Here is a 71877-nt window from a genome sequence, read left to right on the forward strand (position 1 = left end):
GAATGGACTAGTAGTGTAGATGATCCAACTCCACTTCGGTTCTTGTAATCTATGGGGATCACGGTGGTAAGACCTCCAGCAATTAGAAAATTATGTATTGTCCTTGATAGTGTTTTGTAGGTAAGAGAGATTTCTGTCTAACATCAGTTCACCTGTCTGCTCTTTCGCACTGACATTGGAGGAGCACAGCGGTGCATTCCAAATGTCAGTGCTGATGTACACACTATGTGGCTGTGAGCATGTTCTGACACATGGATCCTGTCTATCTGTTGCAGCGCCTCAACACACCTGGAAGTACAGTGAGTGAGTGACTTCAAAGAGGAGGAGAGGGCATTATAATGTGCTGTTTGTTCACTTCAATGCCCCTAATCCTTATTGAATCTGATGCCAAAAACAAGCAGCAAGGAGGCATCAGAACATGCCAGCAGGCACATTATCTGCATGTCTACACTCACAATTGCAGCATGCTGCTGTACTTCTCTAGTGTCAGTGCGCAAGAGCAGAAAGGTGAACTGATGTTAGACAGAGCTCGCTTTTACTTACAAACCACTATCAATTAAGACATGAGACTGACTTTAATATACAAATATCATAGAATAACAGTGCACCAAGGGTAATGTCACTCCAAAGGTGTACAGAAGTGACCTCATTTGCGTGTAAAAAATAAAAGTTGATTTTTTTTTAAAATATTAAGATAGATTGTATATGTGTTGTCTACATACTTTATATAGAGGATAATGCAGTTTAAATTGTATTTCGAGAGGGGTAGACTCCATTTAAATATTGTATTCAGCAGCACATTGTCCTGGGAACATGTATTGCTGAGAACAATTCAGAGCTATGCACACAGAACGATCTTGTTAAGCTTCTTACAGCAGCAGCCAGAGTTAGCTGAAGGCTCTCATTGCTTCCATCTTGGTACTCATGTGAAGCCCAGTCCTTAGCTCTTGTGAATTCCATAATTTTCCTTATATACTGTAATAAATCCAAGCGATAATACAATTGCAGGCTTAAGTCCCCTAAGGAGGCAAAAAGAAATTAAAAAAAGTACATAAAACAAAATCTGAATCATCTTCCGATTTCCAGTTTGAAAATAAATACATAAAATAAATATATTTGATATTGCAACGTCCATAAAAGTCCGATGTATCAGAAGTAGCGATGAGCGAGCACTAAAGTGCTCTGATGCTCATTATTCGAACCAAGCAATTCCTAATGATTGGATGCTCATTTCAAGTAACGCGTTTAAAGGGAGTCAGTGGGAAATCTGAGCAGTTTTTCAGCAGATTCTACAAGGAGGTCTAGGAGACAGTGAAAATGTTGAAATGGATGGAAAATGTGCTGAATGGAAGGAGAACAGCACGGGGAAGATTCCTGACAGCAACATTCCTTGGCTTTGGTAGCACATGTGCCGTGCCAGAGTGGGACTCAGCCCTAGTCTTCGCAATTTTCACCCAGTGTGCAAACAATGAAATGCAGCGTCCCTGGCGACAATTGCTTGTCCAAGTGTTGGTTGTTAAGTGTACAATCCCAATAACTGCATTGGTAAGGGCATGGGTGGTGTTCCTGGACATGTGCTGGGGCAAGACTGGGATACCACATTAGGAGAAAAAGTGGCGCCTGGGGACCGAGTTCTGCGGGACGATGGCTGCCACCATTATTTGGTGGAAATTCTCCATGACTACAAGCGTAAATGGCAACATTTCCACAGCAAACAGCATGGAAATGTGCCCGTTTAGCATTTGGACTTGTGGATATGTGGATGGGAACCTTCTTTTTGTTCCAAAGTTTTGGGTCGGGACAGCTGAATGCTGTGTTGGAACAAGTTTTTGTTAATACCTGATGATGATGAATCAAAATGTGCAAGGACAGGTGCAGGGCAGGAGGCATCTGTGCCAGTGTCATGGACAGGGAATTGTAAAGCACCTAGCAAAGGTAAATATCCAGTGGTGTCACCCACTGGCACCAATCATGGACCCAGGAGTTCGGCACACCGGTCAGGCACTTAGATGACATGTCTGATCATGCTGGTGGTGGTCAGGCCCCTGGTGATCTTGGTATGGCACAGGTTGCAAATTACCATTTTTTCTATCTCAGAGCTACTGTATTTTTAAAAAAGTCTGAGACTGGGAAACACCTAACTCTTTGACGGAAAAATTCACAAGTGTCAGTGCTCTGCGTTACAGTTGCCTACCTTCTCCCACTGTTCACCCACTGCATCTTCCTGCCTGTTTCTGTGCTACTCATCCTCCCTCTCAGCACTGCTGACCTCTCTCTGCATACCAGCTTCCCAGGTTGGGTTGCTGACTTCATCTTCCCCACCTCGTCTTTCACTGCTGCACCCTTGTCCTCCTGACTATGTGATTAAACAACAAACCCTGACTTATCAGCAATTATGTCTCACTATCTTCTTCTTGTGACCATGGCTGCTCTAAGTTTTGTGCATTACTAAACAGCATCTCCTCCTGCCCCTCTTGGAATAAACAAGGTGAGAGGCCACGATCAAGAAATGATGCTGTAAAGAGGTACTTGGAGTATCCTAGTGTAGGATCACTGGTCTCCTGGGACTCAAAATGTTGGAAGTAACAAGGATTAGGGTGAGGTTTAAGTGGTCCTGACTGGGTGGGGATGTAAGTATTATCTGCTATCCATCACACCACCTGTTTGCACCAGTGTGGCTTTAGAAGTAGTGTACCTTGCCTCCTTGCAAAGTGGGACAGGAAGCTATGTGTCATGAATGGGTGTGTTTCTTGTGCTCCAGCAAAATGCATAGTCGGACCTGCTACTCATCTTCGCCGTCTGTGTGCACCATCATCAACACTTCCACTTTCCCATCCCTTGCCCCACGCCGCACACATTTTCTAATGTTTAGGACTCTGGAAACCAAATTTATTTTTAATTACAAAAAAGTTGGTCACTTGCTGCAGGCAAATTGGATTTTTGGAGTCGAATACCACTGTCATGTTGTCACGCACAGTGTAGAAAAGACTAAGGGCAACATGAAGGGATAAGGGGAGGGAACCCAACACTAGGGAAGGGGGAGTGGAGACCCCTAGGGAGATCTAACGTCACCTTGTCTGTCCTAAGCATCCCTATAGAGGTTCTGCACCTATCGCCAAGCAGGGTACCTAACCCCTGCCTTACCCTAGTAATAAGCCCTACATAGTGAAGGACAGGATAGCACTATTCAATCCCCACTGCCACTAAAGACATATGGGAAACACATAAAAGGAGAACACTTAGCTTGAACAAACTCAGAGAGAAATACAGAAGTCAAACACTAAAGAGGTAGATAGATAACATCTATAGCTCCAAGCCTCAGGGAAATGGAAATGGACATATCACCTGCAACTCCCAGGGGCAAGCTGGGAGTTACAAGCAGAGACGTTCTGCTGAGACCTTCTGCAGTCAGATGCAGAACGACGGTCTGCAGCCTCTGACACACCCGTGACACATGTAACACAAAGCACATAATACTCTATGGATGACAAATTCAATCCAGAAACATTTTTTAACTCTTTTTGAAGTGTTACATGCTACTAAAATGTAACAAGCATGTTAAACTGTACGGATGACAATATATTCAATGTTTTCATCCCTCCCCCCAAAAAAAAGAAAGTGGTCAAGTCCGCAGCTATTTACAGTGAGGAAAAAAGTATTTAGTCAGCCACCAATTGTGCAAGTTCTCCCACTTAAAAAGATGAGAGAGGACTGTAATTGACATCAAAGGTATGAGAGTCAAAGTGAGAAAACAAATCCTGAAAATCACCTTGTCTGATTTGGCAAGATTTATTTAGCAAATTATGGTGGAAAATAAGTATTTGTTCATTAACAAAAGTTAATTTCAATATTTTGTTATATATCCTTTGATGGGAATGACAGAGGTCAAAGTTTTCTGTAAGTCTTCACAAGGTAGGCACACACTGTTGGTGGTATGTTGGCCCTTTCCTCCATGCAGATCTCCTCTAGAGCAGTGATGTTTTAGGCCTGTAGCTGGGCAACATGGACTTTCAACTAACTCCAAATATTTTCTATGGGGTTAAGATCTGGAGACTGGCTAGGTCACTCCAGGACCTTCACATGCCTCTTATGAAGCCTCTCTTTTGTTGCTTTTGGCAGTGTTCTTGAGATCATTACCATGCTGAAGACCCATCCACGTTTCATCTTCAATGCCCTTGGTGATGGAAGGAGGTCTGCACTCAAAATCTCACGATACATGGCCCCATTCATTCTTTCATGTACACTGATCAGTCGTCCTGGTCTCTTTGCAGAGAAACAGCTCCAAAGAATCATGTTGCTACCCCCATGCTTCACAGTAGGTATATTGTTCTTTGGATGCAACTCAGCATTCTGTCTCCTCCAAACACATTTCTACCAAACAGTTCTACTTTGGTTTCATCAGACCATATGACATTCTCCCAATACTCTTCTGGATAATCCAAATACTCTCTAGCAAACTTCAGACGGGCCCGGAAATATACTGGCTTAAGTAGGGGGATACATCTGGCACTGCAGGATCTGAGTCCCTGGCAGAGTAGTGTGTTACTGATCATAGGCTTTGTTACAGTAGCTCTATGCAGGTTATTCACTAGGTCCCCCCATGTGGCTCTGGGATTTTTGCTCATTGTTCTTGTGATCATTTTGACCCCACGGAGTGAGATCTTGCATATCGCCCCAGAGCGAGGGAAATTATCAGTGGTCTAGTATGTCTTCCATATTCTTATTATTGCTCCCACAGTTGATTTCATCTCGCCAAGCTGCTTGCCTATTGCAGATTCAGTCTTCTCAGCCTGGTGCAGGGCTCTAATTTTGTTTCTGGTGTCCTTCGACAGCTCTTTGGTCTTCACAATAGTGGAGTTTGGAGTGTGACTGTTTGAGGTTGTGAACAGGTGTCTTTTATACTGATAACAAGTTCAAACAGGTGCCATTAATTACTACAAGTAATGAGTAGAGGACAGATAAACCTCTTGAAGTATTTGTTACAGGTTGGTGAGAGACAGAAATCTTGCATGTTTTAGGTGACCAAATACTTATTTTCCACCATAATTTACAAAATAAATCATGCCAAATCAGAAAAGGTGATTTTCTGGATTTGTTTTCTCATTTTGGCTCTGAATAGTTGTGGTTTACCTATGATGTCAATTACAGGCCTCTATCATCATTTTAAGTGGGAGAACTTGCACCATTGGTGGCTTACTAAATACTTTCCCCCCCACTGTATTTAGCAATGGACTGCAAAGTAGAGATGAGCGGTGTTCGAGTCAAACTGTTCGCCAATTTCAAATTCGAGCTGTTTTTGGCGTTGTTCGAGTCGTTCGACAAACTCGAACAGTTTGCTTAAAATTCGGCTGTTCGAGTTTCTGTTCGATAACTGTTAATTCACCAAAAGCCTAACTTGATTTGCACATTAAAACTTTTTTTCATTGTTAATAGACTGTTTCAGTGCATAGTGGGCGGGGGGCAAGGGATAGATCTGTGCTGAAATAATGCCGATCTCCATTTTTTTTTCTTTCCCGCATTTACAGTGGGGTGGTGCAGTCTCTCAGCCTATCAGCAGTGCACACACACAGCAATGTGCATGTGATGCACACAAGCAAGGGCATGTGTCATTGGCTGTGTATGTCACATGTCCTTGCCCTATAAGAACCAGCCATTTGCCCCGTCGCCACCATTTCCTCACTGCTGCAGCTTAGTGTTAGATGGCACCGCTGCTATTGTGGGCGCTAAACAGTCTAAGAGTGTTTTTTTGGAGCGAATTTTCAAAGAGCTAGGTTTAGGGAGTCAGGAGGAGTCGGGACTAGTTGTAATATCAGCCCTTTTCAGGGTAGGTTACAGCAGTTCATAGTACTGTTTGCCAGGCAGGTCTGTGCCAGTGCTGTGCAAGTGTTTGTCAGTTGTCACAGCATTTGGTGTAATCTAGCTCAACCAATCCTTTTGGACTACTAGCATTGTCTGATAGTCATCTGAGTAGCCCGCCTGTGAAGCTAGCTACACTGCCTGTGTATCTAAATTTTTACTGCATCTAACCCAGTTAATAGTTTTGGGCCTAGGAGCAGTGTCTGCACGTCAGCAGAGTAGCCCGCCTGTGAAACTAACTATACCGCCTGTGTATCTAAATTTTTACTGCATCTAATCCAGTTAATAGTTTTGGGCCTAGGAGCAGTGTCTGCACATCAGCAGAGTAGCCCGCCTGTGAAGCTAACTACACCGCCTGTGTATCTCAATTTTTACTGCATCTAACCCAGTTAATATTTTTGGGCCTAGGAGCAGTGTCTGCACGTCAGCAGAGCAGCCCGCCTGTGAAACTAACTATACCGCCTGTGTATCTAAATTTTTACTGCATCTAATCCAGTTAATAGTTTTGGGCCTAGGAGCAGTGTCTGCATGTCAGCAGAGTAGCCCGCCTGTGAAACTAACTATACCGCCTGTGCATCTCAATTTTTACTGCATCTAATCCAGTTAATAGTTTTGGGCCTAGGAGCAGTGTCTGCACATCAGCTAAGTAGCCCGCCTGAGAAACTAACTACACCGCCTGTGTATCTCTATTTTTACTGCATCTAATCCAGTTAATATTTTTGGGCCTAGGAGCAGTGTCTGCACGTCTGCAGAGTAGCCCGCCTGTGAAACTAAGTACACCGCCCGTGTATCTCTATTTTTACTGCATCTAATCCAATTAATAGTTTTGGGCCTAGGAGCAGTGTCTGTACGTCAGCAGAGTTGCCCGCCTGTGAAACTAACTATACCGCCTGTGTATCTAAATTTTTACTGCATGTAACCCAGTTAATAGATTTGGCCTAGTACCACAGTTTGGCCACTCAGTTCTGCTCGGTTTTCATCCATCGGTTGTTGTGCCAACAACTACAGGTACAGAGTTGCCAATTAGTTAAGCACTAAAATGAGTTGGAAAAGGCCTGCTGCTGGTGGAAAGGGGAATAGGTATGTTGGAAAGGGAAAAAAAGGTTGTGTCCATGGGGTAGGTGGTAAAGCAACAATAACATCTGCAGAAGAAAGACCATCTTACAGCCAAAGTAAGATGTCTACTTCTTTTATTGGACAAACTGATATGATCTCTTTCTTACGACCATCGCTACAAGCATCGCCAAAAATTCCAGATGAGGCACAAAAACAGCAGGTGCGTGAACGGATATCAAGTGCTTGTTCAAGTGGGCTCTCCTCCATGTCAACTTCAACATCACAACTAGTCCAGTCCTCAGAGTTGTCACCCCAATCGCACTTTCTTCCTCACAGCTCCCAAGTCTCCAGCTGCCCGTCTGAGCATGGGGTAACACATATGGTTGAGTCTGTAGAGCTGTTTACGCATACTATAGCCTGGGAATCAGAGGTCTGCTCCAGAGCTTCTGTGAATCCAGACGAGGAAATGATCTGCACTGATGCCCAGAATCTTTGTGAGTTGGATCCAGGCCAAGATGAAGAAAGTTCTGAGCATAATGTAGACCCTCGTTCCCAAACTGTAACTCCTGTTGGTGGAGATAATGAGGAAGATGATGATGAGACTGAGATACCTGATTGGAACGAAAACTTAACTTTTCGGTCAGGACAGGAAGAGGTTGGCTCTGAGGACGACGGGTGTGAGAACACACAGGATGATGATGATGAGGTTGTAGACCCCACTTACTGTCAACCCCCAGTCCGCAAGTCCATGAGGTCAGCAGAGGAGGTGGAGGAGGATGCTAGTGATGAGTCTGACAATGAGGTTACGTTGCGCCTTCCTGGACAGAGGCAGCGTACTGGAAGCAAGTCAACAACTGCATCCTCAGACCAGAAGTCGTGGTGGCTCTTCAGGTCGCACGGGCTCTAAGCCTTGCATATCCTGGGCATTTTTTGACATTGCAAAGGATGACCCAACTCATGTTGTCTGTAAGATTTGTCAACAAAATCTCAGTAGCGCACAAAAAATGACTAGCTTGAGTACTTTATGCATGAACCGTCACCTGGATATGAGGCATAAGTTGCAGTGGGAAGCTCACTGTGCTACAATGATAGTGGGCCGGGTCAACCACCGTCTGTCCCATCAAGTGCATCCGCGTCCTCTTCATCCTCTGTGACTGTGGGGACAGCAGTCACACATGGTTTTGGATGCAGACCTTACACCTTTTTACCCGCAACAACCAGTGTGATTGGCAGGTCGTCAGGACATTTGCAAGTGGAAACACCTGCTGTTGTTGAGCGCACTCCGACATTGACACCACATTTTGATCAAGGCAACATAACATCTCCGCCTGTACCTTCCTCACAGACCAGCAGTTTGCCGGGGACACCCTACTCAACTCCGTATAAGCATGGCAGCCAGCCCTAAGTCCCTCAGATGTGGACAAATAGAAGACCATTTCCTCCTAGCCATGACAAAGCTAAGAGGTTGAATTTCTCCATCTGCAATCTGTTGGCTACAGAAATGCTGCCTTTCCGCCTTGTGGACACAGAGAATTTCCGAGACCTTATGTCTGTAGCAGTGCCCCAGTACCAGATGCCCAGTCGCCACTACTTCTCAAAGAAAGCTGTGCCTGCGCTACACCAGCATGTCGCACACAACATCACCGCTTCCTTGAGAAACTCTGTGTGTGACAGGGTGCATTTCACCACAGACACTTGGACGAGTAGACATAGACAGGGACGTTACATGTCAGTGACTGGGCACTGGGTAACTACGGTGACATAAGGAGAAGGGGCTGGTGTCCAAGTCTTGCCGTCCCCACGAGTTGCTCATCGTTCCTCTGTATCTAGAAGTTCCTCCACTGCTTCTGCCTCCTCAACCTCCTCTCGGTCCTCCACCTGCACCCAAAGACTGTCTGGTAATGCCACCCGCGTTGTAACTGCGCAGAAGAAATCCTGCACACCTCCTCACTATGCTGTCACCAGGGCTCAACGGCATCAGACAGTGTTTACATTGAAATGTCTGGGAAATGTGAGTCAAACAGCTGAGGAGTTGTGGTCAGCTCTGGAGACTGAGTTCCATCAATGGTTGTCTCCACTGAACCTGCAGCCAGGGAAGGCTGTGTGCGACAATGCTGCAAAGCTGGGTGCGGCCCTTCGCCGGGGCAATGTCACACACGTGCCTTGTATGGCTCACGTTTTGAACCTGGTTGTCCAGCAATTGTTATCCCACTATCCCAGACTAGACGGGCTTCTGCAGAGGGCACGGTTCCTGTGGGCTCACTTCCGCCATTTGCATCCTGCAGCTCAATGACTTACATCTCTACAGAAGTCATTGGGCCTTTGTTGTGAATTCAGCTTTTGGGCTCCCTCCGGTGGTTGTAGAGGGTAATGCAGTTGTGCCTGGACTGCAGGAGTGGACAGGTGTATCTACTAATTGCAAAACTGACTGGGGTATATAGCTTTGCTGGATCCTTTAGTCAGTGCCAGTTGTCCATTGTTCTTGAAGGATTCACTTCCCTGCTGGTCTCTCCAGTTTGCTGGGTTTTTCTACAAAGATAAGTCCTGGCTTTGTTTTTGCTGTCCACCTGCAGTGGACCTTTTAGTTCTGTGCATTTTCATGTTTTGTCTTGTCCAGCTTGGTCTGTGAAGGATTTTTTGCAGCCTAGCTATTTCTCTGGAGATGCAGATATACCCCCCATGTCTTTAGTCAGATGTGGTGATCCGTATTTTCTGCGGTGGATATTTTCTAGTGGTTTTATACTGACCGCATAGTACTCTGTTCTATTCTTTCTTTTTAGCTAGTATGGTCTCCTATGCTAAAATCTGATTTCTTATCTGCGTATGTTATTTCCCTCTCCTCTCACAGTCAATATTTGTGGGGGGCTATCTATCCTTTGGGGATTTTCTCTGAGGCAAGATGGGTTTCCTGTTTCTGTCTTTAGGGGTAGTTAGATCTTAGGCTGTGCCGAGGGGTCTAGGGAGTGTTAGGTACCCCCACGGCTACTTGTAGTTGTGCTGCTAGTTTCAGTGTTTGCGGTCAGTACAGGGAACACCTTCTCCAGAGTCCGTCTCATGCTGCTCCTAGGCCACCAGATCATAACAGTACAACTGGCCAACAATGAGTTAATTGCATCTCAGAAGAAGGGTGGAAAGATTTTGAGCCATTTTTTTTCCTTAGCCTGTTTGGTCTGTTCCTCCCTCTTTACCTCTGGGTGGCTACGAAGTCTAGTATTAACATGAATGTTCAGGAGTTAGTTTCTCGGGTGGATCAGCTTGCTGCTAGGGTACAGGGTATTTCAGATTTCATTGTTCAGACTCCTGCCTTAGAACCTAAGATTCCCACTCCTGATTTATTCTTTGGTGACAGATCCAAATTTTTGAGTTTCAAAAATAACTGTAAACTGTTTTTTGCATTGAGACCCCGGTCTTCTGGTGATCCTATTCAGCAGGTTAGAATCATCATATCTCTGCTGCGTGGTGACCCACAGGATTGGGCATTTTCCCTGGAATCTGGCAATCCTGCTTTTCTTAATGTTGATTCGTTCTTTCAGGCATTGGGGTTGTTGTATGGTGAGCCTAATTCTGTGGATTAGACTGAGAAAATCTTGTTAGCCCTGTGTCAAGGTCAAGAAGCGGCAGAATTGTATTGCCAGAAATTTAGAAAATGGTCTGTACTGACTAAATGGAATGAGGATGCCTTGGCGGCAATTTTCAGAAAGGGACTTTCAGAATCCGTTAAAGATGTTATGGTGGGGTTCCCCACGCCTGCTAGTCTGAGTGATTCTATATCTCTGGCCATTCAGATTGATCGGCGCTTGCGCGAGCGCAGAATTGTGCACACTGTGGCGTTGTCCTCTGAGCGGAGCCCTGAGCCTATGCAGTGTGATAGGATTTTGTCTAGAGCTGAACGTCAAACATTCAGGCGTCAGAATAGGTTGTGTTTTTACTGCGGCGATTCTGCTCATGTTATTTCTGATTGCCCTAAGCGTACTAAGAGAATCGCTAGTTCTGTTGCCATCAGTACTATACAACCTAAATATCTGTTATCTGTGACCTTGATCTACTCATTATCATCATTTTCTGTCATGGCATTTGTGGATTCAGGCGCCGCTCTGAACTTAATGGGCTTAGAATTTGCCAGACGTTGTGGTTTTCCCTTGCAGCCTTTGCAGAACCCTATTCCTTTGAGGGGCATTGATGCTACACCGTTGGCTAAAAATAAACCTCAGTTTTGGACACAGCTGACCATGCGCATAGCGCCAGCCCATCAGGAAGATTGTCGTTTTCTGGTGTTGCATTATTTGCATGATGATATTGTGCTGGGTTTTCCATGGTTGCAGCTACATAATCCGGTGTTAGATTGGAAATCCATGTCTGTGACTGGTTAGGGTTGTCAGGGGGTTCATGATCAGGTTCCTTTGATGTCAATCTCCTCTTCCCCCTCTTCTGAAGTTCCTGAGTTTTTGTCTGACTTCCAGGATGTATTCGATGAGCCCAAATCCAGTTCCCTTCCACCGCATAGGGACTGTGATTGTGCTATTGATTTGATTCCAGGTTGTAAGTTACCTAAGGGCCGACTTTTCAACCTGTCTGTGCCTGAACATACCGCCATGCGGAGCTATATTAAGGAGTCTTTGGAGAAAGGGCATATTTGGCCATCTTCTTCACCGTTGGGAGCGGGGTTCTTTTTTGTTGCCAAGAAGGATGGCTCCTTGAGACCCTGTATTGATTATCGCCTCTTGAATAAGATCACGGTTAAATTTCAATACCCCTTGCCTTTGCTTACTGATTTGTTTGCTAGGATTAAGGGGTCTAGCTGGTTTACTAAGATTGACCTTCGAGGGGCATATAATCTTATTCGTATCAAGCAGGGTGACGAATGGAAAACTGCATTTAATACGCCCGAAGGCCATTTTGAATACCTTGTGATGCCATTCGGACTCTCTAATGCCCCATCTGTGTTCCAATCCTTCATGCATGATATCTTTCGGAGTTATCTTGATAAATTCATGGTTGTATATTTGGATGATATTTTGATTTTTTCCAATGATTGGGAGTCTCATGTGAAACAGGTCAGGATGGTATTTCAGATCCTCTGTAATAATGCTTTGTTTGTGAAGGGATCAAAGTACCTCTTTGGAGTGCAGAAGGTTTCTTTTTTGGGCTTCATTTTTTCTCCCTCATCTATAGAAATGGATCAGGTTAAGGTTCAGGCCAATTATGATTGGATTCAGCCCACATCTGTGAAGAGCCTTCAGAAATTCTTGGGCTTTGCTAATTTTTATCGTCGTTTCATTGCCAACTTCTCCAGTGTGGTTAAACCTCTAACCGATTTGACCAAGAAAGGCGCTGATGTGACGAATTGGTCCTCCGGGGCTGTTTCTGCCTTTCAGGAGCTTAAATGCCGATTTACTTCTGCCCCTGTGTTGCGTCAGCCAGATGTTTCTCTTCCATTTCAGGTTGAGGTTGACGCATCTGAGATTGGGGCAGGGGCCGGTTTGTCTCAGAGGAATTCTGATGGTTCCTTGATGAAACCGTCTGCCTTCTTTTCTCGGAAGTTTTCGCCTGCGGAACGCAATTATGATGTCGGCAATCGGGAGTTGTTAGCTATGAAGTGGGCATTTGAGGAGTGGCGACATTGGCTTGAGGGGGCCAAGCACCGTATTGTGGTCCTGACCGATCATAAGAATCTGGTTTAACTTGAGTCTGCCAAACGGCTGAATCCTAGACAGGCTCGATGGTCCCTGTTTTTCTCCCGTTTTGATTTTGTGGTCTCTTACATTCCTGGTACTAAGAATGTTAAGGCGGATGCCCTCTCTAGGAGTTTTTTTCCTGATTCCCCTGGGGTTCTTGAGCCGGTCGGCATTTTGAAGGAAGGGGTGATTCTTTCTGCCATCTCCCCTGATTTGCAACGGGTTCTTCAGGAATTTCAGGCTGATAAGCCTGACCACTGTCCTGTGGGGAAACTGTTTGTTCCTGATAGATGGACTAGTAAAGTGATTTCTGAGGTTCATTGTTCTGTGTTGGCTGGCCATCCTGGGATTTTTGGTACCAGAGATTTGGTTGGTAGGTCCTTTTGATGGCCTTCTTTGTCACGGGATGTGCGTTCTTTTGTGCAGTCCTGTGGGATTTGTGCGCGGGCTAAGCCTTGCTGTTCCCGCGCTAGTGGGTTGTTTTTTCCATTGCCGGTCCCTGAGAGACCTTGGACGCATATTTCTATGGATTTTATTTCCGATCTTCCTGTTTCCCACAGAATGTCGGTTATCTGGGTTGTCTGTGACCGATTTTCTAAGATGGTTCATTTGGTGCCTTTGCCTAAATTGCCTTCTTCTTCTGATTTGGTTCCGTTGTTTTTTCAGCATGTGGTACGTTTGCATGGTATTCCGGAGAATATTGTGTCCGACAGAGGTTCCCAGTTTGTTTCTAGGTTTTGGCGGACCTTTTGTGCCAAGCTGGGCATTGATTTGTCTTTTTCCTCTGCATTTCATCCTCAGACAAATGGCCAGACTGAGCGAACTAATCAGACCTTGGAGACCTATTTGAGATGCTTTGTGTCTGCTGATCAGGATGATTAGGTGGCTTTTTTGCCATTGGCCGAGTTTGCCCTTAATAATCGGGCTAGTTCGGCTACTTTGGTTTCGCCTTTTTTTGTAATTTTGGTTTTCATCCTCGTTTTTCTTCTGGGCATGTTGAGCCTTCTGACCTTCCTGGTGTGGATTCTGTGGTCGACAGGTCGCAGCAGATTTGGGCTTATGTGGTGGACAATTTGGTGCTGTCTCAGGAGGATGCTCAGCGTTTTGCTAACCGTCGTTGGTGTGTTGGTTCCCGGCTTCGGTTTGGTGATCTGGTTTGGTTATCTTCCCGTCATGTTCCTATGAAGGTTTCTTCCCCTAAGTTTAAGCCTCGATTTATTGGTCCTTATAGGATTTCTGAGATTATTAATCCGGTGTCCTTTCGCCTGGCGCTTCCGGCCTCTTTTGCTATTCATAATGTCTTCCATAGATCTTTGTTGCGGAAATATGTGGAGCCCGTTGTTCCCTCTGTTGATCCTCCGGCCCCTGTATTGGTCGATGGGGAGTTGGAATATGTTGTTGAGAAGATTTTGGATTCCCGTTTTTCGAGGCGGAAGCTTCAGTACCTTGTCAAGTGGAAGGGTTATGGCCAGGAGGATAATTCTTGGGTTTTTTTCCTCTGATGTCCATGCCGTTGATTTGGTTCGTGCCTTTCATCGGGCTTATCCTGATCGGCCTGGGGCCTCTGGTGAGGGTTCGGTGACCCCTCCTCAAGGGGGGGGTACTGTTGTGAATTCAGATTTTGGGCTCCCTCCAGTGGTTGTAGAGGGTAATGCAGTTGTGCCTGGACTGCAGGAGTGGACAGGTGTATCTACTAATTGCAAAACTGACTGGGGTATATAGCTTTGCTGGATCCTTTAGTCAGTGCCAGTTGTCCATTGTTCTTGAAGGATTCACTTCCCTGCTGGTCTCTCCAGTTTGCTGGGTTTTTCTACAAAGATAAGTACTGGCTTTGTTTTTGCTGTCCACCTGCAGTGGACCTTATAGTTCTGTGCATTTTCATATTTTTGTCTTGTCCAACTTGGTCTGTGAAGGATTTTTTGCAGCCTAGCTATTTCTCTGGAGATGCAGATATACCCCCCATGTCTTTAGTCAGATGTGGTGATCCGTATTTTCTGCGGTGGATATTTTCTAGTGTGTTTATACTGACCGCAGAGTACTCTGTTCTATTCTTTCTTTTTAGCTAGTATGGCCTCCTATGCTAAAATCTGATTTCTTATCTGCGTATGTTATTTCCCTCTCCTCTCACAGTCAATATTTGTGGGGGGCTATCTATCCTTTGGGGATTTTCTCTGAGGCAAGATAGGTTTCCTGTTTCTGTCTTTAGGGGTAGTTAGATCTTAGGCTGTGCCGAGGGGTCTAGGGATTGTTAGGTACCCCCAACGGCTACTTCTAGTTGCGCTGCTAGGTTCAGGGTTTGCGGTCAGTACAGGGACCACCTTCTCCAGAGTCCGTCTCATGCTGCTCCTAGGCCACCAGATCATAACAGGCCTGCCAGTTCACCGGCTGAAATGCGATGTGCCCACACGGTGGAATTCAACTCTGCACATGTTGCAGTGACTGTGGCAGCAACGATCAGCCCTGGTGTAATACGTTATGACGTATAGCCTGGGCCAACGAGATCAAGAGGTGGGGCACATCACGCTGCAGGAGTGGTCTCAGATCAGGGACCTATGCACCCTTCTGCACAGTTTTGAAATAGCAACGAAGATGTTTAGTGCTGACGATGCCATTATCAGCATAAGCATTCCGGTGATTTACATGCTGGAGCACACCTTACACAGTGTTCGGAATAAGGTGGTGGAACAAGAGGAGGAGGAAGAGGAACAGGAGGAGTCGTATGCGGAAAGGATAATATCTCCAAGGTCAAGAAGGTTGGCAGCTCCAAGGAGGTTGGCATTGGAGGCTGGAGGAGTGGGATTACCGAGGGCGAATGGTAGCAGCCAAACTGTTGAGGAAAGTGCAGGAGGCGAGGAAGAAGTGGAGGACGAACTGGTGCTGGGCATGGAAGACTCATCAGATGAGGGAGACCTTGATCAAATTTCTGTTGTGCGAGGTTGGGGGGAGAGGGCAGACGAAGGAAGCATGATTCTCACCTTGCCACCACCAGGACAACAAGGACTTGGTCCTCCTGGATGCGCAAGACGCATGAGTGCCTTTTTGCTGCGCTACCTGCAACATGACCCTCGGATTGTCAGAATCCGAAGTAATGCCAACTACTGGGTTGCCACACTCTTAGATCCCCGGTACAAAAGTAAATTTGGCTAAATAATTCCAGCCATAGAAAGGGATTCACGCATGCAGGAGTATCAGCAGAGACTGTTACAGAATTTAACATCTGCTTTTCCACCAAACACCAGTGGTGCACGTAGTCAATCTCTGAGTTCTAACTTGCCAACCGTGGGACTATCGAGTCATCACTCAAACGGTAACAGTAACATCGTATCTGGTGGTAACAGCAATTTTTTCCAATCGTTTCAAGATTTTTTTTAGACCATCCATTGCAAGGCCACAGGAGACAAGAAGTCTGAGGCACAGCCAACACCTAGAGAGGATGGTACAAGAGTATCTCCAAGTTAACATCGATGCCATGACTGTGAAACTGGACTGTTGCTCATTTTGGGCTTCCAATCTTGAAAAATGGCCTGAGCTCGCCATTCACGCCTTGGAGATCTTGTTGTGCCCCACAGCCAGTGTTCTCTCTGAACGTGTGTTCAGCGCTGCTAATACACAGACTAAAGTTCATCAAGATGAACAAATCCTGGATCCGCAAGGACTTTTCTACCCCTGTGTCATCGTGGGGAGACTAAAAGCTTGATGATTTTTGAAAATCACCTCACCAACCGTTTTAAAAAACTCTGGCGAAATTGATGCCACTTAAGTGGTGTCTGTGGCCGAATTTTTGGAAAAAATGGAGACTTTTTATTTAGTCCCCTTGCTGAGTTTTACATGACATTGCCACCGTCAATTCCAGGTGGGTGGGGTCATCTGCAGAGTTGTTTACTCATACTATGGCCTGGGATTCAGAGGTCTGCTCCAAAGCTTCAGTGTCTGCTAGTCAGCAAAGTAGCCCAGCCACCCACCACCTGTTTACCTAAGTACTATTTTTAACGGTGTCTGACCCAGGAAATCCTTTTAGGGCCTAGTAGAATTTGGTGCTACTCAGCAGCGTACCCCACCCATGAAGCAAGCTACACCGCCTGTTTACCTAACTACTATTTTGTAACGGCATCTAGCCCAGGAAATCCTTTTTGGGCCTAGTAGAATTTAGTGCTACTCAGCAGCGTACACCACGCATGAAGCAAGCTACACCGCGTGTTTACCTAACTACTATTTTGTAACGGCATCTAGCCCAGGAAATCCTTTTGGGCCTAATAGAATTTAGTGCTACTCAGCAGCGTACTTCGCCCATGAAGCAAGCTACACGGCCTGTTAACCTAACTACTATTTTGTAACGGCTTCTAGCCCAGGAAATCCTTTTGGGCCTAGTAGAATTTAGTGCTACTCAGCAGCGTACCCCACCCATGAAGCAAGCTAAACCGCCTGTTTACCTAACTACTATTTTGTAACGGCATCTAGCCCAGGAAATCCTTTTGGGCCTAGTAGAATTTGGTGCTACTCAGCAGCGTACCCCACCCATGAAGCAAGCTAAACCACCTGTTTACCTAACTACTATTTTGTAACGGCATCTAGCCCAGGAAATCCTTTTGGGCCTAGTAGAATTTAGTGCTACTCAGCAGCGTACTTCACCCGTGAATCAAGCTACACCGCCTGTTTACCTAACTACTATTTTGTAACGGCATCTAGCCCAGAAAATCCTTTTGGGCCTAGTAGAATTTAGTGCTACTCAGCAGAGTACCCCATGCATGAAGCAAGCTACACCGCTTGTTTACCTAACTACTATTTTGTAACAGCATCTAGCCCAGGAAATCCTTTTGGACCTAATAGAATTTAGTGCTACTCAGCAGCGTACTCCGCCCATGAAGCAAGCTACACCGCCTGTTTACCTAACTACTATTTTGTAACGGCATCTAGCCCAGGAAATCCTTTTGGGCCTAGTAGAATTTAGTGCTACTCAGCAGCGTACCCTACCGATGAAGCAATCTACACTGCCTGTTTACCTAACTACTAATTTGTAACAGCATCTAGCCCAGGAAATCCTTTTGGACCTAATAGAATTTAGTGCTACTCAGCAGCGTACTCCGCCCATGAAGCAAGCTACACCGCCTGTTAACCTAACTACTATTTTGTAGCGGCATCTAGCCCAGGAAATCCTTTTGGGCCTAGTAGAATTTAGTGCTACTCAGCAGCATACCCCACCCATGAAGCAAACTACACCGCCTGTTTACCTAACTACTATTTTGTAACAGCATCTAGCCCAGGAAATCCTTTTGGGCCTAGTAGAATTTAATGCTACTGAGCAGTGTACCCCACCCATGAAGCAATGTACACTGCCTGTTTACCTAACTACTATTTTGTAACAGCATCTAGCCCAGGAAATCCTTTTGGGCCTAGTAGAATTTAATGCTACTGAGCAGCGTACCCCACCCATGAAGCAAGCTACACCGCCTGTTTACCTAACTACTATTTTGTAACGGCATCTAGCCCAGGAAATCCTTTTGGGCCTAGTAGAATTTGGTGCTAATCAGCAGCGTACTTCACCCGTGAAGCAAGCTACACTGCCTGTTTAATTAACTACTTTTTTGTAATGGCATCTAGCCCAGAAAATCCTTTTGGGCCTAGTAGAATTTAGTGCTACTCAGCAGCGTACCCCACGCATGAAGCAAGCTACACCGCGTGTTTACCTAACTACTATTTTGTAACGGCATCTAACCTAGGAAATCCTTTTGGGCCTAATAGAATTTAGTGCTACTCAGCAGCATACCTCGCCCATGAAGCAAGCTACACCGCCTGTTTACCTAACTACTATTTTGTAACGGCATCTAGCCCAGGAAATCCTTTTGGGCCTAGTAGAATTTAATGCTACTGAGCAGCATACCCCACCCATGAAGCAGGCTACGCCGCCTGTTTACCTAACTACTATTTTGTAACGGCATCTAGCCCAGGAAATCCTTTTGGGCCTAGTAGAATTTGGTGCTACTCAGCAGCATACTTCACCCGTGAATCAAGCTACACCGCCTGTTTACCTAACTACTACTTTGTAACGGCATCTAGCCCAGAAAATCCTTTTGGGCCTAGTAGAATTTAGTGCTACTCAGCAGCGTACACCACGCATGAAGCAAGCTACACCGCGTGTTTACCTAACTACTATTTTGTAACGGAATCTAGCCCAGGAAATCCTTTTGGGCCTAATAGAATTTAGTGCTACTCAGCAGCATACCCCACCCATGAAGCAAGCTACACCGCCTGTTTACCTAACTACTATTTTGTAACGGCATCTAGCCCAGGAAATCCTTTTGGGCCTAGTAGAATTTAGTGCTACTCAGCAGCGTACCCCACCCATGAAGCAATCTACACTGCCTGTTTACCTAACTACTATTTTGTAACAGCATCTAGCCCAGGAAATCCTTTTGGGCCTAGTAGAATTTAATGCTACTGAGCAGCGTACCCCCCCCATGAAGCAAGCTACACCGCCTGTTTACCTAACTACTATTTTGTAATGGCATCTAGCCCAGGAAATCCTTTTGGGCCTAGTAGAATTTAATACTACTCAGCAGCGTACCCCACCCATGAAGCAAGCTACACCGCCTGTTTACCTAACTACTAGGGTTGAGCGACCTTGACCTTTTTAGAGTCGAGCCGTGTTTCGCGAAACCTGACTATCTTAGAAGTCGAGTCGAGTGGAATCGGCCGATTATCGCGAAAAGTCGGGTATCGCCCGAAACACGAAACCCAATGCAAGTCAATGGGGGAGCATAGTCGGCAGTGAGTGGAGGCCGGGAAAACACCAACACTGCCCATTTTAATGGCAAAACATCCATTCTTGTTACAGAAGCTTGTCAATCGTAATTTACCTTATAATAATTGGAAGGCATTTGAAATTGGGGGTCATTTGGCTAAAGTTGTGGGGGGTAGGGCTGGTTCAAGTAATTAGTGGGCCCAGGAAATCTGGAACACGTCACGGCAGTGGAGCAGGGAGAGGTAAGTATTTCAACTTTGCAAGTGCTGAGATCCTGAGCAAGCAGGGGGGGCCCACTCGTTGGCATTGGCACTGGCACAGGGCCCCTCAAAGTACAGCGGTGTGTTTGCACGGCGGGGGCGCCTCCCACCGGCAGCAACACTTTTGCGTACTATGAGAGGCCCTGTGCCAGTGACGTCGCCAACTAGTATTCCTCCCCTCACCTGATGAAGGAACCTGCACTTTCATCTGCACCTTCCTCTTTGTCCCCGTGTAAGGTGGTATGGTATGCGGGAAGAGGAACCTGACTTTCAGCAGGGTCACAATCTTGCTGTGTAGCGTGCACGGGGAATTTTGCGTTATGGGTCAATGTACCAGCAGACTCATCTATCACTGGCTGGGCAATGGGCAGGATGAGGAGGAAACACAGATATAGGCCCAAAGAATAAAGTGGGCTAAATGCAGTTCAAAATTGGTAACACAGGACTAACCAGGGGGCATTGCAGTGGAGGACAACTGGAATGAGAGGCTGACACAGAGAGTAGGCCCAAATCAGTAAGTAGTCGAAATGCAGTTCAAAATTGGCAACCGTAGTAAACAGGCGGCACAGCTTTGTTCAGTGGAGGAGAACAGCAAGGAGTGGCAGACACCGATAGTAGGCCCCCAACCCAACTAGTAGGCCAAATGCAGTCTAACATTAACAACTACTTAACGAGAGCCTGAAAATGGAATTTCATTACAGGAAACCAGGAGAACAGCAAGGAGCGGCAGACACTGTTAGTAGGCCCCAAACCAACTAGTACGCCAAATGCAGTTGTTCCATTTAACCACTATTTAACAAGAGCCTGACGATAGAAGCTCAGGAAAGGCAACCTGGAGAACACCTTGGAGTGGAACACACCGTCTCTACACCCCATACCCAATTTGTAGGCCTAATGCAGTGTAGTTTCCAACAACTACTAAACGAGAGCCAGAAGATCGAAGCAATGGAGAGGAAACCTGGGGAACACCTTGGAGTGTAACACACCATCTCTCTACACCCCATACCCAATTTGTAGGCCTAATGCAGCGTAGTTTCCAACAACTACTAAACGAGAGCATGAAGATTGAAGCAATGGAGAGGAAACCTGGGGAACACCTTGGAGTGGAACACACCATCTCTCTACACCCCATACCCAATTTGTAGGCCTAATGCAGCGTAGTTTCCAACAACTACTAAACGAGAGCATGAAGATCGAAGCAATGGAGAGGAAACCTGGGGAACACCTTGGAGTGGAACACACCATCTCTCTACACCCCATACCCAATTTGTAGGCCTAATGCAGCGTAGTTTCCAACAACTACTAAACGAGAGCATGAAGATCGAAGCAATGGAGAGGAAACCTGGGGAACACCTTGGAGTGGAACACACCATCTCTCTACACCCCATACCCAATTTGTAGGCCTAATGCAGTGTAGTTTTCTACAACTACTAAACGAGAGTCGGAAGACCGAAGCAATGTGGACGAAACCTGGGGAACACCTTTTAGTGTAACACACCATCTCTCTACACCCCATACCCAATTTGTAGGCCTAATGCAGTGTAGTTTTCTACAACTACTAAACGAGAGTCGGAAGACCGAAGCAATGTGGATGAAACCTGGGGCACACCTTGGGGCGGCAGACACCGTTAGTAGGCCCTACCAAAGTTGTACCCCCAAAGCACTTTTAAAATTCCTAGAGGCTGAAAACAAGACTATTGACGCTCTGCTTTTTTCAAAGGAACACAGCTGAATTGAGTGGCGCAGACAGACACAGGTAGTAGGCCTTAAACCAAAAATGTGGCTCACTGCAGCTTAAAAAAGTTACAGGGGTACACAGGCAGCATTGCTCTGGGCAGTGGAGGACAATTTCAATAGTGGACCGCACACAGACTTTGTACGCCTACTATTAAAAAAATGATGCTATATGCAATTAAAAATTGGTTCCAGGGGTCCACGGGCAGCAGTGGTGTGGTCAGTGGACGAGTATTGGAATGAGGGACCGCAGACAGGCGTAGTAGGCCTAACATAACAAAAATAGGCTGTAGGCACTTTAAAAATGGTTCCAGGGGTACACGGGCAGCAGTGGTGTGGTCAGCGGAGGAAAATTTGAATTAGGGACTGCAGACAGACTTTGTAGGCTGTCCCCTGTGGACCATGCATCCAACACATTAACCCAGTGCGCCGTAATGGACACGTAATTTTTTGTGGACATGCCTACTGGTCCATGCGTCTCTTGTCAGGTGCACCTTTCAACTGTTTGATTGCCTGAGTGCTATGACAATGCAGACTTTTTCATGCCGGTGGAGGGCTGGGATGGCTTTTCTCGCAAAAGAATTGTCGACTGGGTAGCTTGAACCGTGGTACAGTGTAGTTCATCTGGGCTTTCTAAATATAAAACAAAGAAAAAAAGGAGGCTCCATGCACTTTCAGCTGGGTTCCAGGGGTACACGGCCAGCATTGGTCTGGTCAGTGGAAAACTATTGGAAGGAAGGACCGCAGACAGGATTCGAAGGCCTAACATAAAAAAATTGGGCTGTAGGCACTTTATAATTGGTTCCAGGGGTACACGGGCAGCAGTAGACAGGTCAGTGGAGGCCTAGTGGAAGGAGGGACCACAGACAGGCTTCGAAGGCCTAACATAAAAAAATTGGGCTGTAGGCACTTTACAATTGGTTCCAGGGGTACACGGGCAGTCAGTGGAGGCCTAGTGGAAGGAGTGCCCGCAGACAGGCATCGAAGGCCTAACATAATAACAGATGGCTGTAGGCAATTTTACATTGGTTGCAGGGGTACACGGGCAGCAGTGGTGTGGTCAGTGGAGGCCTAGTGGAAGGAGTGCCCGCAGACAGGCATCGAAGGCCTAACATAATAACAGATGGCTGTAGGCAATTTTAAATTGGTTCCAGGGGAACACGGGCAGCAGTGGCCTGGTCAGTGGAGGCCTAGTGGAAGGAGTGACCGCAGACAGGCATCGAAGGCCTAACATAATAACAGATGGCTGTAGGCAATTTTACATTGGTTCCAGGGGTACACGGGCAGCAGTGGTGTGGTCAGTGGAGGCCTAGTGGAAGGAGTGACCGCAGACAGGCATCGAAGGCCTAACATAATAACAGATGCCTGTAGGCAATTTTAAATTGGTTCCAGGGGAACACGGGCAGCAGTGGCCTGGTCAGTGTAGTAGTAGTAGAAAGAACGGACCGCAGACAGGCTTCGAAGGCCTAACATAAAAAAATTGGGCTGGCTGTAGGCAATTTAAAATTGGTTCCAGGGGAACACGGGCAGCAGTGGTCTGGTCAGTGGAGGCCTAGTGGAAGGAGTGACCGCAGACAGGGTTCGAAGGCCTAACATAATAACAGATGGCTGTAGGCAATTTTACATTGGTTCCAGGGGTACACGGGCAGCAGTGGTGTGGTCAGTGGAGGCCTAGTGGAAGGAGTGACCACAGACAGGCATCGAAGGCCTAACATAATAACAGATGGCTGTAGGCAATTTTAAGTTGGTTCCAGGGGAACACTGGCAGCAGTGGCCTGGTCAGTGTAGTAGTAGTAGAAAGAACGGACCGCAGACAGGCTTCGAAGGCCTAACATAAAAAAATTGGGCTGGCTGTAGGCAATTTAAAATTGGTTCCAGGGGATCACAGGCAGCAGTGGTCTGGTCAGTGGAGGCCTAGTGTAAGGAGTGACCGCAGACAGGCTTCAAAGGCCTAACATAATAACAGATGGCTGTAGGCAATTTTACATTGGTTCCAGGGGTACACGGGCAGCAGTGGTGTGGTCAGTGGAGGCCTAGTGGAAGGAGTGACCGCAGACAGGCATCGAAGGCCTAACATAATAACAGATGGCTGTAGGCAATTTTACATTGGTTCCAGGGTTACACGGGCAGCAGTGGTGTGGTCAGTGGAGGCCTAGTGGAAGGAGTGCCCGCAGACAGGCATCGAAGGCCTAACATAATAACAGATGGCTGTAGGCAATTTTAAATTGGTTCCAGGGGAACACGGGCAGCAGTGGCCTGGTCAGTGTAGTAGTAGTAGAAAGAACGGACCGCAGACAGGCTTCGAAGGCCTAACATAAAAAAATTGGGCTGGCTGTAGGCAATTTTAAATTGGTTCCAGGGGAACACGGGCAGCAGTGGTCTGGTCAGTGGAGGCCTAGTGGAAGGAGTGACCGCAGACAGGCTTCGAAGGCCTAACATAATAACAGAAGGCTGTAGGCAATTTTACATTGGTTCCAGGGGAACACGGGCAGCAGTGGCCTGGTCAGTGTAGTAGTAGTAGAAAGAATGGACCGCAGACAGGCTTCGAAGGCCTAACATAAAAAAATTGGGCTGTAGGCACTTTATAATTGGTTCCAGGGGTACACGGGCAGCAGTGGTGTGGTCAGTGGAGGCCTAGTGGAAGGAGTGCCCGCAGACAGGCATCGAAGGCCTAACATAATAACAGATGGCTGTAGACAATTTTACATTGGTTCCAGGGGTACACGGGCAGCAGTGGTGTGGTCAGTGGAGGCCTAGTGGAAGGAGTGCCCGCAGACAGGCATCGAAGGCCTAACATAATAACAGATGGCTGTAGGCAATTTTAAATTGGTTCCAGGGGAACACGGGCAGCAGTGGCCTGGTCAGTGGAGGCCTAGTGGAAGGAGTGACCGCAGACAGGCATCGAAGGCCTAACATAATAACAGATGGCTGTAGGCAATTTTACATTGGTTCCAGGGGTACACGGGCAGCAGTGGTGTGGTCAGTGGAGGCCTAGTGGAAGGAGTGACCGCAGACAGGCATCGAAGGCCTAACATAATAACAGATGGCTGTAGGCAATTTTAAATTGGTTCCAGGGGAACACGGGCAGCAGTGGCCTGGTCAGTGTAGTAGTAGTAGAAAGAACGGACCGCAGACAGGTTCCGAAGGCCTAACATAAAAAAATTGGGCTGTCTGTAGGCAATTTAAAATTGGTTCCAGGGGAACACGGGCAGCAGTGATCTGGTCAGTGGAGGCCTAGTGGAAGGAGTGACCGTAGACAGGCTTCGAAGGCCTAACATAATAACAGATGGCTGTAGGCAATTTTACATTGGTTCCAGGGGTACACGGGCAGCAGTGGTGTGGTCAGTGGAGGCCTAGTGGAAGGAGTGACCGCAGACAGGCATCGAAGGCCTAACATAATAACAGATGGCTGTAGGCAATTTTAAATTGGTTCCAGGGGAACACGGGCAGCAGTGGCCTGGTCAGTGTAGTAGTAGTAGAAAGAACGGACCGCAGACAGGCTTCGAAGGCCTAACATAAAAAAATTGGGCTGGCTGTAGGCAATTTAAAATTGGTTCCAGGGGAACACGGGCAGCAGTGGTCTGGTCAGTGGAGGCCTAGTGGAAGGAGTGACCGTAGACAGGCTTCGAAGGCCTAACATAATAACAGATGGCTGTAGGCAATTTTACATTGGTTCCAGGGGAACACGGGCAGCAGTGGCCTGGTCAGTGTAGTAGTAGTAGAAAGAACGGACCGCAGACAGGCTTCGAAGGCCTAACATAAAAAAATTGGGCTGTAGGCACTTTATAATTGGTTCCAGGGGTACACGGGCAGCAGTAGACAGGTCAGTGGAGGCCTACTGGAAGGAGTGACCGCAGACAGGCTAGGAAGGCCTAACATAAAAAAATTGGGCTGTAGGCACTTTATAATTGGTTCCAGGGGTACACGGGCAGCAGTGGTGTGGTCAGTGGAGGCCTAGTGGAAGGAGTGCCCGCAGACAGGCATCAAAGGCCTAACATAATAACATATAGCTGTAGGCAATTTTAAATTGGTTCCAGGGGAACACGGACAGCAGTGACCTGGTCAGTGGAGGCCTAGTGGAACGAGTGACCGCAGACAGGCATCGAAGGCCTAACATAATAACAGATGGCTGTAGGCAATTTAAAATTGGTTCCAGGGGAACACGGGCAGCAGTGGTCTGGTCAGTGGAGGCCTAGTGGAAGGAGTGACCGCAGACAGGCATCAAAGGCCTAACATAATAACAGATGGCTGTAGGCAATTTTAAATTGGTTCCAGGGGAACACGGGCAGCAGTGGCCTGGTCAGTGGAGGCCTAGTGGAATGAGTGACCGCAGATAGGCATCGAAGGCCTAACATAATAACAGATGGCTGTAGGCAATTTAACATTGGTTCCAGTGGTACACGGGCAGCAGTGGCCTGGTCAGTGGAGGCCTAGTGGAATGAGTGACCGCAGACAGGCATCGAAGGCCTAACATAATAACATATGGCTGTAGGCAATTTCAAATTGGTTCCAGGTGAACACGGCCAGCAGTGGCCTTTTCAGCGGAGGATGATTGTAATGAGTGTCTGCCAGTTAGTAGTCCAAAACAATACATAAATGTGAATGTCTCACATTAAAATCCAGCGAAAACACTAAAGGGTGCAATCTTTAGGTACAGGGGTGGGATCCTCTGCATTGTTTCTGACCTTCTAATTTGGCGCAAAGTTTTTACTTGAGTAAATAGAGGACACTGCCCCTGACTATGTTAAATACCATTATACATGTCAACACAATGGTATTGTCAGTGGCAGGAATGGAAGGATGTCAGCGCATAGTCTAAACATTGGTGGAAGTGTGAGAGATAATTGTGGAAGTGGCAGAGCAATGTTTGACCTGGGGGTGGGTGAACTCTCTTGTGGACGGCGGTACAGGCCCAGGGCCCCTCATGTTACAACAGTGTGTCTGACGTTGGGTGTGCACCACCACCGCCAGAGACACTTTATTGTACTATGAGGGACCCAGTGGCAGTGCCGTCGACCAAAAGCGGGCACACCCACCTCTTCAGACAAACAGCACTCTCACGGGTGCTTGTGCCAAGTCGCGATACCATGGCCCCGTGTGGGGAGTTTGGCCATTTAGGGAGGAGTAAACATGTCGTATGCTGGACAATCAGCTGCAGCAAATTAGACATTCGAAAAGAAATTCACAGTAGTCCACAGGCAAGAGCTTTTCGTAGGAAAGCTAGGTGTCTGCCGGGCAAGGTGAGGCAAAAGAATTCGAAATCCAGTTGTGGTTCATTTTAATGAAAGTTAGATCATCAACATTTTGGGTAGCCAGACGAGTCCTTTTTTCGGTTAATATTGAACCTGCAGCACTGAATACTCTTTCTGATAGGACACTAGCTGCCGGGCAAGCAAGCTCCTGCAATGCATATTCTGCCAATTCTGGCCAGGTGTCTAATTTTGATGCCCAGTAATCAAATGGGAATGACGGTTCAGGGAGAACATCGATAAGGGATGAAAAATAGTTAGTAACCATACTGGACAAATGTTGTCTCCTGTCACTTTCAATTGATGCAGCAGTACCTGTCCTGTCTGCGGTCATAGCAAAATCACTCCACAACCTGGTCAGAAAACCCCTCTGTCCAACGCCACTTCTGATGTGTGCATCCCTAACACTCCTGGTCTGCTGCCCCCTGGAGCTCGTGTGAGAACGATCACGGGCGCTGTGTGCTGGGAATGCCTGAAGCAAACGGTCAACAAGAGTTGATTGTTTGGTTGCTAATATTAGTTCCAAGTTCTCATGTGGCATAATATTTTGCAATTTGCCTTTATAGCGAGGATCAAGGAGGCAGGCCAACCAGTAATCATCATCGTTCATCATTTTAGTAATGCGTGTGTCCCTTTTGAGGATACGTAAGGCATAATCCGCCATGTGGGCCAAAGTTCCAGTTGTCAAATCTGCGGTTGTGATTGGTTGAGGGGCAGTTTCAGGCAAATCTACATCACTTGTGTCCCTCCAAAAAACAGAACCCGGCCTTGCCACACCACCAATTTCCAGTGCCCCCGGGAAAGCTTCCTCATTAAAAATATACTCATCCCCATCATCCTCCTCGTCCTCCACCTCCTCTTCGCCCGCTACCTCGTCCTGTACACTGCCCTGACCAGACAATGGCTGACTGTCATCAAGGCTTTCCCTCTTCCTCTGGTGCAGACGCCTGATCCTTTATGTGCATCAAACTTTGCATCAGCAGACACATTAGGGGGATGCTCATGCTTATTATGGCGTTGTCTGCACTAACCAGCCATGTGCATTCCTCAAAACACTGAAGGACTTGACACATGTCTTGTATCTTCGACCACTGCACACTTGACAACTCCATGTCTGCCATCCTACTGCCTGCCCGTGTATGTGTATCCTCCCACAAAAACATAACAGCCCGCCTCTGTTAGCACAGTCTCTGAAGCATGTGCAGTGTTGAGTTCCACCTTGTTGCAACGTCTATGATTAGGCGATGCTGGGGAAGGTTCAAAGACCGCTGATAGGTCTGCATACGGCTGGAGTGTACAGGCGAACGTCGGATATGTGAGCAAAGTCCACGCACTTTGAGGAGCAGGTCGGAGAACCCAGGATAAGATTTCAATAAGCACTGTACCACCAGGTTTAAGGTGTGAGCCAGGCAAGGAATGTGTTTCAGTTGGGAAAGGGAGATGGCAGCCATGAAATTCCTTCCGTTATCACTCACTACCTTGCCTGCCTCAAGATCTACTGTGCCCAGCCACAACTGCGTTTCTTGTTGCAAGAACTCGGACAGAACTTCCGCGGTGTGTCTGTTGTCGCCCAAACACTTCATAGCCAATACAGCCTGCTGACGCTTGCCAGAAGCTGGCCCATAATGGGACAACTGGTGTGCAACAGTGTCAGCTGCCGATGGAGTGGTTGGCCGACTGCGGTCTGTGGAAGAGCTGTCGCTTCTGCAGGAGGACGAGGAGGAGGGGGTGCGAACGCCTACAGCTAACTGTTTCCTAGACCGTGGGCTAGGCACAACTGTCCCGAAATTGATGTCCCCTGTGGACCCTGCATCCACCACATTCACCCAGTGTGCCGTGATGGACACGTAACGTCCCTGGCCATGCCTACTGGTCCATGCATCTGTAGTCAGGTGCACCTTTGTACTCACAGATTGCCTGAGTGCATGGACGATGCGCTGTTTAACATGCTGGTGCAGGGCTGGGATGGCTTTTCTGGAAAAAAAGTGTCGACTGGGTAGCTCGTAGCGTGGTTCAGCGTACTCCATCAGGGCTTTGAAAGCTTCACTTTCAACTAACTGGTAGGGCATCATCTCTAACGAGATTAGTCTAGCTATGTGGGCATTAAAACCCTGTGTACGCGGATGCGAGGATAAGTACTTCCTTTTTCTAACCAGAGTCTCATGTAGGGTGAGCTGGACTGGAGAGCTGGAGATCGTGGAACTAGCGGGTGTGCCGGTGGACATGGCAGAATGAGAGACGGTTGGAGACGGTATTATTTCCGCCGGTGCCCTAGATGCAATATTTCCTCCTACAAAACTGGTGATTCCCTGACCCTGACTGCTTTTGGCTGGCAAAGAAACCTGCACAGATACTGCCGGTGGTGCAGAAAATGGTGGCCTTACAGTGACGGAAGGGATGTTGCGTTGCTGGCTAGCTTCATTGGCCGAGGGTGCTACAACCTTAAGGGACGTTTGGTAGTTAGTCCAGGCTTGAAAATGCATGGTGGGTAAATGTCTATGCATGCAACTTGTATTTAGACTTTTCAGATTCTGACCTCTGCTTAAGCTAGTTGAACATTTTTGACAGATGACTTTGCGCTGATCTATTGGATGTTGTTTAAAAAAATGCCAGACTGCACTCTTCCTAGCATCGGATCCCTTTTCAGGGATTGCAGACTGAGCTTTAACCGGATGGCCACGCTGTCCTCCAACAGGTTTTGGCTTTGACACGCGTTTTGGGCCAGATACGGGCCCGGCAGATGGAACCTGTTGCGATGTTGATGCCTGCTGCGGCCCCTCCTCCACCTCCGCTTCTGAACTACTGCCGCCTGCACCCTGTTCCCCCAATGGCTGCCAATCGGGGTCAACAACTGGGTCATCTATTACCTCCTCTTCTAGCTCGTGTGCAACTTCGTCTGTGTCACCGTGTCGGTCGGTGGTATAGCGTTCGTGACGGGGCAACATAGTCTCATCAGGGTCTGATTGTGGATCAGTACCCTGAGAGGGCAATGTTGTGGTCTGAGTCAAAGGACCAGCATAGTAGTCAGGCTGTGGCTGTGCATCAGTGCACTCCATGTCAGAATCTACTTGTAATGGGCATGGCCTGTTAAGTGTTTCACTTTCTAAGCCAGGGACGGTATGTGTAAAGAGCTCCATGGAGTAACCCGTGGTGTCGCCTGCTGCATCCTTCTCTCTCGTTGTTGTTTTTGCTGAAGAGGACAAGGAAGCGACTTGTCCCTGACCGTGAACATCCACAAGCGACGCGCTGCTTTTACATTTACCAGTTTCAGAAGAGGAGGCAAAAGAGCTAGAGGCTGAGTCTGCAAGGTAAGCCAAAACTTGCTGTTGCTGCTCCGGCTTTAAAAGTGGTTTTCCTACTCCCAGAAAAGAGAGCGTTCGAGGCCTTGTGTAGCTAGACGACGAACCTGGCTCCACAGCTCCAGACTTAGGTGGAATATTTTTTTTCCCACGACCACCTGAAGCTCCACTACCACTACCATCATTACCAGCTGACAATGAACGCCCACCGCCACGACCTCTTGCACCAGACTTCCTCATTGTTTTAAAAACTTAACCAAAGTAACTTTATTTGTTGCTGTCAAACAACTTACACGGTGACCTATAACTTCAGTATGATTTCAATATCCCTTTACAGGTTGGTGAGACCACAAGGAAAATCAGGCACAATGTTACACACTCTGTTTTCTGTTGCACCAAATCACAGAGATGCCACACACGCTGGACTGTCACTCAAGCACAAATGTCAATATTAATCTCCCACTGTTTTATTTTTTATTTTTATTTTTTTTCAGGGAGACTTTAGAAACAAAATAAAATAAAATGAATTTTTCAGGAAGAATTTAGAAACCAAATTAAATAAAATGATTTTTTCAGGAAGAATTTAGAAACCAAATAAAATAAAAGGATTTTTTCAAGGACAATTTAGAAACCAAATAATAAAAAAAAAAAAAAGGCTGTCTATGCCCCACTGAGTGAGAGATGGCACACACAGGAGTCAGGAGTGGCACACAAGCCCAGAGGCCAATATTTTTCTCCCACTGGTTGATGTAGTGATTTTTTCAGGTAGATTTTGGAACCCAAATCAAGCAAAAAAAAAAATAGGCTTTGTATGGCCCACAATTTGAGAGAGAGAGAGAGAGAGAGATGCCACACCCAGGAGTCAAGCCTGGCACACAAGCAGAAAGGGCAATATTAATCTCCCACTGTTTTATTTATTTATTTTTTTTCAGGGAGACTTTAGAAACAAAATAAAATAAAATGATTTTTTCAGGAAGAATTTAGAAACCAAATAAAATAAAATGATTTTTTCAGGGACAATTTAGAAACCAAATAAAAAAAATAAATAAAAAAAAGGCTTTCTATGCCCCACTGAGTGAGAGATGGCACACACAGGAGTCAGGAGTGGCACACAAGCCCAGAGGCCAATATTTATCTCCCACTGATTGATGTAGTGATTTTTTCAGGTAGATTTTAGAACCCAAATCAAGCAAAAAAATAAATAGGCTTTCTATGGCCCACTGAGTGAGAGATGGCACACACAGGAGTCAGGAGTGGCACACAAGCCCAGAGGCCAATATTTATCTCCCACTGATTGATGTAGTTAATTTTTCAGGTAGATTTTAGAACCCAAATCAAGCAAAAAAATAAATAGGCTTTCTATGGCCCACTGAGTGAGAGATGGCACACACAGGAGTCAGGAGTGGCACACAAGCCCTGAGGCCAATATTTTTCTCCCACTGATTGATGTAGTGATTTTTTCAGGTAGATTTTAGAACCCAAATCAAGCAAATAAATAAATAGGCTTTCTATGGCCCACTGAGTGAGAGATGGCACACACAGGAGCCAGGAGTGGCACACAAGCCCTGAGGCCAATATTTTTCTCCCTCTGATTGATGTAGTGATTTTTTCAGGTAGATTTTAGAACCCAAATCAAGCAAAAAAATAAATAGGCTTTCTATGGCCCACTGAGTGAGAGATGGCACACACAGGAGTCATGAGTGGCACACAAGCCCAGAGGCCAATATTTATCTCCCACTGATTGATGTAGTGATTTTTTCAAGTAGATTTTAGAACCCAAATCAAGCAAAAAAATAAATAGGCTTTCTATGGCCCACTGAGTGAGAGATGGCACACACAGGGATGGCACTCTAGCAGAAATGCCAATCTTAATCTCCCACAAAAAAAAAAAAAAAAAAAACAGGGTCTGTCCTACAATTACTATCTCCCTGCAGTAATCTCAGCCAGGTATGGCAGGCAGCAATAAGGAGTGGACTGATGCACAAATTAATTAAAAAGTGTGGACAAACAAACAAGATAGCTGTGCAGAACAACAGGATTTGTGCTTTGAAAAAAGAAGTTGGTTTGCACAGCGGCGTACACACAGCTATGCAGCTATCACGGAGCCTTCTAGGGCAGCCCAATGAGCTACAGCGCTGAGAAAAAAAAAAAATGTAGCTTCCACTGTCCCTGCACACCGAAGGTGGTGTTGGACAGTGGAAATCGCTACGGCACAAGCGGTTTGGTGGTTAATGGACCCTGCCTAACGCTATCCCTGCTTCTGACGAAGCGGCAGCAACCTCTCCCTAAGCTCAGATCAGCAGCAGTAAGATGGCGGTCGGCGGGAACGCCCCTTTATAGCCCCTGTGACGCCGCAGACAGCAAGCCAATCACTGCAATGCCCTTCTCTAAGATGGTGGGGACCAGGACCTATGTCATCACGCTGCCCACACTCTGCGTCCACCTTCATTGGCTGAGAAATGGCGCTTTTCGCGTCATTGAAACGCGACTTTGGCGCGAAAGTCGCGTACCGCATGGCCGACCCCGCACAGGGGTCGGATCGGGTTTCATGAAACCCGACTTTGCCAAAAGTCGGCGACATTTGAAAATGAACGACCCGTTTCGCTCAACCCTACTAACTACTATTTTGTAACGGCATCTAGACCAGGAAATCCTTTTCAGCCTAGTAGAATTTGGTGCTACTCAGCAGCGTACTTCACCCGTGAAGCAAGCTACACTGCCTGTTTACCTAACTACTATTTTGTAATGGCATCTAGCCCAGAAAATCCTTTTGGGCCTAGTAGGATTTAGTGCTACTCAGCAGCGTACCCCACGCATGAAGCAAGCTACACCGCGTGTTTACCTAACTACTATTTTGTAACGGCATCTAACACAGGAAATCCTTTTGGGCCTAATAGAATTTAGTGCTACTCAGTAGGGTTGAGCGACCTTGACTTTTTTAGAGTCGAGTCGGGTTTTGCGAAACCCGACTATCTCAAAAGTCGAGTCGAGCGTAATCGGCCGATTATCGCGAAAAGTCGGGGATCGACCAAAACAATGCAAGTCAATGGAGGAGCATAGTCGGCAGTGAGTGGAGGCCAGGAAAACACCTACAGTGCCCATTTTAATGGCAAAAAACATACATTCTTGTTACTGAAGCTTGTCAATCTAAATTTACCTTATAATAATAGTAAGGCATTGGAAATTGGGGGTCATTTGGCTAAAGTTGTGGGGGGTAGGGCTGGTTCAAGTATTTAGTGGGCCCAGGAAATCTGGACCACGTCATGGCAGTGGAGCAGGGAGAGGTAAGTATTTCAACTTTGCAAGTGCTGTGATCCTGAGCAAGCAGGGGGGCCCACTCGTTGGCATTGGCACTGGCACAGGGCCCCTCAAAGTACGGCGGTGTGTTTGCACGGCGGGGGCGCCTCCCACCGGCAGCGACACTTTTGCGTACTATGAGGGGCCCTGTGCCAGTGACGTCGCCAACGAGTATTCCTCCCTCCACCTGATGAAGGAACCTGCACCTTCATCTGCACCTTCCTCTTTGTCCCCGTGTGAGGTAGTATGGTATGCGGGAAGGGGAACCTGACTTTCAGCAGGGTCACAATCTTGCAGTGTAGCGTGCACGGGGAATGTTGCGTTATGGGTCAATGTACCAGCAGACTCATCTATCACTGGCTGGGCAATGGGCAGGATGAGGGGGAAACAGATATGGGCCCAAAGAATAAAGTGGGCTAAATGCAGTTCAAAATTGGTAACAGGACTAACCAGGGGGCATTGCTTTGTTCAGTGGAGGACAACTGGAATGAGAGGCTGACACAGAGAGTAGGCCAAAATCAGTAAGTAGTCTAAATGCAGTTCAAAATTGGCAACAGTAGTAAACAGGCGGCACAGCTTTGTTCACTGGAGGAGAACAGCAAGGAGCGGCAGACACCGATAGAAGGCCCCAACCCAACTAGTAGGCCCACTGCAGTTTTAAAATTCCGATAGGCTGAAAACCAGATAATTGTAGGTCATTTTTTGTAAAGAGGACAGCTGTATTGAGTGGCGCAGCCAGACACTACAAGTAGGCCTTACACCACAAAGTTGGCTCGACGCAGGTTTAGAAAAGGTTACATGGGTACACGGTCTGCATTTGTGTGCTCAGTGCAGGACAATTGGAAGGAGGGACTGCAGAAAGACTTAGTAGGCGTAAAATAACAAAATAGGCTCTATGCAGCTTCGATTATGTGGCAACCTGGAGAACACCTTGGAGCGGCAGACACCGTCTCTATGACCCAGACCCAACTTGTAGGCCTAATGTAGTGTTGTTTCAACAACTACTTAACACGAGCATGAAGATTGAAGCAATGGAGATGCAACCTGGAGAACACCTTGGAGCGGCAGACACCGTTAGTAGGCCCTACCGAAGTAGTAGCCCCAATGCAGTTTTCAAATTCCTATAGGCTGAAAACCAGACTATTGACGTTCAGCTTTTTTCAGAGGACAGCTGTATTGAGTGGCGCAGACAGACACAGGTAGTAGGCCTTAAACACAAAATTTGGCTCAATGCAGTTTAAAAAAGGTTACAGGGGTACACAGGCAGCATTGGTCTGTTCAGTGGAGGACAATTTCAATTATGGACCGCAGACAGACTTAGTACGCCTACAATTAAAAAAAGGATGCTCTATGCAATTTAAAATAGGTTCCAGGGGTACACGGACAGCATTGGTCTGGTCAGTGGAGGATTATTGGAAGGAGGGACCGCAGACAGGCTTAGTAGGCCTAACATAACAAAAGTAGGCTGAAGGCACTTTAAAATAGCTTCCAGGGGTACACGGGCAGCAGTGGTCTGGTCAGTGGAGGACTAGTGGAAGGAGGGACCGCAGACAGGCTTAGTAGGCCTAACGTAACAAAAGTAGGCTGTATGCACTTTAAAATAGGTTCCAGGGGTACACGGGCAGCAGTGGTCTGGTCAGTGGAGGACTAGTGGAAGGAGGGACCGCAGACAGGCTTAGTAGACCTAACATAACAAAAGTAGGCTGTAGGCACTTTACAATAGGTTCCAGGGGTACACAGGCAGCAGTGGTCTGGTCAGTGGAGGACTAGTGGAAGGAGGGACCGCAGACAGGCTTAGTAGGCCTAATATAACAAAAGTAGTCTGTAGGCACTTTTGCAATAGGTTCCAGGGGTACACGGGCAGCAGTGGTCTGGTCAGTGGAGGACTAGTGGAAGGAGGGACCGCAGACAGGCTTAGTAGGCCTAACATAACAAAAATAGGCTGTAGGCACTTTTAAAATAGGTTCCAGGGGTACACGGGCAGCAGTGGTCTGGTCAGTGAAGAACAATTTCTATAATGGACTGCAGACAGGCTTAGTAGGCCTAACATAACAAAAGTGTGCTGTAGGCACTTTAAAATAGGTTCCAGGGGTACACGGGCAGCAGTGGTCTGGTCAGTGGAGGACTATTGGAAGGAGGGACCGCAGACAGGCTTAGTAGGCCTAACATAACAAAAGTGGGCTGTAGGCACTTTAAAATAGCTTCCAGGGGTACACGTGCAGCAGTGGCCTGGCCAGTGGAGGACTAGTGGAAGGAGGGACCGCAGACAGGCTTAGTAGACCTAACATAACAAAAGTAGGCTGTAGGCACTTTTACAATAGGTTCCAGGGGTACACGGGCAGCAGTGGTCTGGTCAGTGGAGGACTAGTGGAAGGAGGGACCGCAGACAGGCTTAGTAGGCCTAACATAACAAAAGTAGGCTGTAGGCACTTTTAAAATAGGTTCCAGGGGTACACGGGCAGCAGTGGTCTGGTCAGTGAAGGACAATTTCTATAATGGACCGCAGACAGGCTTAGTAGACCTAACATAACCAAAGTAGGCTGTAGGCACTTTAAAATAGGTTCCAGGGGTACACGGGCAGCAGTGGTCTGGTCAGTGGAGGACTATTGGAAGGAGGGACCGCAGACAGGCTTAGTAGGCATAATATAACAAAAGTGGGCTGTAGGCACTTTAAAATAGCTTCCAGGGATACACGGGCAGCAGTGGTCTGGTCAGTGGAGGACTAGTGGAAGGAGGGACCGCAGACAGGCTTAGTAGGCCTAACATAATAAAAGTAGGCTGTAGGCGCTTTAAAATAGGCTCCAGGGGTACACGGGCAGCAGTGGTCTGGTCAGTGGAGGACTAGTGGAAGGAGGGACCGCAGACAGGCTTAGTAGGCCTAACATAACAAAAGTGGGCTGTAGGCAATTTAAAATAGCTTCCAGGGGTACACGGGCAGCAGTGGTCTGGTCAGTGGAGGACTAGTGGAAGGAGGGACCGCAGACAGGCTTAGTAGGCCTAACATAACAAAGTAGGCTGTGGGCACTTTTAAAATAGGTTCCAGGGGTACACGTGCAGCAGTGGTCTGGTCAGTGGAGGACTATTGGAAGGAGGGACCGCAGACAGGCTTAGTAGGCCTAACATAACAAAAGTAGGCTGTAGGCACTTTTAAAATAGGTTCCAGGGGTACACGGGCAGCAGTGGTCTGGTAAGTGAAGGACAATTTCTATAATGGACCGCAGACAGGCTTAGTAGGCATAACATAACAAAAGAGGGCTGCAGACACTTGGAATTATCTTGCAGGGGTACACAGGCAGCATTGGTGTTGTCAGCGGAGGCCGATTGTAATGATTGTCTGACAGTTAGTGCTCACAAAAAATAAATAGATGTTAATGTGTCGCAATACAACAAAACCAAAATACAAAAGGGTGGCATACTTAGGTACAGGGGTGGGCTCCTCTGCTGAGTTTCAGACCTAGTAATTTGGCGCAAAGTATTTACTGGTGTAAATATAGGACACTGGCCCAGACTATTTTAAGTAGCATCATACATGTCAACACATTGGTATTGTCAGTGCCAGGCATTGAAGGATGTCAGCGCATAGACTAAACATTGGTGGAGCTGTGAGAGATAATTTTGCAAGTGTTAGAGCACTGTTTGAGCTGGGGGGGGACTCTCTTGTGGCCTGCGGTACAGGCCCAGGGCCCCTCATGTTACAACGGTGTGTCTGACGTTGGGTGCGCACCACCACCGCCAGAGACACTTTATTGTACTATGAGGGACCCAGTGGCAGTGCCATCGACCAAAAGCGTGCACACCCACCTCTTCAGACAAACAGCACTCTCACGGGTGCTTGCGCCAAGTGGCGAGACCACGGCCCCGTGGGGGGAGTTTGGCCATTTAGGGAGGTGTAAATATGTCATATGCTGGACAAACAGCTGCTGCAAATTACGAGATTGGAAAAGTCAGTCAGAGCAGTCCACAAGCAAGACCTTTTCATAGAAAGCTAGGTGTCAGCCGGGAAAAGGTGGGGCAAAAGAATTCGAAATCCAGTTGTGGTTCATTTTAATGGAGGTTAGATCATCAACATTTTGGGTAGCCAGACGAGTCCTTTTTTTGGTTAATATTGAACCTGCAGCACTGAATACTCTTTCTGATAGCACACTAGCTGCTGTGAAAGCAAGCTCCTGCAATGCATATTCTGCCAATTCTGGCCAGGTGTCTAATGTGGATGCCCAGTAATCAAATGGGAATGACGGTTGAGGGAGAACGTCGATAAGGGATGAAAAATAGTTAGTAACCATACTGGACAAATGTTGTCTCCTGTCACTTTGAATTGATGCTGCAGTACCTGTCCTGTCTGCGGTCATAGCAAAATCACTCCACAACCTGGTCAGAAAACCCCTCTGTCCAACGCCACTTCTGATTTGTGCACCAATAACACCTCTGGCCTGCTGCCCCCTGCAGCTCGTGTGATAACGCTCACCGTCGCTGTGTGCTGGGAATGCCTGAATCAAATGGTCAACAAGAGTTGATTGCTTGGTTGCTAATATTTGTTCCAGGTTCTCATGTGGCATAACATTTTGCAATTTGCCTTTATAGCGAGGATCAAGGAGGCAGGCCAACCAGTAATTGTCATCGGTCATCATTTTAATAATGCGTGGGTCCCTGTTCAGGATACGTAAGGCATAATCCGCCATGTGGGCCAAAGTTCCAGTTGTCAAATCTGCGGTCGTGCTGGGTTGAGGGGCAGATTCAGGCAAATCTACGTCACTTGTCTCCCTCAATAAACCAGAACCCGGCCTTGCAACGCCACCAGTTGCTATTGGCCCCGGAGAAGCTTCCTCATTAAAAAAATACTCATCCCCATCATCCTCCTTGTCCTCCTCCTCCTCCTGTTTGCCCGCTACCTCGTCCTGTACACTGCCCTGAGCAGACAATGGCTGACTGTCATCAAGGCTTTCCTCTTCCTCTGCTGCAGACGCCTGCTCCTTTATGTGCATCAAACTTTGCATCAGCAGACGCATTAGGGGGATGCTCATGCTTATTATGGCGTTGTCTGCACTAACCAGGCATGTGCATTCCTCAAAACACTGAAGGACTTGACACATGTCTTGTACCATCGACCACTGCACACCTGACAACTCCATGTCTGCCATCCTACTGCCTGCCCGTGTATGTGTATCCTCCCACAAAAACATAACAGCACGCCTCTGTTCGCATGGTCTCTGAAGCATGTGCAGTGTTGAGTTCCACCTTGTTGCAACGTCGATGATTAGGCGATGCTGGGGAAGGTTCAAAGACCGCTGATAGGTCTGCATACGGCTGGAGTGTACGGGCGAACGGAGGATAATCGAGCAAAGTCCGCGCACTTTGAGGAGCAGGTCGGATAACCCCGGATAACTTTTCAGGAAGCACTGCACCACCAGGTTTAAGGTGTGAGCCAGGCAAGGAATGTGTTTCAGTTGGGAAAGGGAGATGGCAGCCATGAAATTCCTTCCGTTATCACTCACTACCTTGCCTGCCTCAAGATCTACTGTGCCCAGCCACGACTGCATTTCTTGTTGCAAGAACTCGGACAGAACTTCCGCGGTGTGTCTGTTGTCGCCCAAACACTTCATAGCCAATACAGCCTGCTGACGCTTGCCAGTAGCTGCCCCATAATGGGAGACCTGGTGTTCAACAGTGGCAGCTGCGGATGGAGTGGTTGTGCGACTGCGGTATGTGGACGAGCTCTCGCTTCTGCAGGAGGACGAGGAGGAGGAGGAGGGGGTGCGAATGGCTACAGCCAACTGTTTCCTAGACCGTGGGCTAGGCAGAACTTTCCCAAAATTGCTGTCCCCTGTGGACCCTGCATCCACCACATTCACCCAGTGTGCCGTGATGGACACGTAACGTCCCTGGCCATGCCTACTGGTCCATGCATCTGTTGTCAGGTGCACCTTTGTACTCACAGATTGCCTGAGTGCATGGACGATGCGCTCTTTAACATGCTGGTGGAGGGCTGGGATGGCTTTTCTCGAAAAGAAGTGTCGACTGGGTAGCTCGTAGCATGGTACAGCGTAGTCCATCAGGGCTTTGAAAGCTTCGCTTTCAACTAGCCGGTAGGGCATCATCTCTAACGAGATTAGTCTAGCTATATGGGCGTTCAAACCCTGTTTACGCGGATGCGAGGCTAAGTACTTCCTTTTTCTAACCAGAGACTCATGTAGGGTGAGCTGGACTGGAGAGCTGGAGATCGTGGAACTAGCGGGGGTGCCGGTGGACATGGCAGACTGAGAGACGGTTGGAGACGGTATTCTTGCCGGTGCCCTACATGCAGTGTTTCCAACTACGAAACTGGTGATTCCCTGACCCTGACTGCTTTGGCCTGGCAACGAAACCTGCACAGATACTGCAGGTGGTGCAGAAAATGGTGGCCTTACAGTGACGGAAGGGATGTAGCGTTGCTGACTAGCTTCATTGGCCGAGGGTGCTACAACCTTAAGGGACGTTTGGTAGTTAGTCCATGCTTGCAAATGCATGGTGGTTAAATGTCTATGCATGCAACTTGTATTTAGACTTTTCAGATTCTGACCTCTGCTTAAGGTAGTTGAACATTTTTGACAGATGACTTTGCGCTGATCAATTGGATGTTGTTTAAAAAAATGCCAGACTGCACTCTTTCTAGCATCGGATACCTTTTCAGGCATTGCAGACTGAGATTTAACCGGATGGCCACGCTGTCCTCCAACAGGTTTTGGCTTTGCCACGCGTTTTGGGCCAGATACGGGCCCGGCAGATGGAACCTGTTGCGATGTTGATGCCTGCTGCGGCCCCTCCTCCTCCGCTTCAGAACTACTGCCGCCTGCACCCTGTTCCCCCAATGGCTGCCAATCGGGGTCAACAACTGGGTCATCTATGACCTCCTCTTCTATCTCGTGTGCAACTTCGTCTGTGTCACCGTGTAAGCCGGTGGTATAGCGTTCGTGACGGGGCACCATAGTCTCATCAGGGTCTGATTCTGTATCAGTACACTGCGAGGGCAATGTTGTGGTCTGAGTCAAAGGAACAGCATAGTAATCTGGCTGTGGCTGTGCATCTGTGCACTCCATGTCCGATTCAACTTGTAATGGGCATGGCCTGTTAACTGTTTCACTTTCTAACCCAGGAACGGTATGTGTAAAGAGCTCCATGGAGTAACCCGTTGTGTCGCCTGACGCATCCTTCTCTGTTGTTGTTTTGGCTGAAGAGGACAAGGAAGTGACTTGTCCCTGAGCGTGAACATCCACTAACGACGCGCTGCTTTTACATTTACCAGTTTCAGAAGAGGAGGCAAAAGAGCTAGAGGCTGAGTCAGCAAGGAAAGCCAAAACTTGCTCTTGCTGCTCCGGCTTTAAAAGCGGTTTTCCTACTCCCAGAAAAGGGAGCGTTCGAGGCCTTGTGTAGCCAGACGACGAACCTGGCTCCACAGCTCGAGAATTAGGTGCTATATTGTTTTTCCCACGACCACCTGATGCTCCACCACCACTACCATCATTACCAGCTGGCAATGAACGCCCACGGCCACGACCTCTCCCACCAGACTTCCTCATTGTTTTAAAAACGTAACCAAAGTAACGGTATTTGTTAGGCCATGTTCACACAGTGCGTTTTTTACTGCGGAACCGCAGCGGTATTGCCGCTGCGGTTCCGCAGCAGTTTTCCATGCAGGGTACATAACAATGTAACCCTATGGAAAACAGTCACTGCTGTGCACATGGTCCGTAATTTCATTTAAAAAGCCGCGCAAAATAGCTGCGGCAAAAAAGAAGGAGCATGTCACTTCTTTTTCCTGAACCGCAGCGGTTCTGCACCCATAGACCTCCATTATGAGGTCAAAATCGCAGTAAAACCCGCAGATCAAAAATATATCTGCGGGTTTTACTGCGGTTTGATGTGCAGAACCGCTGCAGCAGGAAGTGCGGGGAAGCGGGAGGAAGTGCGTGGGCGGAAGTCCGTGGGCGGCGTGTGTGGTCCTGACTGTATCCCGAAGAGACTGTCATCATGGAGGCATACCGTCGCATGGGGATCGATGTCGGGCGTCTGATTGATCTGGTATGTCTGCGTGTCCGTCCCCATGCGACGATATGCCTCCATTGTGCTAAGTCGCCGTATGGGACTACTACTCCCATCCGGTATTTAGGATGGGAGAGTTGTCCCTGTGTCCGGCGACTTACACAATACTAAAGTTTACACCAAACACAAACACAATACACATACATGACACACACAGTACAGTACATACAACACATAACATAGAGTATATACTCACCATACACCACACTTGTAGGCGAAGCCCTCGATCCTCAAGGAAAAAATCCAAAAATAATAAACCAAATTCATACTCCCTGTCCGCAGAATCCATAAAACGATTGTCCCACGACGATCGGCTGCTCTCCGGCGATACACTGCCAGGAGCGAAGCTCCTGGCAGTGTATCGCGTACTGTCCCGGAGTTCAATGGCGCCGGCGTCTCGGTTAACGGCAGTACAGCTGCGTTGAACTTTCCCACGCAGCACTGCCGTTAAGCGAGAGTGCCGGGGTCAATGACCGCCGGTAAACTCGCTCGCGCATGCGCAGTAACACACCGACAGGAACTATGGCTCCTGTCAGTGTGTTTCTGCAGTCATGGAGAGCAGACACATCTCTGGATGTGTCTGTTCTCCATGGAAGATCTTCGTGGGACCCTCGATGGATTTCTGCGGACAGGGCCAGGGAGTATGAATTTGTTTTTTTGTTTTGCCTTTTTTTCAGGTCGAGGGTCTTCAGGACGGATTAGGCGTTAAATAAAATATGGTCAAAAAGTGGGTGTCTTTATTTCATTAAAATATTTTTTCTAGTCTTTGTGTTTTTTTTTGTTAACCCTTTCATTGGCTTAATAATGGATAGGCGTCTCATTGACGCCTCTCCATTATTAACCGGGCTTAATGCCACCTTACAATAGCAAGGTGGCATTAACCCCTCATTACCCCATATCCCACCGCTACACGGGAGTGGGAAGAGAGGGGCTAAGTGCCGGAATTGGCGCATCTTTTTGATGCGCCTTTTCCGGGGCGGCTGCGGGCTTATATTTGTAGCCAGGGGGGGGGCAAATATCCATGGCCCCTTTCCTAGGCTATGAATAAATGCCCACGGCTGTCTGCGTAGCCTTTCTGGCCTAAAAATATAGGGGGACCCCAACACGTTTTTTTTTAGGGGCCCCCTATATTTTAGTGCCAGAAAGGCTACGCAGACAGCTGTGGGTTAATATTCATAGCCTGGGAACAGCCATGGATATTTTAACCCCTTCCCGGGCCTCAAATATTGGCCCACAGCTGTCTGCTTAGCCTTTCTGGCCTAAAAATATAGGGGGACCCCAACACTTTTTTTTTTAGGGGCCCCCTATATTTTAGTGCCAGAAAGGCTACGCAGACAGCTGTGGGTTAATATTCATAGCCTGGGAACAGCCATGGGTATTTTAACCCCTTCCCGGGCCTCAAATATTGGCCCACAGCTGTCTGCTTAGCCTTTCTGGCCTAAAAATATAGGGGGACCCCAACACGTTTTTTTTTTAGGGGCCCCCTATATTTTAGTGCCAGAAAGGCTACGCAGACAGCTGTGGGTTAATATTCATAGCCGGGGAACAGCCATGGGTATTTTAACCCCTTCCCAGGCCTCAAATGTTGGCCCACGGCTGTCTGCCTAGCCTTTCTGGACTAAAAATATAGGGGGACCCTATGTATTTTTTTAGGGGGTCCACATATATTATAGTAACCCTTTAATAGGATTAATAATGGATAGGTGTCTTATTGACGACTCTCCATTATTAACCGTGCTTAATGCCACCTTACAATAGCAAGCCTAAAGGATCCCTTTAGGGGTAGGGTTAGGGTTAGGATCCCTGTAGGGTTAGGGTTAGGGTTAGGGTTTGGATCCCTTTAGGGTTAGGGTTAGGATCCCTTTAGGGTTAGGGTTAGGGTTAGGATCCCTGTAAGGTTAGGATTAGGGTTAGGATCCCTTTAGGGGTAGGGTTAGGGTTAGGATCCCTTTAGGGTTAGGGTTAGGGTTAGGATCCCTTTAGGGTTAGGGTTAGGGTTAGGATCCCTGTAGGGTTAGGGTTAGGGTTAGGGTTAGGATCCCTTTAGGGGTAGGGTTAGGGTTAGGATCCCTTTAGGGTTAGGGTTAGGGTTAGGATCCCTTTAGGGTTAGGGTTAGGATCCCTGTAGGGTTAGGGTTAGGGTTAGGATCCCTGTAGGGTTAGGGTTAGGGTTAGGATCCCTTTAGGGGTAGGGTTAGGGTTAGGATCCCTTTAGGGTTAGGGTTAGGGTTAGGATCCCTTTAGGGTTAGGGTTAGGGTTAGGATCCCTGTAGGGTTAGGGTTAGGGTTAGGATCCCTTTAGGGGTAGGGTTAGGGTTAGGATCCCTGTAGGGTTAGGGTTAGGGTTAGGATCCCTTTAGGGGTAGGGTTAGGGTTAGGATCCCTTTAGGGTTAGGGTTAGGATCCCTTTAGGGTTAGGGTTAGGATCCCTGTAGGGTTAGGGTTAGGATCCCTTTAGGGGTAGGGTTAGGGTTAGGATCCCTTTAGGGTTAGGGTTAGGATCCCTTTAGGGTTAGGGTTAGGATCCCTTTAGGGTTAGGGTTAGGATCCCTGTAGGGTTAGGGTTAGGGTTAGGGTTAGGATCCCATTAGGGGTAGGGTTAGGGTTAGGATCCCTTTTGTGGTTGGGTTATGTTTAGGATCCCTTTTGGGGTAGGGTGCTTAGGGTAATGAGCCCTAACCCTACCCTAACTATTTCAGTTTATTGTGTGTTTTTTACTGAATGTTGTTGATTGTCGCACGAACCACTCAGGATTGACGGCGACAGAGCTAGTGGTAAAACAACTGCACACAAACGTTTTTATTGGTGTTTGTGTTTTCAGTTTGTGCTTGTGTTCAATGATTAGGGGTTACTTTGAAATATTTCCAGCAATTGTGTAACATTACTTGGTCGTGCTATAGATTATGAGATGACACTATTGTATTTATTGTAGGTTCGTGATTATCCGGCCTTGTGGGACCCAGCCGATGAATCATACAAGGATAAATACTTCAGGGAACTAGCCTGGACAAAAATAGTGCGCGACCTTATCCCGGATTGGGACAAATATCCAGGGAGTACACAGCAGCAAATCGGTAATTTTAATTAAATTTATTTAGTAAACCTTGAGTAGATTAAAAATATAATTTGTTTAGATCTCACAAAAAATGTTGTTGTATTTTGTAACCTTTTTTTGGTAGATAACGATGTGAGGAAACGTTGGCGCTCCATCAGAGACCGTTTTACAAAGTTCCTCAATGAATGTTCAAAGAGTGGCTCTTCGCCAAGCAAAAGTAAATTCCCCTTTAGTGAAGAGCTGCAGTTTCTTGTGACCAGTAGGACATTGAGAAAGTAAGTTAAAATCCACTCCACATGATTATTTATATATAATATGTTGTGCGAAAAATTAATATTTTTTTTTTCACCAACAGGACGGAAGGAAACATGTCGGTAGCTGATTTGGAGGACAGCGACAAAGAGGATGGAGCAGGCAGTTCCTCTGGAGTGGGAGGGACCATCTCTACCTCCACTCCCACAGCTTCTGCTGAATCAGCATCCACTTCAGCAGCTGCTGCATCAACATCTAGTTCAGCAGCTGCTGAAGCATCTGATTCCGCAGAAGCTGTGAGAGTGGAGAAGAGAGCTGTCTATCCGGTGGCAGCAGAGAAAAAAAAAACAAAAACAAAGAAGAACCAAGATGACCAAACTGTCCAAATAGCTTGTGACACGTTAGATTTATTAAAAAAATCTAGTTCCGATGACCATTGCGACTCATTTGCACAAACTGTCGCAAGAAAAACACGCTCCCTGCCACCGGATAGACAATCTCTTTTCATGTCTATGGTCCAGATGTCCCTCACTGCTCTGGAGGACCCTGCTCCGATTTCTCCCTACAATGAGGTTCTGATGGGGGTGTTGGGACTTTTCAGGCCCCGACACCGAACACCGGAAACAACAGCTACCAGACCCCAGTATTTGGCCCACAGCCAAGGAAGTTCTGGAGACAGAGGCAGTTCGCAGCATATGGGGGGAGCACCATATCAATCTGAGGGATCAAATTTCCTCTATTCTCCCGAATATACATTTCTGAATTGAACGTGGGCAAAAGTTTTCAGTGGCACAGAGTTTTTTTTGTTTTGTTTTTAGCTCCAGTTGCCTGTTGGTTTTGAAAGGGTTTTTTTTTTTTTTTTTCTAATTGAAAAATCTTTTGTAAAGATTACAAATAATTTGTGTTCTTTTAAATATATTATATTTCACACAAAATATTCTCTTCTTTATTACAATGCGGACAAGGCCGCTATCCTGGGTTTATGGGCTATCAATTAGTGGTTTATGTGTTGATGTGTTAACAAATGTATACGTCATACTGCTATTATTTTCGTAAAACACCAACAATTTTTTAGACATAAAAAAAAAGATAACAAATTACACCCAAATAGATTTTTTATTTATATTACAACCAATTTTTTAAAACTGTTTTTGGTCACATGAAACAAAAAAATTTTTTTCAAACTTTTGTGTTGGTTGATGGCGTTTCTCATTCTTCGGGATGTTGTCAAAACTGTTATCAGCGATGTCGGCAACATTTTTTGGGGGGTCAGTGTAGATGCATCCTTCTCTGCTGGTCAGGCTGCTCAACACCAGCACAGGAGTATTGCCAGTGCACGGCACCTTCAGGACTCATAAAGTAGTCAGTGAAGGATTCTCTCACACGCACACCAGAGTTGGACGGCCTACCCAGACCCCCGTTGACCACTGGATTAAATACTGGCTGCTGGTACTCCACATCAACGTCAGTGTTGTACTCACGAGCATAGTTGTGGAGTACACAGCAAGCCTTTATCACAGCATCAACGTGGTCTGTGTCCAACTGAATGGCAGTGTGAAAGATCCTCCACTGACTAGTCATGATCCCAAAGGTGCATTCCACATATCTGCGTGCACGACTCAGCCGATAATTAAAAATCCTACGTCGGGCATCCAGTCCCCTTCGTGGGTATGGGCGCAGCAGGGTTGTCGTTAAGGGAAACGCCTCATCCGATACCATCACGAAGGGCACTGGATGTGTGGAACCCGGCAAAGGTCGTGGGGCTGGGAGCGTGCCGCCATCTCGAAGAATTTGCATCCCAATCTGTGACGTTCGCAACACCCGAGAATCCCCAGTACTATCATAGGCACCAACGTCAATGGCAACAAATTTGTAATGGGCATCAGCCACCGCCATCAGGACCACTGAAAAATACTTCTTATAATTAAAGAAGCGTGATCCTGATCGTGGTGGCTGCTGAACCCGAACATGTTTACCATCGACTGCACCTATGCAGTTTGGGAAATTGGCCACAGACTGAAAGCCTGCTGCAACCTGCAGCCAAGTCTCCTCGGTTGGGGAAGGCATCACCATGGGCTGCAACTTCTGCCAGATGACGGTACATGTACACCTCACAATGTTAGAGATGGTAGATTTACCAACTCTAAATTGGAGGTGCAGGGATGTATAGCTCTCTCCTGTGGCCAAAAATCTGGAAAGAAACAAAAAAGAAAATTAGAAATGTCACACAAAAAGGTAATTACAACATGTCACAAGTTAAGGCCGCTATTATATGCGTCCAGCACCATTCAATAATGCTGGCATTAACACCCAGCACAACACAAAGGGTGTTAAAAACATTAATAAGGCATGATGGGACTTGTGCACACACGCATGCGAGATTTGACCGAGTGTTGCATGGTAATCCCCGGACCTGCTGCATGCACTCCGTTGTGGAGCGTGCGGCTCCATGTATTGGTATGTGGGTGCAGACTCCGCTCCAGAGTGCAGGCGGCAGGGCCGGGGTTTACCATGCAACACTCAGCCTTATATCTCACGTGTGTGTGTGTGTGTGTGTGTGTATGTATGTGTGCCCCCTGTCCAACAAGAGGACTGGGTGGGTTTAATCACACATACTGGACACAGACACAAGTAAAATACAGACCTAACAACATTCCCCCCAAAAAATTGTTACTTACCGCAAGGTGATGAGCAGCCTTTCCTCAGCAGAGATGGACTTCCTCATCACCGTGTCTTGCAGTGTTAAATGGGGTGCCAGGATGGTAAGCAGTCTGTCAAAGGCAATAATTGGTAACCGACAAAACGATATAAATTTTTCAGGATATCTGAAAATTGCAAAAGAACAAACAAAAAAGGGTTACTTCACAAGTATTGCTTGCAAAAAAAGGTAAATTAGTCATTCTATATATTTCTACTTACCTCCTCAAATCATTGTACAGCACATGAAAGTGCCCCTTCTCAGTTCGGTCTTCTACAAGCGGGTGCACCCACATTCGTTTCTGCACACGTCTTCTCTGCCGCCGCTAAATAGAAAAATAAAAAAATTTTTTGTAAACACAACAATTTGAAAAATATATCAAACATGCCTGGAAAACAATGCCGATTATGTAAGGGTACGTGTCCACATTCAGGAAGGCCCACCCCATTCTGGGACGCAATGATGCCAGATGTGTTCATTGTACAAATCCAGCATCATCACACCCGACGCATAGGGCCCTGTTTTATTCATTGCGGAGCCGCAGTTTCACAACAAGGAACACGGACATGCTGTGATCATAATAGACGCGCAGCATGTCCGGAGTCGCAGGGCTGACAGATGACACACAGTGGACACGTGATTTCATGACATCACCTCCAGTATGCTGTTACATGTGGACGCTGCATGTTTGGCGCTGCGGCCACACGCAGCGCCAAACATACAGCGTTTGCAGAACGTCGACATGTACCCATAACCCAATATATAAAACAAACAGACATCTGCTTACCTGACGTGCATGTCGATTCAGAATTAGAAGCATCAACCCCAGGATCGCAATCCGGTGTGGCGTGCGGAGCTGGATCCGTGGGCTGTCATCTGGACGACGCTCAGCACGTCCACTCATTTTGATGTGTAAGTTCCAAAATGGAGGATGGAAGAAGAAAAGGGTTGGACAAGGAAATGACATCATTTTTTTTTTTTTTTCCCCCCCACTGCAGTAAACTTTATTTCTGTCAAACACAGACAATCTGCAGACAAAACTGCATCAAAAAACGCACTAAAAAACGCACTAAAAAACGCATCAAAAAACGCATCAAAAACGCACCAAAAACGCACCAAAAAACGCACCTGCGTTTTCTGCAGAGACCTGCGTTTTCAGTCAGGAAAAAAAAAGGATGGAAATCCTGAACGTGTGAACATAGCCTTACTGTTAAACAACTTACAAGGTGAACTCAAACTTCTGTAGGATTTAGATATCCCTTTATAGGTGGGTGAGACTGCAAGGAAAATCAGGCACAATGTTACACACTCGGTTTTCTGTGGCACAAAATGAGAGAGATGCCACACACGCAGGACTGTCACTCAAGCACAAATCCCATATTAATCTCCCACTATTTTTTTTTTTTCAGGCAGAATTTAAAAACCAAAATTAAAAAAAAAAGACATTAGGCTTTCTGTGGCCCACAATTTTAGAGAAATGGCACACAGGACTGGCACAGAGGCACAAAGGCCAATATTAATCTCCCACTATTTATTTATTTTTTTCAGGGAGAATTTAAAAACCAAAATTAAAAAAAAAAAACATTAGGCTTTCTGTGGCCCACAATTTGAGAGAGCTGGCACACAGGACTGGCACAGAAGCACAAAGGCCAATATTAATCTCCCACTATTTATTTTTTTTTCACGGAGAATTTAAAAACCAAAATAAAAAAAACAGACACTAGGCTTTCTGTGGCCCACAATTTGAGAGAGATGGCACACAGGACTGGCACAGAAGCACAAAGGCCAATATTAATCTCCCACTATTTATTTATTTTTTTCAGGGAGAATTTAAAAACCAAAATTAAAAAAAAAAAAACAGACACTAGGCTTTCTGTGGCCCACAATTTGAGAGAGATGGCACACAGGACTGGCACAGAAGCACAAAGGCCAATATTAATCTCCCACTATTTATTTTTTTTCAGGGAGAATTTAAAAACCAAAATAACCAAAAACAGACACTAGGCTTTCTGTGGCCCACAATTTGAGAGAGATGGCACACAGGACTGGCACAGAAGCACAAATCCCATATTAATCTCCCACTATTTTTTTTTTTTCAGGCAGAATTTAAAAACCAAAATTAAAAAAAAAAGACATTAGGCTTTCTGTGGCCCACAATTTTAGAGAAATGGCACACAGGACTGGCACAGAGGCACAAAGGCCAATATTAATCTCCCACTATTTATTTATTTTTTTCAGGGAGAATTTAAAAACCAAAATTAAAAAAAAAACATTAGACTTTCTGTGGCCCACAATTTGAGAGAGATGGCACACAGGACTGGCACAGAAGCACAAAGGCCAATATTAATCTCCCACTATTTATTTTTTTTTCACGGAGAATTTAAAAACCAAAATAAAAAAAAAACAGACACTAGGCTTTCTGTGGCCCACAATTTGAGAGAGATGGCACACAGGACTGGCACAGAAGCACAAAGGCCAATATTAATCTCCCACTATTTATTTATTTTTTTCAGGGAGAATTTAAAAACCAAAATTAAAAAAAAAAAAACCAGACACTAGGCTTTCTGTGGCCCACAATTTGAGAGAGATGGCACACAGGACTGGCACAGAAGCACAAAGGCCAATATTAATCTCCCACTATTTATTTTTTTTCAGGGAGAATTTAAAAACCAAAATAACCAAAAACAGACACTAGGCTTTCTGTGGCCCACAATTTGAGAGAGATGGCACACAGGACTGGCACAGAAGCACAAAGGCCAATATTAATCTCCCACTACTTTTTTTGGTTAGGGAGAATTGCCAAGAAATCAGGGCCAGTATTACACACTAGGCTTTCTGTGCCCCAAAATTGGAGAGAGATGGCACACACAGGACTGGCACTCTAGCAGAAATGCCAATCTTAATCTCCCACTTTTTTTTTTTTTTTTAGGGAGAATGTAAAAAAAAAAAAAAAAAAAGGATTATAGACACTAGGATTTCTGTGCCCCACAATTGGAGAGAGATGGCACACACGACTGGCACTCAAGCACAAATGCCAAGATTAATCTCCCACTATTTATTTTTTGTCAGGGAGAATTAAAAAAAAAAAAAACAGGGACTGTCCTACAATTACTATCTCCCTGCAGTAATCTCAGCCAGGTATGGCAGGCAGCAATAACAAGGAGTGGACTGCTGCACAAATTACATCAAAACTGTGGACAAACAAACAAGATAGCTGTGCAGAAAGGAAGGAACAACAGGATTTGTGCTTTGAAAAAAGCAGTTGGTTTGCACAGCGGCGTACACACAGCAATGCAGCTATCAGGGAGCCTTCTAGGGCAGCCCAATGAGCTACAGCGCTGAGGAAAAAAAAATGTAGCTTCCACTGTCCCTGCAAACAAAAGGTGGTGTTGGACAGTGGAAATCGCTACAGCACAAGCGGTTTGGGGGTTAATGGACCCTGCCTAACGCTATCCCTGCTTCTGACGAAGCGGCAGCAACCTCTCCCTATGCTCAGATCAGCAGCAGTAAGATGGCGGTCGGCGGGAACGCCCCTTTATAGCCCCTGTGACGCTGCAGACAGCAAGCCAATCACTGCAATGCCCTTCTCTAAGATGGTGGGGACCAGGACCTATGTCATCACGCTGCCCACACTCTGCGTCCACCTTCATTGGCTGAGAAATGGCACTTTTCGCATCATTGAAACGCGACTTTGGCGCGAAAGTCGCGTACCGCATGCCCAACCCCACACAGGGATCGGGTCGGGTTTCATGAAACCCGACTGTGGCAAAAGTCGGCGACTTTTGAAAATGAACGATCCGTTTCACTCAACCCTACTAATCAGCAGCGTACCTCGCCCATGAAGCAAGCTACACCGCCTGTTTACCTAACCATTATTTTGTAACGGCATCTAGCCCAGGAAATCCTTTTGGGCCTAGTAGAATTTAATGCTACTGAGCAGCATACCCCACCCATGAAGCAGGCTACACCGCCTGATTACCTACCTACTATTTTGTAACGGCATCTAGCCCAGGAAATCCTTTTGGGCCTAGTAGAATTTGGTGCTAAGCAGCAGCGTACTTCACCCGTGAATCAAGTTACACCGCCTGCTTACCTAACTACTACTTTGTAACGGCATCTAGCCCAGAAAATCGTTTTGGGCCTAGTAGAATTTAGTGCTACTCAGCAGTGTACCCCACGCATGAAGCAAGCTACACCGCATGTTTACCTAACTACTATTTTGTAACGGCATCTAGCCCAGGAAATCCTTTTGGGCCTAATAGAACTTAGTGCTACTCGGCAGCGTACCCCACCCATGAAGCAAGCTACACCACCTGTTTACCTAACCACTATTTTGTAACGGCATCTAGCCCAGGAAATCCTTTTGGGCCTAATAGAATTTAGTGCTACTCAGCAGCGTACCCCACCCATGAAGCAATCTACACTGCCTGTTTACCTAACTACTATTTTGTAACAGCATCTAGCCCAGGAAATCCTTTTTGGCCTAGTAGAATTTAATGCTACTCAGCAGCGTACCCCACCCATGAAGCAAGCTACACCGCCTGTTTACCTAACTACTATTTTGTAACGGCATCTAGCCCAGGAAATCCTTTTGGGCCTAGTAGAAAGTGGTGCTACTCAGCAGCGTACTTCACCCGTGAAACAAGTTACACCGCCTGTTTACCTAAGTACAATTTTTTTAACGGCATCTGGCCCAGGAAATGCTTTTGGGCCTAGTAGCAATTCCTGCTACTCAGCAGAGTACCCCACCCATGAAGCAAGCTACACCGCCTTCTTTCTTTCTCAATCTGTTGTGAATTCAGCTTTTGGGCTCCCTCCGGTGGTTGTAGAGGGTAATGCAGTTGTGCCTGGACTGCAGGAGTGGACAGGTGTATCTACTAATTGCAAAACTGACTGGGGTATATAGCTTTGCTGGATCCTTTAGTTAGTGCCAGTTGTCCATTGTTCTTGAAGGATTCACTTCCCTGCTGGTCTCTCCAGTTTGCTGTGTTTTTCTACAAAGATAAGTCCTGGCTTTGTTTTTGCTGTCCACCTGCAGTGAACCTTATAGTTCTGTGCATTTTCATGTTTTTGTTTTGTCCAGCTTGGTCTGTGAAGGATTTTTTGCAGCCCAACTATTTCTCTGGAGATGCAGATATACCCCCCATGTCTTTAGTCAGATGTGGTGATCCGCATTTTCTGTGGTGGATATTTTCTAGTGTATATATACTGACCGCATAGTACTCTGTTCTATTCTTTCTTTTTAGCTAGTATGGCCTCCTATGCTAAAATCTGATTTCATATCTGCGTATGTTATTTCCCTCTCCTCTCACAGTCAATATTTGTGGGGGGCTATCTATCCTTTGGGGATTTTCTCTGAGGCAAGATAGGTTTCCTGTTTCTGTCTTTAGGGGTAGTTAGATCTTAGGCTGTGCCGAGGGGTCTAGGGAGTGTTAGGTACCCCCCACGGCTACTTCTAGTTGCGCTGCTAGGTTCAGGGTTTGCAGTCAGTACAGGGACCACCTTCTCCAGAGTATGTCTCATGCTGCTCCTAGGCCACCAGATCATAACAGTACAACTGGCCCACAATAAGTTAATTGCATCTCAGAAGAAGGGTGGAAAGATTTTGAGCCATTTTTTTTTCCTTAGCCTGTTTGGTCTGTTCCTCCCTCTTTACCTCTGAGTGGCTTCGGAGTCTAATATTAACATGAATGTTCAGGAGTTAGTTTCTCGGGTTGATCAGCTTGCTGCTAGGGTACAGGGTATTTCAGATTTCATTGTTCAGACTCCTGCCTTAGAACCTAAGATTCCCACTCCTGATTTATTCTTTGGTGACAGATCCAAATTTTTGAGTTTCAAAAATAACTGTAAACTGTTTTTTGCATTAAGACCCCGATCTTCTGGTGATCCAATTCAGCAGGTTAAAATCATCATATCTCTGCTGCGTGGTGACCCACAGGAAAGGGCATTTTTCCTGGAATCTGGCAATCCTGCTTTGCTTAATGTTGATTCGTTCTTTCAGGCATTGGGGTTGCTGTATGATGAGCCTAATTCTGTGGATCAGGCTGAGAAAATCTTGTTAGCCCTGTGTCAAGGTCAAGAAGCGGCAAAATTGTATTGCCAGAAATTTAGAAAATGGTCTGTACTGACTAAATGGAATGAGGATGCCTTTTCGGCAATTTTCAGAAAGGGTCTTTCTGAATCCGTTAAAGATGTTATGGTGGTTCCCCACGCCTGCTGGTCTGAGTGATTCTATGCCTCTGGCCATTCAGATTGATCGGCGCTTGTGCGAGCGCAGAATTGTGCACACTGTGGCGTTGTCCTCTGAGCGGAGCCCTGAGCCTATGCAGTGTGATAGGATTTTGTCTAGAGCTGAACGTCAAACATTCAGGCGTCAGAATAGGTTGTGTTTTTACTGCGGCGTTTCTGCTCATGTTATTTCTGATTGCCCTAAGCGTACTAAGAGAATCGCTAGTTCTGTTGCCATCAGTACTATACAACCTAAATTTCTGTTATCTGTGACCTTGATCTGCTCATTATCATCATTTTCTGTCATGGCATTTGTGGATTCAGGCGCCGCTCTGAACTTAATGGACTTAGAATTTGCCAGATGTTGTGGTTTTCCCTTGCAGCCTTTGCAGAACCCTATTCCTTTGAGGGGCATTGATGCTACACTGTTGGCTAAAAATAAACCTCAGTTTTGGACACAGCTGACCATGCGCATGGCGCCAGCCCATCAGGAAGATTGTCGTTTTCTGGTGTTGCATAATTTGCATGTTGATATTGTGCTGGGTTTTCCATGGTTGCAGCTACATAATCCGGTGTTAGATTGGAAATCCATGTCTGTGACTAGTTGGGGTTGTCAGGGGGTTCATGATAAGGCTCCTTTGATGTCAATCTCCTCTTCCCCTTCTTCTGAAGTTCCTGAGTTTTTGTCTGACTTCCAGGATATATTCGATGAGCCCAAATCCAGTTCCCTTCCACCGCATAGGGACTGTGATTGTGCTATTGATTTGATTCCAGGTTGTAAGTTCCCTAAGGGCCGACTTTTCAACCTGTCTGTGCCTGAACATACCACCATGCGGAGCTATATTAAGGAGTCTTTGGAGAAAGGGCATATTTGGCCATCTTCTTCACCGTTGGGAGCGGGGTTCTTTTTTGTTGCCAAGAAGGATGGCTCCTTGAGACCCTGTATTGATTATCGCCTCTTGAATAAGATCACGGTTAAATTTCAATACCGCTTGCCTTTGCTTACTGATTTGTTTGCTAGGATTAAGGTGTCTTGCTGGTTTACTAAGATTGACCTTCGAGGGGAATATAATCTTATTCGTATCAAGCAGGGTGACGAATGGAAAACTGCATTTAATACGCCCGAAGGTCATTTTGAATACCTTGTGATGCCATTCGGACCCTCTAATGCCCCATCTGTGTTCCAATCCTTCATGCATGATATCTTTCGGAGTAATCTTGATAAATTCATGGTTGTATATTTGGATGATATTTTGATTTTTTCCAATGATTGGGAGTCTCATGTGAAACAGGTCAGGATGGTATTTCAGATCCTCCGTAATAATGCTTTGTTTGTGAAGGGGTCAAAGTGCCTCTTTGGAGTGCAGAAGGTTTCTTTTTTGGGTTTCATTTTTTATCCCTCATCTATAGAAATGGATCCGGTTAAGGGTCAGGCCATTCATGATTGGATTCAGCCCACATCTGTGAAGAGCCTTCAGAAATTCTTGGGCTTTGCTAATTTTTATCGTCGTTTCATTGCCAACTTCTCCAGTGTGGTTAAACCTCTGACCGATTTGACCAAGAAAGGCGCTAATGTGACGAATTGGTCCTCCGTGGCTGTTTCTGCCTTTCAGGAGCTTAAACGCCGATTTGCTTCTGCCCCTGTGTTGCGTCAGCCAGATGTTTCTCTTCCATTTCAGGGTGAGGTTGACGCGTCTGAGATTGGGGCAGGGGCCGTTTTGTCTCAGAGGAATTCTGATGGTTCCTTGATGAAACCGTGTGCCTTCTTTTCTCGGAAGTTTTCGCCTGCGGAACACAATTATGATGTCGGCAATCGGGAGTTGTTGGCTATGAAGTGTGCATTTGAGGAGTGGCGACATCGGCTTGATGGGGCCAAGCACCGTATTGTGGTCCTGACCGATCATAAGAATCTGATTTACCTCGAGTGTGCCAAATGGCTGAATCCTAGACAGGCTCGATGGTCCCTGTTTTTCTCCCGTTTTGATTTTGTGGTCTCGTACATTCCTGGTACTAAGAATGTTAAGGTGGATGCCCTCTCTAGGAGTTTTTTTCCTGATTCCCCTAGGGTTCTTGAGCCGGTCGGCATTTTGAAGGAAGGGGTGATTCTTTCTGCCATCTCCCCTGATTTGCGACGGGTTCTTCAGGAATTTCAGGCTGATAAGCCTGACAGCTGTCCTGTGGGGAAACTGTTTGTTCCTGATAGATGGACTAGTAAAGTGATTTCTGAGGTTCATTGTTCTGTGTTGGCTGGCCATCCTGGGATTTTTGGTACCAGAGATTTGGTGAGTAGGTCCTTTTGGTGGCCTTCTTTGTCACGGGATGTGCGTTCTTTTGTGCAGTCCTGTGGGATTTGTGCGCGGGCTAAGCCTTGCTGTTCCCGTGCTAGTGGGTTGCTTCTGCCATTGCCGGTCCCTGAGAGACCTTGGACGCATATTTCTATGGATTTTATTTCCGATCTTCCTGTTTCCCAAAGAATGTCGGTTATCTGGGTTGTCCTTGACTGATTTTCTAAGATGGTTCATTTGGTGCCTTTGCCTAAATTGCCTTCTTCTTCTGATTTGGTTCCGTTGTTTTTTCAGCATGTGGTACGTTTGCATGGTATTCCAGAGAATATTGTGTCCGACAGAAGTTCCCAGTTTGTTTCTAATTTTTGGCGGGCCTTTTGTGCCAAGCTGGGCATTGATTTGTCTTTTTCCTCTGCATTTCATCCTCAGACAAATGGCCAGACTGAGCAAACTAATCAGACCTTGGAGACCTATTTGAGATGCTTTGTGTCTGCTGATCAGGATGATTGGGTGGCTTTTTTGCCATTGGCCGAGTTTGCCCTTAGTAATCTGGCTAATTCGGTTACTTTGGTTTCGCCTTTTTTTTGTAATTTTGGTTTTCATCCTCGTTTTTCTTCTGGGCAGGTTGAGCCTTCTGACTTTCCTGGTGTGGATTCTGTGGTCGACAGGTTGCAGCAGATTTGGGCTTATGTGGTGGACAATTTGGTGCTGTCTCAGGAGGAGGCTCAGCGTTTTGCTAACCGTCGTCGGTGTGTTGGTTCCCGGCTTCGGGTTGGGGATCTGGTTTGGTTATCTTCCCGTCATGTTCCTATGAAGGTTTCTTCCCCTAAGTTTAAGCCTCGATTTATTGGTCCTTATAGGATTTCTGAGATTATTAATCCGGTGTCCTTTCGCCTGGCGCTTCCGGCCTCTTTTGCTATTCATAATGTCTTCCATAGATCTTTGTTGCGGAAATAAGTGGAGCCCTTTGTTCCCTCTGTTGATCCTCCGGCCCCTGTATTGGTCGATGGGGAGTTGGAATATGTTGTTGAGAAGATTTTGGATTCTCGTTTTTCGAGGCGGAAGCTTCAGTACCTTGTCAAGTGGAAGGGTTATGGCCAGGAGGATAATTCTTGGGTTTCTGCCTCTGATGTCCATGCCGTTGATTTGGTTCGTGCCTTTCATCGGGCTCATCCTGATCGGCCTGGGGGCTCTGTTGAGGGTTCGGTGACCCCTCCTCAAGGGGGGGGGGTACTGTTGTGAATTCAGCTTTTGGACTCCCTCCGGTTGTTGTAGAGGGTAATGCAGTTGTGCCTGGACTGCAGGAGTGGACAGGTGTATCTACTAATTGCAAAACTGACTGGGGTATATAGCTTTGCTGGATCCTTTAGTCAGTGCCAGTTGTCCATTGTTCTTGAAGGATTCACTTCCCTGCTGGTCTCTCCAGTTTGCTGTGTTTTTCTACAAAGATAAGTCCTGGCTTTGTTTTTGCTGTCCACCTGCAGTGGACCTTATAGTTCTGTGCATTTTCATGTTTTTGTTTTGTCCAGCTTGGTCTGTGAAGGATTTTGTGCAGCCCAACTATTTCTCTGGAGATGCAGATATACCCCCCATGTCTTTAGTCAGATGTGGTGATCCGTATTTTCTGCGGTGGATATTTTCTAGTGTATATATACTGACCGCATAGTACTCTGTTCTATTCTTTCTTTTTAGCTAGTATGGCCTCCTATGCTAAAATCTGATTTCATATCTGCGTATGTTATTTCCCTCTGCTCTCACAGTCAATATTTGTGGGGGGCTATCTATCCTTTGGGGATTTTCTCTGAGGCAAGATAGGTTTCCTGTTTCTGTCTTTAGGGGTAGTTAGATCTTAGGCTGTGCCGAGGGGTCTAGGGAGTGTTAGGTACCCCCCACGGCTACTTCTAGTTGCGCTGCTAGGTTCAGGGTTTGCGGTCAGAACAGGGACCACCTTCTCCAGAGTACGTCTCATGCTGCTCCTAGGCCACCAGATCATAACATCAATCTAACCCCTCGGCTCTGGGGTGTCCACTCTCCCTCCAGCTCTCTCCTTTTCACAGGAGGACTACCGCGTGTTTTCACACTGTGGCGAATCTTTTGGGCCCAGGCATAAGAAGTCATCGAGGTAATGGATAATATGTGCCGCCTTATAAACATCCATGACGACACATTCGAGGAAACAATTAAACGCCTCAAATAGTGAGCAGGATATGGAGCACCCCATGGGCAAACAGTGATCTATGTAGTATGCTCCTTCACAGAAGCAGCCCAATGTGAGGACACTATTCGGAGACACAGGTAGTAACCGGAACACACAATCTGAAAATTATTTTTTACAAATTTCTGACTTTTTTTTAACCACATAGTAAAAAATAAAAACATTACTAATTTGTGATTTGTTCAATCATATTGACCTGGAGAATCATGTTGCCAGATTATTTTAACTGCAAAATGAATGACAAAAAACAATGGTGGAATGACATATTTCACCCTTTTACTTGAACTTTGTTTCTGTTTTCTAAATCATTTTGTGATACTAGGAATTGTGCCATTGAAAAATAGAACTTGTACAGAAAAATATAAACACTAAAGTGACTATTTTGCTGAAGGAATAAAAATAGTTATGGCTCTTTGAAAAGGGAAAAGACAAAAGGAACACAAAAAAGCAGAAAATTGAGGTCATGAAATTCTATCAGTTTTGGATATTGTTGGAGAGCATCATTGGGAGCTGATTCTCTTCTAACAGGGAGTAGTTTTGATTACAATATTTGAAGTAAACTGGCTTCTTCATAATGGCTATTTTGGTTTAACTTTATGTCACCTTTACAAGAGAGTAGTTTAGTTGGACTACTTTAAAAAAAAAAATTCTAACAAAGTAGGCGCATGTGGGATAGAGCATTTGGAGTCCTTTAGAAGCCAGCATACCTGCTGAGTTTTTGAAGATGCTTCAGTAAATCGACTGTAGTGTTTTCCTTGAAGAGTGTTATTTGTCATCCCTCTGCTTGTATTTGCAACAATGTTTGTCGTTGGTGTTTTTTAAAAAACGGTATATATTTTTTAATATTAATTTTAATTCTATAGTGCTGACATATTCTGCTGTACTGTACAGTTCAGAGAGGACATGCAAAAACAAAATAAGACATTACAGAGTAACACATAATCCAACATATACTTAAAGGACTGAACATATGCATAGCAAATCAATTTGTCACCTAGTGAATATATTAATTATTTTAGCATTCTTAAATGCTTTCAAGGTATGTGCACACAATGTCTTTTTCAAGTCTATTCTGCCTGGAATCTGCCTGAAAAAGTATTGCAAAACCGCAAAGAGGATAGCAAAATGACTGCAAGAATGATAAAAAAAACTGTTAACGAAGGCCACCAATGTTTCTCTCAAGCATCATCGCCTAGAAAAACTTGGTATCACTGCTGGCAGAAATAATATGTTTTTAGGTAAAAAGTGCCTGAAAATGACATAATGTGTACATACCCTATATTGGTAAACTTATAGGAATCTGGTTCAAAATGTAGTTGTTTTGTTTGCCTAGTTAAATGAGTTTCAACAATTAGAAAAACTTCACGGGTGTGGTACTGTACTAGGTAAGGTATTCATGTTTTTCTAATTATAATATGATTTGCTTTTATATTATGCAAAATGCCTAATCTATTAATCCCTTTCATAATTTCCATTGGATTATTTTAGCATGTTTTAATGTTCTTTGAAAAAGTGAGTAGTAATCATTTATTATTACTTAAGATACCAGGTCCCATCTAAAGGAATTCCCTATATTCTTTCTTCATGCATTTTTCCATGCTTCCTTTGACAGCAATTATATTTTGCTTGCAAATGAAGCAGATACACAGCATTAAAGTCAATCGGTTCATTTCCTCCTGAAAGATTTGTCTCCATAGGGACATTCATCCAATTTCATTTAAATTAACGAATACTGCAGTGTGATATGTTGGAATAAAGTATGTCAAATTATATGGAATATATCTACATTTTCAGAGATTAAAAAAGAACTGAAAATTTGTGTGTAAATAATATGGAGACATATAATAACTTCACAGACCTCGAAATGAGACATTGTGTCCACACGGAAATGTAGGGGAATGTAGCATCTTCTTACTTTTGTCTTGTGCAGTTACCAACTAGACTTCTGGATATTTTATTAAACAGTAAAATTCATGACATATTCAATTCCATTGGTAACTAATCACAAAGAATAACCATTTTTTGAGACAATTTAAGTTGATGACAAAATAAATGACGTAGGACGGATCTTTCGTGTAACATTAGAAATACATCATCTATTTAAGTGAAGCGAAATATCTACCACCAATAATAAATAGTCCTTTTTATCTCCCCTACATTGTTAGACTACTTCAAAGTATAATTTTTGAGATGTTATTTTTTATTTCAAATAAGACATTTACAAATGTCAGATTTTTCTTTATTTTAAATAGTTCGTGTTTTTTTTCTGACCTTTTTTGTTTTCTTGACATTTCTTTTTAATAATACATTTTAGTATTTGCATCTATTCCATTTTTTAAAATTCTGAGTTTCACAGTGTAAATTGTATAATTTATAGATCTTCTCATTTCAATTTTTGTATTGAAATATGATGATATGTGCTGAAGGCATTTGGGAAACAATGTAGGTTTAGGTCTCATGCAGACGAACTTATTATCTGTCTGTGTTTTTTTCCCCATCTTCTCCGCATCTGATAGAATCAGATCAGATAAAGATCACACTCTGATTAAACTGATCAGAGTTTAATCAGAATGTGATTTGCTTACTTGACTTGATGAGAAAACATATCGTCGTCTTGACTTAGTCTTATGGGGAACAATGTTAAAACTACAGCTTGAATTTTAAAAATAAATGACTGACCCAAAAAAGCCAATGTGGCCATTATTGCAGCTCAAAAATCTTCAAGCCCTAAGAAGCCATTCTGAAGCTCCTCTCTCACTTACAATATAAGGCATAATTGTATAACAATTGAGTTGGAACTTAATAAGGTTGGCCACTTTCTCTGTTTAGGTCAACTGTTTTAAAAAACTGACTAGTAATTATGTCCATACAATGGCTGCTCGTGGAGCAGCATGTGACCAGACCGGTTCATTAGGCTCCTTTGCCCTAAAGGCCATTTTCCCAAGTAAGGTACTTTATAATTGTAGGAAGCTAATGGATTGGTCTGATCATATGCTCCCCCCCAGCAGCCACTAATAGAGAAGCATGTGACCACAAGTGCTGCAATGTTTGTGAGGTATGCTGCATTAACAAGAGAAAGTAGCCAATCTCTTAGGCATAAGGCTAGGGACACACTGTGTTCATGGCACATATGCATTTGAGGTATATACCTGGCAGTGGTCACATTCAAGATGAACGCCTATGCATTGATTGATATAACAAATTCTATTATAGTACTTTAGCATATCATGTATTTGTATGTAAATAAATATACAAGTATTATGTTTATTTAATTCAATTTAATGTTTTGTATTGGGATTGCTGTTTTTTTTCTTATATCAACCCACAAAGAATTGTTCTCTTTTCCAATACATTACATGGAAAATTAAATGGTTCCTTGAAAAAACTACAACTTTTCCTAAAATTAAATTCCCTGCAGGGCTACGTTTGTGGAAAAAGAAAGCATTCTGACTCTTGTAAGGTATACGTAAAAACAATCCATGGTAAGTATAGCTTAATAATTAAATTAAATATGAAAAAATAAATGGTCTTACCTTTTAAATATGATTACATATAGTAAATGTAAAATTCAAATTAAATCTATCAGAAAGTAGAAACAGAAAACTATTTCATGTTATTAGGAAAACGTTTCACCATCTTACTAAAGTGTTATCTATGTACATACCTTACAGGTTCTCAAATAACAGTAGAAAATTAGAAGGAATTTGTCATGCTTGGGGGATCACCTGAGGCAGGAAACCAAAGTTTAAAATGTTGAATTTAAGTAGACACAACACAAGAAAAACATGCAAAAAACTTTAAAATCACTAAAATTAGTCACACATGACATGACGTGACATTACCACAGGCTCATAATAAAGCCAACCACCTGAGACAAACTCCAAAAAATGAATTTACACGGGCCAAATGTCTATATGAACAGCATTTCACCAAATAGTACATACCCACACCTACCACAATTAATACATGCTATATCCAATCTGAAGCTAGCAAGTTTATTGATCTTTATGGTTACCATACTGTGAGTGCGATGACGTGCGCTGTTATCGCGGGCTACACGCCGTTCATCTAGTGTCCAGCTTGATATGCTTCATGCTCTTCCAGTAAGCAGCACAGCTGCAATTGATTTACAGTTATGACATGTATATAATGACACAGGCAACCTGCAGGAAGTACCCCGGATGAAGTCACTGAGGGTGGCGACACGCGTCGGGTCTCTGATCTGCCTGACATAATGCCATATGGGTCTTCTTTATTACTAGCACCACACCATGTTATTTCTGAAGGGTGATGCTTTCAGCTTCTTTCATTAACCTCTATGTGCCCAACCATGTTTTGTTATCTGGCTATTCTTTTATTCTGACAGTTCTGGAACTGAGTAATTGATCAGGCAGTACTATTTTGTCTGCATACATCTTATATAGATAGGCTGTGTTCACTACCATCCAGGTACGGACTGGGGCTGAAATTCAGCCTTGGCATTTGAAATCACACAGGCCCATGCTGTCTTCGTCCCCAATCACTAGATGGGAAATGTTATTAATATTACTCTGAATAGAGGAAAGCAAGATTTACTACAAGAAAAATGATTCTAATGATGAGAGTGGCCTGGTGGGTTAAGTGACTGAGTGAGCAACTTTGTGCTCCGTCACAACTCTTAACAGTATGGGTGTCTTGAGAACACCAATTTTGCTAACAATGTTGCAGACAAGGCAGCCCACAACCAGACAGGCCCTTCTGGCATTTGCCAGAATTGCCAGATGGCCAGTCTGGCCCTGCAAATAGCTCTTATTCTAAGTGTCCTAGGCTGTTGAGTAAGGCGTAGCCATTATTATTAGTGTTTCATAACAGAGCTCAAGACAGCACATAGTAATTGCTAGCTTCAGATTGGATATAGCATGTATGAACTTGTGTTGGGTGTGGGTATATACTATTTGGTGAAATGCTGTTCATATAGACATTTGGCCCATGTAAATTCATTTTTTGGAGTTTGTCTCAAGTGGTTGGTTTTATTATGAGCCTGTGATAATGTCATATGCGTGACTAATTTTAGTGATTTTAAAGTTTTTTGCATGTTTTTATTGTATTATGTATAAAATTCAACATTTTAAACGTTGGTTTCCTGCCTCAGGTGATCCCCCAAGTATAGGTCTGGGTGGATCCCTTTAAAAGACATCTGTGATGCCCTCTCAATTAATTTTATCTGCAGGTTCTCAAATAACATATCATTATTTCAGAAAAGATTCTCATCTCTCATATCCTCCCTGTCTCACAACCCTAAACAGTTATTCAACACCTTCAATTCTCTCCTCCGTCCCCCAGCACCTCCTCCCTCCCCACTTATCTCTGCTGAAGACTTTGCCTTATTTTTCAAGCAGAAGATTGATAGCATTAGATACAGTTTTGGTCAACAACCCCCAGAGCCCTTCCTCCCGATTTCCCAGCCCTCCACCTCCAAAACCAACTTCTCCACCATTACAGAAGATCAACTCTCCACTCTACTCTCAAGATCACATCTCACCACCTGTGCACTTGACCCACTCCCATCCCATCTCATCCCAAACCTCACCACAATCTTCATCCCAACCCTAACCCATCTCTTCAACCTATCACTAACAACTGGTGTTTTCCCCTCAAGCTTTAAACATGCCTCCATCACACCTATCCTCAAAAAGCCCTCTCTTGACCCATCCTCTGTATCTAGCTATCGCCCTATATCACTTCTCCCCTATGCCTCAAAACTTCTGGAACAACACGTCTACCTTGAACTGTCCTCCCATCTCTCTTCTTGCTCCCTCTTTGACCGCCTACAATCTGGCTTCTGGTCACACCATTCCACCGAAACTGCCCTAACTAAAGTCACCAATGACCTCTTAACCGCCAAGAGCAAGCGACACTACTCTGTCCTCCTCCTCCTCGACCTGTCGGCTGCCTTTGACACAGTGGACCATTCCCTATTATTACAAACCCTCTCATCCCTTGGCATCGCAGACTTGGCCCTATCCTGGATCTCATCATACCTAACAGACCGGACATTCAGCGTCTCCCACTCTCACACCACCTCCTCACCTCGCCCCCTATCTGTCGGAGTCCCACAAGGTTCAGTCCTTGGGCCCTTGCTCTTCTCCATTTACACCTTTGGCCTGGGACAGCTCATAGAATCTCATGGCTTTCAGTATCACCTCTATGCTGACGACACACAGATCTACATCTCTGGACCAGATATTGCCTCCCTTCTAACCAGAATCCCTCAATGTCTGTCCATTATTTCATCCTTCTTCTCCGCTAGATTTCTGAAACTTAACATGGACAAAACAGAATTCATCATCTTTCCCCCATCTCACGCGACCCCCCCAACGAACCTATCCATTTCAGTAAATGGCTGCCCACTCTCCCCAGTCCCACAAGCTCGCTGCCTCGGGGTAATCCTTGACGCTGATCTCTCCTTCAAACCACATATCCAAGCCCTTTCCACTTCCTGCTGACTTCAACTCAAAAATATTTCACGAATCCGTTCATTCCTCAACCATGAATCTGCAAAAACCCTAGTCCATGCCCTCATCATCTCTCGCCTTGACTACTGCAACCTCCTGCTCTGTGGCCTCCCCTCTAACACTCTCGCACCCCTCCAATCTATTCTAAACTCTGCTGCCCGACTAATCCACCTGTCCCCCCGCTATTCCCCGGCCTCTCCCCTCTGTCAATCCCTTCACTGGCTCCCCATTGCCCAGAGACTCCACTACAAAACCCTAACCATGACGTACAAAGCCATCCACAACCTGTCTCCTCCATACATCTGTGACCTCGTCTCCCGGTACTTACCTACCCGCAACCTCCGATCCTCACAAGATCTCTTACTCTACTCCCCTCTTATCTCCTCTTCCCACAATCGTATACAAGATTTCTCTCGCGTATCACCCCTACTCTGGAACCCTCTACCACAACACATCAGACTCTCGCCTACCATCGAAACCTTCAAAAAGAACCTGAAGACCCACCTCTTCAGACAAGCCTACAACCTGCAGTTACCACTGATCGACCAAACCGCTGCATGACCATCTCTACCCTCACCTACTGTATCCTCACCCATCCCTTGTAGATTGTGAGCCTTCGCGGGCAGGGTCCTCATTCCTCCTGTACCAGTTATGACTTGTATTGTTTAAGATTATTGTACTTGTTTTCATTATGTATACCCCTCCTCACATGTAAAGCGCCATGGAACAAATGGAGCTATAACAATAAATAATAATAATAATAATAATAATATCTGTAGACTTTATGTAAAATGTTGTGACTTTTTCACTTTAACTATTCCAGACCTTTCGTTATGCTTTTACAAAGCTAATAATTACGCAAATTCACATCTTAGGTAGAGAATGGCGTATGTTAGGTGTCAAGTTCCTGCGCTGCCCAGGAAGAATCTCGAACCATGTCCTCTGCAGTCTCCCAATCTTCCCCGGCCACATTGGAGTCTGCTCAGCAGAGCCATCAGTCCCAGCATCTGGCTCAAGCTGATAATGTGCATCTGGTTACAGTTGCTGTCCCAGGTTCAGCCTTTGTCACCAGCATTGATCAGCGGCGAGCAGATGTTCCAGGGATTAAGTCCTGCTTTTCGTCTACTGAGCATGCCCGTGGGACGAAGGCTCATTGGAAGTCGGCGGTCACATGTTCAGGTCCTGTAGCGGCTCCAGTTGGACCACTAGGTAGGTCCCGGAAGGCTACATCTATGAAAGGCTCATTAGTATAAGCCTGAGTAGGTGTGTGAGTGCTGTGTGTTTGAGACTGGTGAAAGCTCCTTAGAGGGAAGGTGCCACCAGTTTTCTTGTATTTTGTTTTTTTGTGAAATTAAGCTTAAAATAGTAATTAAAATGTATTAATGCAATGTTTGCACTGTTTGCAAACATTTCTATATGAAAAATATTATATATTTTTCTACAAATATACATATTTACCACTAGGGGGAGCATTTTCCGTTTTAGACCTCAAGCAGCTATAGTAAGATTTAGCACCAGCAAAATTGGGGCAGTAACTGCTGACATCACAATTTCCCTCCCCTTTTGGGTGGTCTAATATCCCTGAGGCAGAATGAAGAGCAGCATCACAGGACAGCACCATTTTGTGTGTGACTGCCATGTGACCTGCTATCACCAGCAGTTACTGCATCAGAGGCACAGCTTGTTTACAGAGGAGCAGAACACAATGGACTCAGCAGCATTTTTTGTGAATAACATTCTTGCCATCCCCCTTCCCCCACCTTAATCCCTGTCCTTTCAGCTGCCCTGCTCTCTCTCTCCAGGTGTCACCTCCCTCTCTGCAGGCTGTGAGTGCAGCTTACCAGAGATCACAGGGACTGTGTGTGAGGGGGAGGCAGAGACACAGCAGGAGAAGCACACAGGGCAGCATGTGAGGAGCAGAGGATGTGTGCCTGCTTGGAGTACAGAGGAGCAGTGAGGGCTTCTTCTGTCCTGCGATAGAGAGCACAGGGCTATAATAAAATAGCAGCTAGTCACACCTACAGCAGTGAGTTGTGCAGCCCACAGAGGCATGCCCAGCTCACTGCTAATGCTGCTGCAATGTTACAGATAGGGTCAGCACCGGCCTATTATCTTCTATGTCCATGGGGTGCCATAATCTGACACTGATAGTGCCCTGCTACTGCTGCAAAACCAAGATGTCAGCCCCCAGTGCATTCTTTAAGCTCATATAACACATGAAATCTGTTTCACATGCATTTCATACTTGCTTATAGCAGCATGTTATGCTACATTACAGTGATATATTAATGACCTACAAACGCGGTACCTTTCCTTTAATGATCCCCTTCCCTTTGGTTGTTGTTTGGGTATTAGGGTGAGTGGAGCAAACTCTCAGCGCCATATCTAGGTGGCACAGCCGTGTTTATATCATCGGTCAGTGTAGGATGGGAATTCCCACTTGGACTCAGCATCTGACTCAGGGCATCCTCAGGTGCGGGCTCAAAAACCACCGAGGGTCAGAGCGAGTCCAATCACCAGTATAGTGGGGGTGAATCATAGGGATCCCACCAGCTTCTACCAGCTGCACCCTGTGATTGCTAACAGGGCACAGCATTCCTTTTGTGACTCTGTGAAACAACAGAGTTCGCTTCCATTCACATTGGGTGAAGTCTACCTACGTGTGCACAAGCGTTCATCCGCCATCTTAGTCCACCATTACTTTACAGTAGGTTTCATCTCTGCACGGTGGACCCTGGGCTGCGAACGCACCTCATATCTCCATTTACATTATTTGGTGTGTTCCACCAGTCATAACAGCGTATCGATCCGTGTGAGATTAACTTTGAGTCAAATTTCCTAATTTAAAAACTTGGAGATTCAATTCACTGTTCAAAAAAGCAAAAGAAAAAAAACTTGCCAAGCCCCCTTTCCCACACTGCTAAATCATCAGAGAGTGGACTAATGTTATTTTGCATTGCCGAATGGGTTCTTCCATAATGCCATGCGGCTACGGCATCTAGTGAAGTATTGTACCTTGCACTGGTTAGTACCCGGGCTATCAAAGATCAGTGGTTACCAGTGGAGCACCGTTTGAACACCAGAGATGTTTTCCATCTCCAGAGTCACTGGTTAAGTCTTTCATCTGTAGAGTGTCAGCTGTTATGGTTTGTAGGATCCTCTCTTTCAAATCTGTAAAGTTGATGGTAAGCTGTTATGATGAGTGGGTCCTCTATCTCTCCTGTAGACTGCATACTCATGCCCGGACTATCCACACCTGGCCCAGGGACCTTCAGCTTCTGCCCTTGGTAAGTCTATGTCCCTCTCTTGGTTCTATTTTGAACCTATGCATTTGGTACTTATTTTGTGAGGGTTTGACCTGCCGTTCCAATACATTATTGCACAAGGCACATTACATTATATGCACAGTCGGGCAGTTGCAATTGTTGGTCCCCTGGTTTCTGTTTTCCTCTTTGCATATGTTTTATTTCATACACTTGTAATGGTACTTTTTGGTATGTATGGTTCACTTTGAAATTATTAAGAAAATATATTTTTAATCTATTATACCTGGTTGCTCCTATTTCCTCCTTTCATATATGTTATTTGGAGTGTGTATTTTTTTTGCCTTTTTTTGGATGGGCTACTTATAGCCCTATTTTGATGACATTAATATGTCACTGAGGTTTTTGTGTTTTCTTATAATGATATAAAGATAACTTTTTTTGCTAAATAAAAGATTATAGGCATTTAAAATATGGCATTAACAACCATTAACCCCTTCACCGCAAAGCCTGTTTTCACCTTCCTGACCAGGCCAATTTTTACAATTCTGACCATTGTCACTCTATGAGGTCATAACTCTGGAACGGTTCAATGGATCCCACTGACCTGAGATTGTTTTGTTATTGTTATTTGATATTGTTATTTGATATTGTGACATATCGCACTTCATGGCAGTGGTAACATTTCTTCAATTTGACTTGAAAAAACGGAAATGTGGCAACAATTCAGCAATTTTTAAACTTTTAATTTGTATGCCCTGAAATCAGTCATATCACACAATAGTTAATAAATAACATTTTCCATATGTTTGTTTTACATCAGCACAATTTTTGAAACATATTTTTTTCTTATTAGGAAGTTATAAGGGTTAAAAGTTGACCAGCAATTTCTAATTTTTACAACAAATTTGCAAAACCATTTTTTTAAGGACCAATTTTTACAGGAATTTTTGGAATGTGGAAGGAAAAAAATAAACATTTACATTTCTGTCATAAATATGCTTCTTTAGATCTAATTTTTTTTACTTTCACAAGGTTGGACCATGCAAATTGTTGTGCAATTTCTCTTGAGCATGCTGTTACCCCATATATGGGAGATAACCACTCTTTGGGCACACAGCAGGGCTTGGAAGGGAAGGAGCGTCATTTCACTTTTTGAATGTAAAATTTGCTGCCATAATTAGCAGACGCCATGTTATGTTTGAAGAGCCCCTGATGTGACTAAACAGTGGAAGCCCCTCACAAGTTATACCATTTTGGAAACTAGACCCCTTAGGGAATTTATCTAGATGTTTATTGAGCACCTTGAACCCACAAGGGTCTTAACAGAAGTTTATAATGTAGCGCCGTGAAAAAAAAAAAAAAAATTCCCAGATAAATCTTTTTTAGATCCATATTTTGCATCTTCATAAGGGTAACAGAAGATATTGCTCTATACAATATGTTGTGCAATTTCTCCTGAGTGTGCAGATAACCAAAAGGTTGAGGAAAACAACTGTTTGGGTACACGGCAGAGCCTGGAAAGAAAGGAGCGCCATTTGACTTTTTGAATGTAAAATTTGCTGAAATAATTAGCGGAAGCGATGTTGTGTTTGGAGAGCCCTTGATGTGCCTAAACAATGGAAACTCCCAAAAGTGACACCAGTTTGGAAACTAGACCCCTTTGGAAACTTATCTATGCATATGCATTGAGCATCTTGAACGTGTGCTTCACAGAAGTTAATAAGTTAAGCCATGAAAATAAAAAAATTCAATTTTTTTCCGCAAAAATCATTTTTAGCTCCAAATTTTGTATTCTCACAAGATTAACAGGAGAAAATGGACCCCAAAATTTGTTGTGCAATTTCTTCTGAATTCACATATACCCCATATGTGGTCAAAAACTACTTTGGATGCATAGTGCAAAGTTCAGAAGGGAAGATATGCCATATTACAGTGCAGATTTTGCAGCACTTGTTTGGTGGAGCCCCTGAGTTACCAACACAGCAGAATTCCTCATAAGTGACCATATTTTACGAACTAAACCTCTCAATAATGGGGTACAGTGATTATATTGACACCACAGGTGTGCCAAAGACGTTTATATAATTGGACAGTGAAGAAAAAATAATTTACATTTTTACCACCAAGATAGTGTGTTAGTTTTACATTTTCATACTGGGAACTGGGTAAAAAAATGGCTGGAGACATGCACCTGTAAATTAGGTGGGTTCTCATCACTACAGAAATGCTAAACATGTGGGCACTATATGTAGTATACTCTGGGGCTCAGAAGGGAGGGGGCATTTGGATTTGAGAGCGCAGAATTTGCTGAAAGTTCTTTTGGAGGGTGAGGAGCTATTTAACTTTTCCAGAGCCTTTATACTACCAGTAACATGGAAGCCCCCTATATTTCTGTTAACAGATGAAAGACCTGAGTGGGGGCTTGTTTTTTTTGTGGATTGAGTGGAAGCTTTTATTGGGAACATTTTACATAACATTTAGGATTACATTTATCTGGCTCTCTCTTTGTTGAGCACTTACATTGGAGTTTCCATCTAAATCTCCGAGTGACGTGACAGATGAAACCCCTGATGCATCCACTCACTATAATAAGGCAGCAGAGTTACTCTATACTCCGTCTGACCTCTCTTCAGTGTTGTACTTCTTTTCAGAAGTGCACAAAACTGTGAGTGAAGGCACTTTTATGCAATCCTAAAAAGCCGGATATCGCCAGTGTAACAAGCCAAATTAACCCCCCCTGCCCAGAATATACCCGGGTTAAAGTGGCCTAGGCCAGATTATACACCTCTAGGTCAGCTTATACCCCAGCTGTAGATCAGATATTTCACACTTTTGGGAACCATTGAGTGATATACTTAATAACGGGGCCCTAGTCAGTGCACAGGGGCTCCAGGCAGTACACATGGGCCCCAAGCAGTACACAGGGGGTACAGACAGCGCATGGGGCCCCAGACATTGCACAGGGGGGCAGAGATAGCAAACAGGGTCCCAGGCAGCACACGGGGCCCCAAGCAGCATACAGGGGGCAGAGACAGCGAACAGGTTCCCAGGCAGCACATGAAGGCCCCAGGCAACCCACAGGGCCACAGGCAATACACAGGGCCCTAGACAGCACACAGGGCCCCAGGCAGCACACGGTGGCCCCAGGCAGCACTCGAGGAAGAGACAGCGAATGGGGTCCCAGGCAGCACTTGGGGCTCCAGGCAGCACTCGAGGCCCCAGGCAGTGCACAAGGTCCAAGGCAGCACACAGGGGCCCCTGGCAGCACATGGGGCCCCAGGCAGCACATGGAGACCCCAGGTAGTGCACAGAGCCTCAGGCAGCACACAAGGGCCCAAGGCAGCACTCGGGGAGCAGAGACAGTGAACGGGGTACCAGGCAGAACACAGGGCCCCAGGCAGAAAACGGGGGTCCCAGGCAGTGCACAGGGGCCCAAGGCAGCAAACGGGGGTCCAGGCAGTGCACAGGGCCCCAGGCAGCACACAGGGGGTACAGACAGCGCATGGGGCCCCAGACATCGCACAGGGGGGCAGAGATAGCAAACAGGGTCCCAGGCAGCACACGGGGCCCCAAGCAGCATACAGGGGGCAGAGACAGCGAACAGGTTCCCAGGCAGCACATGAAGGCCCCAGGCAACCCACAGGGCCACAGGCAATACACAGGGCCCCAGACAGCACACAGGGCCCCAGGCAGCACACGGTGGCCCCAGGCAGCACTCGGGGAAGAGACAGCGAATGGGGTCCCAGGCAGCACTTGGGGCTCCAGGTAGCACTCGAGGCCCCAGGCAGTGCACAAGGTCCAAGGCAGCACACAGGGGCCCCTGGCAGCACATGGAGACCCCAGGTAGTACACAGAGCCTCAGGCAGCACACAAGGGCCCAAGGCAGCACTCGGGGAGCAGAGACAGTGAACGGGGTACCAGGCAGAACACAGGGCCCCAGGCAGAAAACGGGGGTCCCAGGCAGTGCACAGGGGCCCAAGGCAGCAAACGGGGGTCCAGGCAGTGCACAGGGCCCCAGGCAGCACACAGGGGCCCAAGGCAGCAAACGGGGGTCCAAGCAGTGCACAGGGCCCCAGGCAGCACACAGGGGCCCCAGGCAGCGCACAGGGGCCCCAGGCAGTGCACAGCGGTCCATAGCAGCAC

At 45.8% G+C, this 71877-nt stretch overlaps 2 protein-coding genes across 2 annotated transcripts; one reads left to right on the plus strand and one right to left on the minus strand.

Annotated features, from left to right (window-relative positions):
* Positions 1–7378: 7378 nt before the first annotated feature.
* LOC138671700 (uncharacterized) lies at positions 7379–45335 on the plus strand. The gene is made up of 4 exons (XM_069759858.1): positions 7379–7618; positions 44174–44315; positions 44421–44571; positions 44652–45335. Exons 1-4 carry the CDS (start codon positions 7379–7381, stop codon positions 45313–45315), a joined length of 1197 nt encoding a protein of 398 aa, XP_069615959.1. The 3' UTR covers positions 45316–45335.
* A 182-nt stretch (positions 45336–45517) lies between these two features.
* On the minus strand, positions 45518–48234 carry LOC138671701 (uncharacterized). The gene is made up of 5 exons (XM_069759859.1): positions 48034–48234; positions 47468–47571; positions 47227–47373; positions 46397–46739; positions 45518–45535 (listed from the first exon to the last, which is right to left on the minus strand). The coding sequence occupies exons 1-5, from the start codon at positions 48214–48216 to the stop codon at positions 45518–45520; spliced, it is 795 nt and encodes a 264-aa protein (XP_069615960.1). The 5' UTR covers positions 48217–48234.
* Positions 48235–71877: the final 23643 nt, after the last annotated feature.

The sequence above is a fragment of the Ranitomeya imitator genome, chromosome 3 (genome assembly GCF_032444005.1).
Source record: "Ranitomeya imitator isolate aRanImi1 chromosome 3, aRanImi1.pri, whole genome shotgun sequence".
NCBI lineage: Eukaryota > Metazoa > Chordata > Amphibia > Anura > Dendrobatidae > Ranitomeya > Ranitomeya imitator.

Excerpts from the sequence above, each read along its gene's own strand:
- LOC138671701 (XM_069759859.1), bottom strand. The coding sequence starts at position 48,216 with ATGATGTCATTTCCTTGTCCAACCCTTTTCTTCTTCCATCCTCCATTT. Across the intron at positions 47,374-47,467 it reads CTGTACAATGATTTGAGGAG|ATATCCTGAAAAATTTATAT; the intron begins GTAAGTAGAAAT and ends TGCAATTTTCAG. Across the intron at positions 46,740-47,226 it reads AGGCTGCTCATCACCTTGCG|ATTTTTGGCCACAGGAGAGA; the intron begins GTAAGTAACAAT and ends GTTTCTTTCCAG.
- LOC138671700 (XM_069759858.1), top strand. The coding sequence starts at position 7,379 with ATGATCTGCACTGATGCCCAGAATCTTTGTGAGTTGGATCCAGGCCAA. Across the intron at positions 7,619-44,173 it reads CACAGGATGATGATGATGAG|GTTCGTGATTATCCGGCCTT; the intron begins GTTGTAGACCCC and ends TATTTATTGTAG. Across the intron at positions 44,572-44,651 it reads ACCAGTAGGACATTGAGAAA|GACGGAAGGAAACATGTCGG; the intron begins GTAAGTTAAAAT and ends TTTCACCAACAG.